This window comes from Protopterus annectens, chromosome 9.part0, assembly GCF_019279795.1.
Source record: "Protopterus annectens isolate FY-2018-M chromosome 9.part0, PAN1.0, whole genome shotgun sequence".
Lineage (NCBI taxonomy): Eukaryota > Metazoa > Chordata > Ceratodontiformes > Protopteridae > Protopterus > Protopterus annectens.
Window position 1 is genome coordinate 260,324,692 of NC_056743.1, and position 72,089 is coordinate 260,396,780.

Below are 72,089 nucleotides of genomic sequence, written 5' to 3' on the forward strand. Positions count from 1 at the left end.
CATTATCACCTCTGCATGTATTGTTCCCACAATTTCCATTTTTTTCTATGCAATTTGCTCCTACCCTTTTCTAAAGATCCTAGTTCCAGTTGTTTTATCTCTGTTACTATATTCATAACTTCTAGTACAGTTGGTTTAGACTTTGATTCCCATTTTCAAGTAATTGCTTTCTTGGCAGCCACCATAATTAGACTCGGCAAGGCCTTACCATGTCTAGGCAATTCCGATTCTGTATCATAGCTCAAAAAATAATTTCCTTAGTTACACCAATTTGCTTATCCAGTAGCAGTGATAAAACAGTCTGCAGGGTATCTTTAAAGTCCTCTACCTCATTACACTTCCAGAAAATATGTTCCCAATTACCTATTTCTTCCCCATCATACCTCCAACATTAAATCTGAATATTCATTTTCCTCTTTGGCAACAGAATTGTTTCAGACAATGGGTTTTGAAAGTCAATCATCAGGGCAGTGGGAGGAAATTCCTCCTTTCCAGAGGGTCATTCCTCATCTTCCACATCAGGTTATTTTGTTTCCACCGGTTCTTCATCACATGTTATACCAAGGAGTGATAGAACTAGCTCCTCCTTCCCAGGTGATGAACGTTTTTATTCAAGGATTTTCCTAGAGCCAGCAAAAGAAAGGAAATGCTTAGAGACAGTACTGGATCTTTTTTTAAACCTGTTTGTGATAGTCCCCAATTTGAAATGATGTCATTTCACAATCCATTGCCTCTTCTTCCTTTTTCAAGTTTCCTGGTAACACTAGATTTAAAAGATGCTTATCATCACATTCGTATTCATACAGACTTCAATCATTTCTTAAGGTTTTGTGCATCTGGGTCACATTATCAGTTCTCTGCCTTAACTTTTGGGCTATTCACTGCACAAAGAATGTTCACAAATTGTCTAGCTCCAGTTACAGCTCATTGCAGGCTACAGGGTATCCACATGTTTCCATATTTAGATGACTTACTTATCTTTTCAGTGTCTTTTTCAAAGTGCCAGGAATTTCTCTCTTGGGTGAGAGATCTCATACAGAAGCTGGGATTCTAAGAACATTCAAAAGTATTTCTTGACTTCTTCAATCAGGATTGTGTTCCTGAGATGTTAACTAGACACCTCAGTTCAAAGAGCTTTTGTCCACAGGAAAAAATGTTTATCTTTATTTAAATCTGTTTTTAAGTTTTTCCACTCAGACTTCAGTCACTGCAAGAGAATACCTCAGGATTTTGGATCTCATGTATCTATGAAAACACTGACTCAGAAGACTCCTGCAGTTGTTTAGCAAAAAGCAGTTCAAGGTCCAGCTTTGGTTCAATACATGGCTTCCAGTAATACAGAAAAATAAGCCAAATATGCTCAGAGCTGATTAAAATAAAGGTATATATCAACTCAATTAACAAAAGGCTGGAAAAAATTGAAACTTTAAACAGATATTTAGATGGGCTGATAAAACTGCAAAAAAATCAGATGTCTCAAAATGGTAGAATTTAGAGGACAGAGCACATATGGAAAATCTTAGATTTTCTGCTGTACCATAGAAACTAAAAGGAACAGAATGTATTAATTTTATGAAGGCATAGATAAGTAACTGGACTGGTATTCCACAGCAGGATCTGTTAACAGAAGGGGTACACTCTGTATATGCTCCAAATCTGGCAATGAGAAAGTAGCCAGGACCTGTATTAGTAAAGATGCAAACCTAGCAGCAGAAAGAGTTGCTCCTGACAAAACTGTGGCAAAGGGGCAGGGTTTTAAAGTTGGAGACAGCAGAGTATTTGTGAAAAATTATTATTCACTGTACACCATGCAGTAGAGAAACAAATTTGTTCTAGTAATCAGACAATGTTAAAAGGCAGTGTGAAATTCATGCTCCTGTATCCAGCTATCTTCAGAATATTTTTTACCTGGAGGATTATAGTCATGTTTTGATTCAGAACAAGCTAAGGAGGAAATATACAAAAGTTTGTCCAAAAAAAGTGAGTTATCAAGCAGAGGTGAACATTGCTTCTCATTTTTCTGATGATAAAGCACACAGTGAGACATTGCCAGTGAAATATTTTCCATTGTTCCAAAGGAAGATGCTTGAGAGAGAGTAAAGTACAGTAGTTGACAATAAGAATCAGGGGTATCCTGGAATTGAAAACTGGAGTCTAGATTTGGGAGTTGGAGATGAACAGAAATAAGACCAGCAACAAGGAGTTTAGTGAATAAATGTGAGACTGCAAAGCATCAGTCATATTTTTGAAATACTGCTGTTTTAAGAAAAAGTTGAAGGAGTGGACTTTGGTTGACTTTGTTAGAGTTGTGAGGAACTAAAAGGCGTTTGCCTCACTTCATGTCAGCAGTATTTGGAAAGACACCAAGAATAGGGGAAGAGGAAGGACAAAAGTAATTGTAAGCAAAACAATTTTTGTTCTTAGTATTTTTATGAAATTTTCGTGATATAAATTGCATGTTTTATATTAAAGAATTTTAGTTGTTCTTCTATGTGATACAGATACTAAAGTAAACAGTTGCATTTATTTTCTTTCTTCTTTTTTTAGTAGTAAGAAATGTAGACATTAAAATGCAAAAAGAGAAAAAGGGTAGACAAAAGCAGGTTTAATTTAACAGGTTGTAATCTTGGTTTGTTGTGGTGGGGGTTGGAGTACAAAAGTACACAGATCATAATATATGTTAAGTTCTAAGTGGAAAGAAGTAAATAAGAGAACACTGAATATAATGAAACATTTTCCTTTAGCAATACATGTTTCAGCTTGTCTTTAGAAGCCTTTATCTGAGGACTACATTATTGTCTTACATTTCCATGGAGACAAACTGATAATAGAGAAATAAAAATCCAGGATATTTGTTTATTCAAGGCTAAAAGTTAATGTCTTTTAAAAGTATACAAGTTGTTTTCCACATTTGGGAGAGGAATAAAGATAAAAAAGGACAGACACCAATTAGTGTAAGTAGAAGCACAGACAATAACATGCTTTCTGGCATGGATAACCTCACCTTTAGGTTAATTAACTCCTGTATTTGCAGCTGTCTATTTGGGACAATTGGTCCTATTAGGATGGTTAAACTTCTTTATTTGAAGATGTACATATTTTTGTGTTAGGTTAACAGGTTGTGGAGGTGTTCTATTTTTTTGAGTGTTTTCATTAAAACAAAAAGTCTTGTAAAATGTGACATAGGTTCCAATGTTGATGATAAGAAACTGTATAAAGGATAAACCTGCCAAACATTAGTGGATGCATGTATCACAAAAGCTGGGAATAAACATTTAAAAAAGCTATCATACATAATGACTGTATAGTAAGAATTAGTATTATTAATCTAAAAATAATTATTATAATGGTGTCACTTTCCATATTATTTTGGAATGTGAATGGTCTCACAGGTATAGACAAAAATGAAAGAATAATTATATTAAGAAATGCAGGTGCAAATATCAATGGTGCAGGAGACACACTTGCAAACTAACAAGCATGTGAATTTGATAAAGAAAGGATTTCAGTATGGATAGTGAGCAGAATATCAGGGATGAATAAAAAAAGAGAAAAACTTATATTAATTGCTAGGGAAGCTCCAATAGTGATAAAGGAGGGAAAAAAGATAGTAATGGATGATTTTTGGTCATAAGCAGCTACTGGCAGGGGATGAAAATTATGCTGGTGAGTGTCTCAGCAGGGAATATTACTTATAGGTGGGGACTGTAATTTGATTTGCAACAATAAAGATGTATAGGGGCTGTAAGGGAATATATAACAAAAGAGTGCAATTTTCTGAAGAAATTTATGAAAATATTTGGTATGAAAAATGCAAATTCAATAATAGGAGCTTGGAGAGAATTTACATATTATTTCCCAAGGTACACTAACTGGGTTAGAATACACAGTAATTATATTTCACAGGAATATGTGCATTTAATTAAGAACTTTGACACACATCCAGGAACTATTTCAGATCACGCATCAATAATTACTAAGATAAAATGCAGGGTGCTGAAGTAAAGATGAGACACTGGCACTTCCCCACCTACCTATTAAAAAGAGAAGAATTTAAGGAATGAGTAGTGCAAATTTTCCTAGATAGAAAGTACTGCAGAAGTTATAGCTAGTGAGTGGGATAAAATGAAAGTGGAATTTAAAAATAAGGTAGAAATAAAAGAGAAAGATATATGTTTAAGAAGTAACAAGAATTATTTAGAGTGGCTGATAAAGGTTAAAGTATTATAGAATAAGGGGAATCTCACTGAACAAGAAAAGGCACAGCTGCAGAGTGCTAAAAAGAAAATAAGGGAGTACCTGGATTATATGAAAGTATAGAAAGATTGCTGTTAAGGAACTGTTTTTGATAACTCCAGAGCACAAAAACGTTTGGCACCATGACTCAGGCAACAAAAATTAGAAAGGGCTGTTGTCAGACTTAGGGGGCATATAACAAGAAAAGTAACCAGAGATCCTGCAGAGGTATTAGAGATATTTCAGAAATTTTATAAAAATTTGTGTAAAGCAGAGAAATTGGGAAATCAAGAAAAAGCACAAATGGAACTATTTATGGAAGACTTAAATATGCCAAAGTTAGAGGTCGATGAGACTTAACAGTTAAGATAGGATTACATGAGATAAAAATGGTGATCTATAACTAATCTGCAGAACAGTCTCCAGGAATAGATGGTATTCCCATAGAAGCTTGGAAGTTAGGAGGAAAGAAACTATTAAAGATCTGGAAGGTTTTGTTTAACATTACTGTAAAAGGATGAGAATCACCAGTATCCTGGAAAAAAACAGTTGTGGTGGCTGTAATACCTATAGACAGTAAATACCCATCAGATCCATCTTTATATACTTGAGAGACAGAGAAAAGCAGTATGCTTGAGAAACAGCAAAAAACACGGTAATTTTAAACCATGATTACAAAGTCTTTATGTATATAATGGTTAAAAGAATGGCAAAGCTGTTGCCAAAATTGATAGCTATGGATCATTGTAGTTTTGTGGAGGGGAGGTAAACACTTGACAACATCAATAGAACAGTGATGATCCAGACAGCAACAGAGTGTAAGGAAATACTGCTATTGTTGGTGGACCTTACTGCAGAAAAAGCATTCAACAAGGTATGCTGAAATTTCATGAGCAGGAAAATGCAAGCATTTGCAATTCCTGATGCAATAATAAGGATAATTAGGAGGATATATGAGGGATTAGAGGCAAAATTCAAAGTGGGAGAGTTCATCTCATAAGTTGATTTTAAACAAGGAAACAGGCAGAGGTGTGCTTTTCCCCCTTTGTTATTTGCATTATATTTAGATCCATTGGCAAACAAAAAAAGAGACTTAGAAATTCAAGGATATAATTGGTGTGGTGTTCAAGAAAAGTTGGCATCATTTGCAGATGATGATATTTTGAACCCAATAAAGACAAAAAAGGACAACTTGGTGTTGTGGATCTTTCTGATACAGTTCCGTTTTTTGGGGGGGATATAAAATTAATAAAGATAAAACAAAGTGATATAGCTATAAGCCATGTACCTAAACACACATCACTTCAACAATGCCGATATTTAAGGGGATATGATTAAATGAAGTATTTATGAATATGGGTTAAAAACGGTGCAGTTATGGAAACTAAGGCTATATGGGAAGAGACTAAACAAAAGATAATACAAAAACTGAGAAAGTGGAAGGTCTTGCCTGTGGATATGGATAACAGATATAAGCAGTAAAATGTTTTAGTCTCATTAGTTTTATACATGTCAGGCATATTTTTATTAACTAAAGGAGAAGTTGTGGATAGTTATTAATAAGGGTTGAAGGATTTTATCTGGGAGTGGAATAGGGCAAGAGTCAAGTGGGATAAGTTGATCCTTCCAATAGAGCAAGGAGGTTTAGGATTATCTGATTTGAAGGGATATGTTAGAGCTACACACTTAAGGTTCTTATACATAATACACACAGAAAGCTACAATTCATAGTGGAATAGGATAATGATGATGAATGTGGGAAATTCAACAAATAAGGAAAGGGTGGGATTTTGGATGCATATGCTTAAGGAGATTAATAGCAGTCATACAGAATATTACATTCATAAAGTAGCAGAAAGTGTTCTAAGAACTAAGCTAACATGGGAATGGAGAAAGGAGATTCTGCAGTGGGGGTGATTGTAATTAAGGTTAAACAGAATAACCAAGAGGGCTCTGGAATTTACTGAAAAAATCTGACAAAGGAACCAAGGTATTGGTAAAAAATAATCAGAGAAGGAAAGGTAATAGACTAGGAAGAGACCAAGAAGACATTTGGTCTGCAGGCTAGAGATTGCCCCCCCCCCCCCCAATCAGGAATTGATATCAGAGTATAGGCAAAGAGAAAGGGAAGGGAGAATCCAAAGTGAAAGATTTATACTGGTTAAGTTTTTTGCTGAATCTAGAACAGAAGCTGCTGTTAAAAAGGGATAATTAGTAGGGCATATAAAATATTAAACATTAACTAACCATTTAATCAATAAAAGGAGGTTAGATAAGATTGGGAAGAGAGATTAGATAAGCAGTTTATGGAGAAACAATGGTAGGGCATATGCATGGCTCTCAGATATGGAACAAAGTCTAGAAGATTTAAGATTTTTGACTGGAAGTGTTTGCATAGATACTTTTATACCGCAAGTAGACTCCAAACACTTTTTCCTCAGATAGATGACAAATGTTGGAGTTGTAATGGGCAAGGAAGAGATACCTTGGAGCATATATTTTTGGAGAGTAATGAGCTGGCAAACTTAAAAAATTCCCTACAGAGTATTCTTTCAGAAATACAAAGAGTGTAAGTAATTAAATCATTTTTCTGAGCTTGGATACAGGATCTGAATTGCCCAGACACAATAAGACCTTGTTAAGTTAATTTTGGTGGCTGACAAAAAAAATACTAGAAAATGGAAATCAAGATCTAAACCACTATACTTGAAATAGTGAATATTATAACAGACAGAAAAGAACAGTAAGTGGGATCTTTAGAAAAGGTTAGGAGTAAATTACACAGAAACAATGGAAATTATGGGAACAGTACATGCAGAAAATGTTTTGGGGGAGGAATGAGGTTTAAGAGAAGGCAGAAAGTGAACAATTTATGCAGTGCTGGGTAGACTATATTGTATAGAATATTGTTTGTGATGTATAATGTTTGTAAATATGAACTGGATAATACGGTTTGATTACTTTTATATACATGTAAGTTTGCCTATGCCACAAGTAATAATTCAATAAAGGTGTTTAAAAAAAACAGAAGCCTGTAGGAGAAGAGGAGCTAATGCAATGAACTATCTGCACATTCCTTCCACGGGGGTGGGGATGTATGAAGTTCATTTTAGGATTAGGACTCTTGAGCCCATTTGCAAAGTGGGTTGTCCCAGGAACAAACATGCACTGTTCTACAGAAGAGCAGCAACAAGGATGTTATATCAGTGGGACAGACACACAAGTATGAATGCCTCTTCTGTAAGCATGTTGTTGCTGCATGCTGAATTTCTCTTCTAGGGTGCAGGTAGAAGAAAAATACCCATGCCGTTGGTCTGATGTCATTTTAAACTTCTCTTATATCTGCTGAGGACATGTAATATACATTGTTCAAGTACTAGCAGATGGAAAAAACCCGAGAATCATCAGTCAACAAGAAAGTTTGTTACATAATAATCAAAATGCTTATAAGCCCTTGTAGATATAAACAATAAAAAATATAATAAAAAAACATCCCTAGAAAGTTTCTTTATAACATGTAATAGGCTTAATCTAAGTGGAACAATCTGTTTCAGACTTCTGAAATATCTAAAATGATTAAGACGGCTACATCATACATATCTGTGGATTTGCTACTGTCTTCCGAATAATGTTTTCTAATGTGGTACCCCAAGAACAAGTGTGCCTCAGATAACTCACCTCACGCACCTATTCTAGTTTTCATTTCTAAGTACTATATGATACTACTACAAATGGATATAAATTTGTTAAAATGAAAAAATGCAATGTCTGAAACAATGCAGATAAGTTGTCTTAATTTCTAGTAGTGCTGATTTATTTTGGGAAAATGCAGATTTATGTAACTAAGACACTTCCAGTAGATAGCTCACAAATGAGATGCCAACACAAAAATTTTGAGGAAAATGCATCTAGAGTGTTATACTCATCAGATGGTTTAAGTAATGCAGCTTTGTATGGGAACGATTAGAATGGCATCTGTTAGACTGAAACTGCTTGTGCTATTACACAGTACGGCAACAGATCATTGAATAGCAGCCAGCTAACTCCCAGATGAATGCATAGTTTTGAGGTTGTTGGTTATATTTTTCTAGGATACATCAGCAGCTGCTTTTGTCACTATAATGGACTTCACCAACAAAAGGCATATGAAGGATCCTGAGTTAGATATCATTCCAGTACCAGATGCGCACTCATTCATTATACAAACATTAATACTCAACACAGAAGGTATTTGGAAATAAAAGACCACTCAGGGTTATGCTGAGGCTCAGTGCCACAGACAGAGGGCCTTTATACTTCTGGAAGGCGTATTATTTTCAAGCAATTCTTTCCCTGGAAACATTCTAGCAGTTAAAATTGCTAGACTGTTTTTTTGTTATTGTATATACATGATATAAGAAAATAATACTAATAGATAATTTATTAATGAAGAAGAAATGTTGTCCCACATATGTCAGTGCAGTAATGATGTGCAATTAAACCACTGAAGTTGTTAAACTGTGTACCTGTATGTTCATCTCCCTTATCAAATAGGAGTTAAATTATTTAAATTTTCTTATAAATGGTAACTCAGTAATGGCCATGTGCACTTGCATCTTTTATTTCTCAAATAGCAATTTGGATTCCACTACTTCCATGTTATGAAAACTGCAGGTTAATGATTTTAATTAAGAAAAATGATTATTTTTGTCTCTTTATTTCTATTAATGTTCTAGTAGTCCAGCCTCCTCCTTGGAGCCATTTAAAATGTGAAATTACTGATGTAGTACCTTGTACAGGCTTGTAGGGCAGTTAATGAAATTACCCATCACATATGGCACTGTACTACTATGTAAGCTTTATGTTTTTTAAATTAGTAAAATCACATCATGCATACTTGTGTTTGTCCTTGGAAAAAGAATCAAACATCTGCATGTCTTCCAAGTGCATTACTTCCAAGTATGTACATTCATGGAGAAATATAGCCACATAGAAGCATTTATTTATATCTTATTAACCAAACAGAAATCACAGAGTTATTAGATCTGTGTAGAAGGGAGTACTTGGAAGGACTATAAATAATTCAGTAACACATGAAAGAAATGTAGCAAGGTCAGGGATGAAGAGGGCCTCTGCAGTGGGTGCTAGGTATTAGGGGGTACAGTTGGCAGTTAGATTGTATTTGTGGTAATGGCTGAATAATTAAAGTGCCTTTTATGTGTTGTGTGTGTTATTTAAACTGTAGCAAGATTCTTGTCACATTTCTAGGAAGCGATTTGCTACTGTTTCAGTGGAGAAAACTTTTTTCCCCTTTAGTCCTCAAGTTTGACAAGACTTTTCTTTTGTTTCTCAGCTTAGAATGGGGGGTACTAGATAACTTTCTCTGACCCATGATTACACGTAATGACCCTGAAATTATAAACTACAATCCATACCAGTGGTGGTAGGGTCATCCCTTGCCTTCTTACATGTTTTAAGTATTTTGGTATATGCCCTCCTGATTTTCTCTAGAGGGATCCACCTCCAGAGGCTCCATTGTACTAAAAAGGGGTGGCACTAGCCAGTTTCTTTTGTGTCCCTGGCTTATCCCATTAAGTTACCCTAAAATGTAACTTTTTGAGCCTCACCTTCTGCTAAAGTAGTTGGGGTAGGTGTCTTCTCTCTCCAGACTAACTCACCAATATTTCTTCCAAACCCAGTTTTGCATTTCATAAAAACATCTCTAAACTCCATGATATGGCAGATTTGTTGCCAATAAAGATAGTGTAGGAAACTATGAGCTAATTCTGGCCACTGTTTATGTACCTACTGGCTCCTTGCAAGCTGACCTAATAGCATGATTGAGTGGATTTGTGGAGTTTTAGAAGAGGTGATTATCTTAAAGGTGATGAGAACGTTGTGACTAATACAGAAGAGCTTATGGGGACCCAAGGAAATTTGAGATTCCAGAGTTAAGGAAGATATTAGGTGGTGGCTATTGTAGATAGACGGCATTTGTAGACCTGCAAAAAAGATCAAACCCATCTGAATATGCATTTATATGTTTCTGCCCTTGGTATAGTTATAGTTATTGTTATATCTTTCCACTCCACTAACTACATTGATTATAGAAAGCTCAGATGCTCATAAGCCTAGTACTTATTATACAGCAGGAACTTCTTATTGTAACATTTGTTAATGTCTGTTATGTACTTCACAGATAAAGATTCTAGTTGTCTACTGATGTACTATGTTCTTCATCTGTAGATATGTTGTAAGTAATTGTTATGTTAAATTAATTGCTATGTAATCCAATGTAACTGTCTGTTTATTTTAACTGTAAATATGTTGTAAGTAATTGCTATGTTAAATTAATTGCTATGTAATCCAATGTAACTACTGTCTGTTTATTTTAACTGTGAAGCTTTTCTCCCCGGGCCTCCGCTGAAAATGGACCTATGTCCAGTCGGACACTCCCGGTCAACAAATGTAAATAAATAAATAAAAATAATTGTTATAGTTCATTCCCCAGATTAGACAAAGCAGAGATGAGCAGGTTGCACTTATATTTGGTTGAGGATATAGTAACACTTCTAGTGTCCATTCATGCTAATTGGATGTTAATTTTGTATTTGGAAGAGACTCCCTTCCGGAAACATTAGAGATGGAACACTTGATTTATGTTTAGTGAGTCCACTGGAGATATTGCTAACCCAGCTTGATATTACGGCTATACTGCTGAAAACTTTGGAGGTATCGGAGAATTGGAAATGAGCTATAAGTTTATTTTAAAACTGGAAAGATTCAGAGCTGATAATTTCCTATAGAAATGTGTTATTTTCAGTCACAGCTACAAATTAGTGATGGTACTTCTGCTGAATAGGATTGCCTTTTTAAAACCCCCATTAATATGCTTAGATCAGAGTGATATTGTTAGAGGCCTGCAGACCTCTGATAATGTCATGAAAATAATATTGTCAATTCAGCAGGTTGTGTGGAGGGGCAGTCTGCTTGTTCTGGTCAGCTTTGATGGAGGAAATGAAGTTGAAGCATCAGTACTGGACAACGTAATAAAATCGGACCTCGTTTTTGATAGATATAGATTTGACTATGCTAGATTGTTTAGCAGTATTGATGATTACCTTGACAAACTTAAAACTGTAAAGATGAAAAAACTCGATAGGGACTCTAAGGCATATAGAGAAGGGGTAGCCTACCCTAGTCCTCCTTTAGGTTAGGTATGGAGAGCAAATCTTAGACCTCATACTAACACATTGAATAATAATGGATCAAATGATGAAGTAGATGTTGCATTTTTTAACACTAACCCAGCTGACAGCACCCAGAATGATTTTACACCAGACTGTGAAAACTTTCCATCAGTTGAACTGCGTAGGAGTGAGAGGATTCAGAATAGAAACAATCCTAATACAAGTAATAGTAATAACATTCAAGAAAATTTTTTAGGAGCAAGACCCAAATTACAGCGCCAATGGCAGAACCAATCCAATCAGAGGAGAACCAACCGGTAACACAGGACACTCATCAAGCACAGGTTTCTACCATGAACATTGATGATGTGACTGATGTATCAGTATCTTCCCCTCTAAATTCAACTGACACTGATTTGGATTTGGATAACGTGCAGCAGGACCCGGTCATTAGTACTAACACCTTAGGTGATTTTTAAAGTGTATAATTTTTCTAAAACACCTATTACTATAGATATGGCTGATTTATTGGCTAAGGGCCACACCTACATACCCCAACACCAATTTGACTTTGTCAAAGCTATTATTGATGTGAAATTATTTTCTAGGAAGCTCAATTTTAAACTCATGATGGGAGGGGGAGCTTATACTGATGACTCTAGCCAGTTACATGTACCTAGTACCTTTAACCCATCACTTCACCCACTTCTGGCTACTTTCGAGCAAATTTGTGAGGTGGACATTAGGAGTCATAAAAACAGGATGAAGCAACGGACTCCTCATATCACCACTACCGAATTTGATAACATTCAAGCTCTTTGCTCTAATAACTTACGTATTTGTAAACCTGACAAAGGTGGGGGTGTAGTGATTTTTGATAAGGAGGATTACTTTGACCGAATGACAACAGTACTTGACACTCCTGCTTATGCACTAAGCTCTAAAAATGAGATTAATAGAGCATACAGGGCCATCAAGGACAACATTGATGAGATGTACCTGGAGGGTAGGATTAACCAAGACTTATTTAACTATATGTCCACTCCTTATCCTAGGTTTCCGTACTTTTTCGGTATACCACAAATTCATAAGAACTTGATCGATCCCCCTATGCGTCCTTTGATTGATGGCCGTGGTTTACCCACTTATGCTTGTGCTAAAGTGGTTGATAATATACTACGGAAATACATCACCCAAGAGGAGCAAATCTGTAAAGATTCGTGGACATTCCTATATAAAATTAATGAGCTATGCTATCAAGATCACCTTAACTTTCTTACTGTGGACGTAAAAGATCTATACACATGTATCCCTCACGATATAGTGGTTGAGTGGGTCTGTGATAGGTTGAAATCTAGAGAAGCCAGTGATTATGACATCTTGCTAGTAGCTGAACTTTTGGATATGATATTATCTAAAAAATTTTTTATGTTCGGTGACAACTACTATTTACAAATAATTGGTGTTGCCATGGGCTCACCCTGTGGCGCCAGTGTGGCAAACTTGGTTATGGCCCAATGGGAGCACCAATTTATTTTTAACCATTCATCATATACTGAACATATAACATATTACACACGTTATTTAGATGATATTTTCATTCTTTTTAATGGGAATGAGATTCAAGCTACTGAATACGTAAATTACCTTAATCGCACTACTGATTTTCTGTTGTTCACCTCAACCTTTAGTGACATGAAGATACCTTACCTTGACATCCTGTTAGTTAAGGACCCAATAGCTGCTTGTTTCATAGCAAAGATTCACAGGAAGCCCACTTATTCTAACACTCTTTTGCACTTCACAAGCTGCCACCCGTTTACACAGAAACGTGCAGTTATTAAGGGACAACTCGTAAGAGCTGCTAGAATCATTAGTAGGGATGATGACTATACTGAGGAATGTTCAACTTTAAAAATTATGTTCTTGAGTCGAGGGTACCCCATCAAATTAGTTGAGGACCTAATAGGTGAAATTTCACTGAAAAGGAGGTCCAGTTTTTATGTACCCTTACTGCAAGTTAGATTAAACATTGACTTAACAACAACACCATCTCCTTCGGAAAATGTGCTCAGTGTAAATGATGATGGGTCATCCCTGTTGGACTTACCTAGGTTTATTACCACCTATGCTGTGGACAGTACCAACTTGTGGCATATTGTCAAAAAGAATTGGCAGCTGTTTAGGGCTGACCCAGTGGTGTCTTCTACATTGGGTTTAATTCCTAAAGTGACATACAGGAAGGCTAGGAACCTTAAATCTTGGTTTGAGTTGAAACCACTACCTACTATGTCTCCGGGTATGTTTAAATGCCAATCCTGTAACTACTGCAAACTTATTATTGAATCTAATAGATTTACAATCAATAAGCGTGAATTTAAACTGAAATATAGGAACAATTGTAATTCCAGGATGCTTGTCTACTTAGCGCAATGCCAAAACTGCTTGGCTTTTTATGTAGGTAAAACCGAACGCAAGTTCAGGGAGCGTATTTATGAACACCAGTACGCTATAAGAAAACATAAAGAAACCAATGCTCTCGCTAGGCACATTCTTGATTTTTCCATCCCATCAGTTCAAATTCATTGCGATAGATCAAGTTGGCCAGGACAGTAGGGGTGGACCAATGGAGCTTAAGTTACTTGAACTTGAATTACACTGGCAAATTAGATTAGAGGCATATCATACCCCAGGTCTGAATGAAGCCTGTTCCATCTCCAGTTTACTTAGTATTTTAAGTTTAAAAAGATAGGCCCTTTAGGAAAACATTATGGCCTGCCCTTTTTGATGTTCACAGAACATTTTTACTTACACTTATTACATTTTTTAGTTTTGTAGGTATGAACTCTAATAGGGGTTTTGGTACACGTACTAGGTAACTAGTGGCTGTTTATTATTTTATTTTATTACATTATATTTTTAACTAATTTTTCTAAAATTTTAAAATGAGGTTTGGGTGTTTTTTATGTGGGTTTTATAGTGATAAGTAAAGCCTTCACATTCCCATAATTTTGTAGTAGGAGTGGTTAAGGTTCAGTCTAATTTGATAAGTCTTATGGACTCTTCATACACTTCTTCTACCCCTTTCTTCATACTTCCTTCAGTTTTAAGTTCTATTTTTTCATTTTACAATGTTATTTATAGTACCATTTTGTGTCTCTGGAAATTTGTCATTTTTTCGAGGTTAAATGTATTTAATATTATCTGAATTTAAGTATATGTATTACTCAGTATATATTGTTTTCAATTTGCATTAATTGATTTCACTTAATTGCTGATGTTCAGTGTTTTAAATAGTGCATTGTGGTATTGGGGAATTTGTCTGAAGAAGTTTGCTTATCCAGCAAACGAGAAGCGCTTTATTAAAATTTGGTTTCGGATTTTGGTTCAACCTGGTGGTTTTTTTCAGTTACTTAACTGTTTTATCATCGGTACCCCCTAGTGCCAACGGATCACTCCATATCTGGTTCACTTTTTCATTTTTACTTGATGGAGGAAATGCCTTTGATGTGGTTCATTGGGCTTTTTCTTTCATATGCTATTAGCAGTTTTCTTTTATAGCTCACTTGGTGAATTCTCTGAAAGTTGTTGATTCAGGAGCCTCTGTCCATGAATGCAGACTCTCACATGGATGAACATCTTCTGATATTGCCTACTTTTGGAGCTTTTAAGGTAGACTTAAAGAGTCTAGTGTCCTGAGTCTGGCTGAAGACAGTTTAGCTCATGATAAAGATGCTTCTAGTGGGAGAGGGCAGAAGAGAAAGTTAAACAATCATTAGATTTCCTTACTGACTGATACTGCCAGTAGCAAAGAACTGCCACTAAGAGTAAGTGTAACAGCATTCTTATTTAATTATTCCTGTGACTATAAAAGAGTTTCCTGAGTTAATGGGTAGGATTTAAAGGACTGTCTGTTTCTTGGCTAAGAATGAACAACATATAACTCTTTGAAGTGAGTGATTTCCTTAATGAACATATGCTACTTTAAAGATAATGGTGAAGGGGACATGTTTTTCTGGATGGACAGGACTGTAGTAATAATAGCCGATGATGCTTGTTTATTTCTGTAATTTTTCTAAGCTTTGTAATTTCTGTGATTTAAATGCAAATGAGCAATAAATGTGTGTGATATTTAAAGACAGGAAGAAATGGAAACATTTGAACTGCTGTGGCGACCCCTAATGGGAGCAGCCGAAAGAAGAAGACGATATTCAAAGATAGTGGGAAAAGATGTTCCCCATATGGATTGACTAGAGTTTATCATGCTCTGTCTCCCTGCAGGGAAACTGAATGAGTCAAACTCCTGAAAATACACCCCAAATGAAATTGCAGTTGACAAATGAAAAGAAGCATATACATACATACACACACACACACACATATACCTATATATATATATATATATATGTATATGTATATGAAAAGTCCCTCTACAATTCCTATGTGTGGAATGGCCTTGACCCCACATGCCACCTTACTTACTAACACTAAAAACAGAAGACATTCAATAAGGGTGAGAAAGGATATCACAACAGCTTGAAGTAGTTCTAAAGCACTTAAAAAAACTTTCTAGGAGGTACATTTTAATGAGTTTGACTTATACAGTTACTGTCAGGGAATTACCATTTGGTAAATAGCAAATCTCCCTTCCTAATCCACCATGTGCAGCTCTAGTCTTTTAATTGTACTGTCTAGGTATTATTCCATTAACCTTCTTACAAACCTGCTCACAAGTATTTGAACCCTTATTATTATTATATTATTTGCATCACACCACTGGTGTCTTTGGACAATATCACAGCTTTAACCAGAAGCAACTTTCCATTTAGCTGTCTAGAAAAAGCTTGCTACTTTTTCAGATTTAGTAAAAGTTTGGTGGCAATGTAATTATTCTTTAGGTATAAAATACTACATTAGGCCTTGGTAAGGTTTTAGCATGGCCCTAACTAGCTCTTAGGAAGTGCCTTCATTACTGTTCTCCCCTGCATATACATCAGATGTTTGCCATTACTGAATCTCCAGTTGATGAATCTGCTTTTTGCAATTCGTGTCCTCATACCTCTCAATCTCTTAGCACAAAAAATCTGGACAAAGTCTAAAATAATGGGGGGGGCAAAGGCTTAAAATAAGGACATATAGTGCTCTTATGGAGTTAGAAAGTTGCTAAAATAACAGGATTAGTGTTTGGATGCATATTCTGAAAGAAATTAAGTCTGAAACTCACATGTATGTTATTGTTTAGTAACTTCAATTCTCAGTGATTGGCCAGCAAACCACACATTTTATGAGGTACAGACCAAAAATATGAGGAAAAAATCTGGACATTTTACAAAAATCTGGGCATTTGAGAGTTATGCTTGTCCTGCATGGAAAATTAGAATATGTAACTATCTAGACCTCTGGAGTCCACACTTTGTCCAGAGGAAAAAAAGACAGTGCTAGAGGTAATGAGTTCTGCCAGGATTTATACGCATGTGACTTCCATCTTCCGAATCACATAATTTCCCCTGCTAATGTCACTGTGCATGTAGTAAAGCCCCTCTTCTAAAGGAATGCAGATTAAGTTTTCTACTGCTACTGAAATCTAAGCTCATTACTAGCTTTGGGAGTATTGCAATAAACAGGTAATAGATGGGGAAGCATCTTTCTTATGGTACAAAAAAAGCCTTTCCTATCTGGTCTCATCTTGATGAAACACTCTGGTGATGGCTACTGATGCTGCTGGGTTCTAGCTGGTAGCTCATGGAGCTTATTTTTATAACACATACATCTAGTTTACTTTTCTGTCTTATCCTTCATCACATTGACCCACACCATGTCTGTCTGTCTCTCTGCTTCCTAACATCTTTTGCTCCGATACTCAAGGTAGGATATCTCATTTTGCAGTTTGCAGTACCTCTAGGATCTGGAACAATTCACAAAATGTTAAACCCCCCTGGATAAACCAGAATTCATATACATACATAAAGCACTTTCCGGCTCTTGTCAAAGGATCTGAAAATCCATGGAACCAAAAGGCAAATACCCATCCTCCTTTTTTTAGAGGTTTATGTGGAGCCCAGCTTTCAAACATTTTCTTAACTGTAAAAGTCTAAATGACATCACAAAAACCCTTTTATAGTTTGATACCAATTGATTATGGCAAAGACAGTGAGTTAAGTTCATGCTGAATTTGACTGTGTTACTGATAGCTTCTTAACTGCACTTATGCCAATAAGTCTTATTGTATAATTCCTGTAGAAAGTCCTAGTTCTGGGATGCAGTGCCCTTTCTTTTGTCATCTAAATGACTTTGCTTACAAACTCAAAAGATGCTCAAAACTTGCCATTGATTTGGATTTGCTCCTGGAACCACCTTCTTGCACCTGTACCTCTGGAAATTAATATCATGCTTAGCAATGTAAATGTCTACACCACAGATGTCTGGTGCTGCCAATGAGAATTTCGTCCAAAGTCAACTGATTTAAGAAAAATTTGCAATTCAGTTTCATTGAATGTGGCATATGTACAAATAGTTCTGTAATGCAGAAGCTTTAGCAGGTGATTACAGTTACCTATACATTATTACTGGTGATATGGTTTGTAATTGTGTGCTGGTAGTGATTCCTTGTGATTTTTTTTTCTCTTTTCTAACAGTTGTGCAAATGTGGAGTTAATATATTTTAGTAAAGGAGTCTAGAGGTAAAAAGTGGGGTTTGTCCCCTGCAAAAAATATATTTTTGAAGTTTTCCCTTTGTGTTTTTGATTGTATAATTTCAGTTATTTTGGATTAGATTAAATTGTGTTTCAATGAAACTGACCTGACTGACCTTCAACAATTTTGACAGGGTGAATTTTCTTTAGATGAAATTGTCATTCAAACAACTGTCATGCAATCATATACGTAGAGTATGTACGTATATGTGTGTGTGTGTGTGTGTGTGTAAGAGGAGGTGTGGTTAAAATCCATCTTTGCTAGTAAAGCCCCTTTTTTGCATTTCCTTTAGTATCTAAATTGCCTTATCAAACAAATTATAAGGCACAACTTTGTCCTCCTTAATCAAGGTATCATTAAGCAACTCAAATTTTGGATATCTTAAGTGATTAATATGCCTGAATTCCCTGCATTTCTTCTTGGGAACTAGTTCACTGGTAGAATCTCCTTATATTTATATAGTAAAATGACATAAGGGCCTTTCTCTGTCTCCAGCCTCATCTCTTTTGAAGTTCTTTTCCTGGCTGTTTCAGGCTGTACATGTGTGATTAAAGTGATTAGCTTCTTATGTAATGTAAAGTTCTTTAAATGCAAGAGTCCACCAATCATTCTTATCCTGTGCAGTGAACTGCTTACCTAACTGGATGCTCTGTTACCCAGAAAGTATCATTCTCATTCAGACTGGGGTTGACAGATTACCCACACTCAGCTCTGTTGCCTCCACCACATCAAATGGTGTTGCCACATATTCTGTAGCACATACTCTGAGCCTACATCTTAACCTGTCAGACATCTGGGTTATACCAAATACCATAAAAACCATAGCAGTGGGTCCAAAATAATGGCACTCAAATTTTGCCCTGTGGGTAGGTTTTTACCTTTAAGGGGGTTGCATAAAGTCATGCCCATCTGAAATAGCCACTTAGCCACAATGTTAGACTCTCCCCATTGAGCACATACTTCTTTATTGAACAAGATTAGTTATATGACTGGGCTAATTATCCACTTTCTTGTGACTGTCAGCAAGCCTACAACTGAAGATGAAATAGCTGTAATATCTATTATAAGGAGATAGTATGTCTTTCGGCTTATCCTGTTTAGGGGTCGCCAAAGCGGAACTCCGGTCTGCTAATGATTGGCAGTTGATTTTTACGGTGCCGAGTTGCCAGCCCGATGCCCAACCTTCAAATAAGGCACACCCATTCAAGCACGCCCCTATCTGCATGTCTTTAGACATCAAGTGACTTAAATCATCCCAGTTCTTACCATGCTGTTCCATGGTCTTCTTTAGAGTATAGCTGTCAGAGTTTCATTTAAACCATCTCCAACCCATCAGTTTGAGGGTGATACAGTGAAGTTCTCAACTGTTTTACTTTAAAGCACTCGCAAAGTTGGTGCATTACACTGGATAAAAATGGTTCCCTGGTCCAGGAATAGTTCTTTGGGTAACCATAAAACAGAAGACATTATACCAGATCTTTTTTATTGACTCAGCATTGGCTTTACTCAAGTTTGTTGCTTCAGGAATCTTAGTGGTATAGTCAGTTATCACTGAAATGCATTCATAGCCAGTGCTATATTTTATTGAGATATCTACAAGATCCATGGCTAGCTACTGAAATCTTTTGAGATTCTAGGCAAGCTGCACAGAGGTTCTGAATGTCTTTCATTACAGCAGACAAAAAAAAGCTAAAATTGTACCATTGATTTTGTTCATCCCAAAGTGTCCTCTCCAAATATGGTTGTGTTCCAGTTTCATAACAAGCGTTCTAGAAAATATTTGGAGCTAAGTCTGTGCAATATTTCTTCTTCCTCCTCTTGTTTGTCTTTGTTTACCCTGTCTAAGTCATTCCTCAACTCAAAATACTGGTGTGGGATGTGACAGTGTGTTTATTCTCCTTATATTCTGGCTATAGTTTCTTCTGTCCTCTCACTGTGCTTTCTCAATGTTTGTGTTGATTATCTGCAAGTCTGCCAAATCCTGAACATTGTTGCTAGTACACTGATGTGGAGTAAAGGATGCAGCCTCTTCAGCCATGAAAACAGTTTTAGTGGCGTCGTCTTCTCCTTTTCCTTTCTTTGTAAAAAGCAAGCCAGTGACTGTCTTCAAGTTTTGATCTTTGATTTTAAGAAATTCCGTTATATTTACCTTAGTAACAACTTAAGTACATGTTGCTAAAAGTCTGATATGTCAAACAACTCTCTGTTTTGACATTATAGAAAAAATCTCGAACACTGTTCAGGCTCCCTTTCTTTTCTTGGTGAGGTTGTCACTATGGGCTTCTCCCTCTCTGTCTCCCCATAGACATTCTTTAATATTTCAAAGTCTGGAATCTTCTCACGGGGTTCCATAATATGCAGTATGGGTTCTTACCTTTCATTTTCTCCACTGACATCCTTGATTAACCTAACTGAGGGTTGCTGCTAAAACTCAGTGTTGGGTTTCTAATAACACACTGGTTCTTCTATCTTTTAAGCAAAAGTATATTTATGGTCCTTTTGAAGTTTCCACTTTTATCCCTTTCTCTTTATCAGGGCTGTCTATTTTGAACAGTGTGTCAGGTTGCTTTTGCTCCTCCCCATTTTACAAGGGGTATATTCAGACGTTTGTGCTACTAACAGTGTGCCAGGCTACTGTTCTCACCCCTCCCCCCATTTTACTAGGAGTATATTCTGACCACAGAATATCTAACTGTGCTGCCTTCCTCCATAATTTCCACATTGCTTTGAATTGAGGGAAATTTTAACTTGTGATGACATTATGTATTACATTAGGTATTAATACTTCAAGATGTATTATTTACACAAAAAGAGTTTCAATTTCTACATGTATTTAGGAAACTCCTCCTTGTCTTCATGAAAACATATTACTTCCACAGTCCTTTATGAAATTTGTTTTATATTTGCAGATATAAGACTGCTTAACAAATGTGACAATGCTTTAAGAATCTAATTAACCTTTTTAATTCCTATCCATCTACCAAACTGTAAATCTGGCTATTTTGGTTAATTTGGTAGAAACACAGAGACAATGTGCTGATTTTACTATGCTTTCATACTCCATTGGTATATTCTTGCTATCAGTATGTTAATTAGAAAAGGGCAACACAGTGGCGCAGCAAGAGGCTCTCCAGTCCAATTCTCAGATGGGGTGCCTTCTGTGCGAAGTCTGCATGTCCTCACTGTGTTCGCATGGGTTTCCTCTGGGTGCTTTGGTTTCCTCAAACATTCCAAAGACATGCAGTAGGTGGATTGGACACTCTAAATTGGCCATAGGTGTGAGTACAAGTGTGTGTTGTGGAAGAACTACCACGGCAGGGCTAGCCACCCAGTAGTGTAAACCTTCGTTCTAGATAATTGTCACTGTTGAAGTGACACCCTGACCCCATATGCAAAAGTGGGGTAACAGGGATTGTGGATGGATGCTGATTAGTAATCACATTTTGATAGGCACATCATTTACGGTTTCCTTATCAGTATGTTGGTTAAAAATCACATTTTTGTAATATATGGAATTCCTATTACTAGTTAAACAATGTTTAGCAATATGCTTCCTCTTCCCTCATCTACTTAGTTTTGGTGAGCTCACACACACCTACAAGTTCTTAGCTATAGGCTTGGTTGCTCGGTTTTAAGCAATGCTTCATTAGCTAGTAAGCTTTCAGTTAATTCTAGCCAATTTTTTATTACTCTTAAGGTCATACTAAAAAAAATACATGGATTACTTGGGAGTGTCCTTATGAACTCAACTACTAAGATGTCTATCTGTTCACTTCTTGTACTAACCATAAGCTTAAACTATTCTTTAAATAAGGCATTTGAGTCATTCTTGTTTTATTTGAAGTAATTGTCCAGTTCTGAAATTTCTTGGCTTACATTTCAGAGGACATACAAAACCTAGGCAGAAGTTATTTTTTTTAAGTTTTTGATAGTGAAATAAATTAGTACCTTTCATGTCCATATAAGTCTTTAGTACTTCCCTTGTAAGTTCTGAAGATAAAATTTTAGGTCAGTCACTTTGAGCCAAATTCTCCTTGGTAGCTTACCTCTCAAAATCAACAAGGATTGTTTGTAGTGGAGTAGTATTTTAAGTTGACAGGCCAGTTGCTATCATGTTCACGTGTTCCAGGACACTAAATGTTTATTTATAGCCTCACTCCTCTCCTGCAGAGTTGTCACATACTAACCTACATTTGTCTTGGTTTGTAACTGAGTCTCAGTGGATTTCTCCATGTTTTTCAAGATATCTGTTTTTGGGTAGAGTAAACACAGAAAATAATAATCTCCAGGCAGTGGGAATTAACTCAAATATGTTTTTCTCTTTTTGATTGCAATGCAGGAATGCAAAACAGTGTAGTTTGGTATTTACCAAACTGTGTCCATATTATCACCAGTGTTGCCAAGTGGCACTCGCTGGAAACAGTTTCTTTGAGTTAAGTCCAGTTTATTTACAGTGAAGAATCCAAACCAAAGCTCACTTTTAACTTGAAATGAAGAACAAGTGCACCATTGCTTTAATCATTACTTGCAGTCCAAGTTCATTGAAAGTCTGTCCATGAAATACAATAATACTTAAGAGTTCCTAACCTGGGTATAGCAATCCTAGCCAAGGTGCCTCAAATACATCCAGAACTTGGCTCCTGGTGCTCCTTGGATATATCTACAGCTAGACTCCTGGTACTCCTTGGATAAATCCACAGCTAGGATCCTGGTGCTCTTTGGATATATATCCACAGCTAGGCTTCTAGTACTCCTTGGATATATCCACAGCTAGGCTTCTGGTACTACTTGGATAAATCCACAGCTAGGCTTCTGGTGCTCCTTGGATGTATCCACAGCTAGGCTCCTGGTACTCCTTGGATATATCCACAGCTAGTTTCTTGGTACTTCTTAGATAAATCCACAGCTAGGCTCCTGGAATTCCTAGGATAAATCCACAGTTAGGCTCCTGGTGCTCCTTAGATATATCCACAGTTAGTATCCTGGTGCTCCTTGAATATATCCACACCTAGGCTCCCTGTGCTCCTTGGTTATAACCACGGCTAGGCTCCTAGTTCTCCTTGGATAAATCCACAGCTAGGCATCTGGTACTCCATGAGTATATCTGTCAGTATAACCCTGTTATTCTACTGATTCTCCTGGCCAATTCTCAAGATTGTCTACCATAGTGTCAAACTCCATCGCTATGAGAGGCAAACATCTCTAATGTTGTGGGCTTTCAATCTTTCTTTCAACAACATTTCTAGGAAATGCACATTAACTATACTGTCATGTTTTTACTATGCTGTTTTATGCTTTTACTGCTGTAATATGTTGTCTATAGATAAAACCATTCATTTTTTTCATCATATATGGCACTGTTTAGTTTTCGGAGACCTGTTTAGTATACCACCCTTGAACTATAACTCATCAGAATTTTCCATACTTTTCATATCCAGGTGGATTTTTGCCACACTGAAGGGTGTGGCCTCAATCAATTAACTGCCACTTTCTGCTTAGTCTTTCCTCCTTTAGTTTATTTTTAAGGGTCCACGTATATGGTGGTGACTTCTAACTTGAGGACCTGTAGTGTCAGCAGATGAGTGGGTGTAATGCTCTGTTTTAGAGAGACAGATTACTGTACCAATAAGAATTTGGGTTTTACATTGTCCTAATCCATTTAACCTGTATCTCCTGTTTTAGATTTCATATATAGATCTGCCTTTGTGACATTCCACACTCTCTGTTATTGTGTCCTTCCTCATCTGGCATCTTTTCTCCCAGAAATTTTTTTTAAATGTTAATTGCTTCTGAACACATTTTATAAAGTTTAGAATTATTCCAATGCTCAACAAGTATAACATAACTGTAAGGGTTTGGGTTCAAGATGCAAAAATTAAATTACTGTTAGAGGACATCAGCATAATTTTAGTACATCACTTGCTGGCTACAGCAGGCTAGCATAATACTTGGATAAAATGATGCAACTGAAGTAGATTTAATTCCACGGAGTTCACTCAGCAGCATCCCATTTGGGTGGCCTTGGTCATCATAAATGAGACGACAAAGCCAAATTGGATAGTTTTAGCCTTATCATATAGTCACAAAATCTCTAAGGACTGATAATATCCATGGAATCACTTCATCAGGTTAATGCAGACTACCAAATGTTGCCAACAAAATGGGGAGTGAATGTTTATCAAGTTTTTCAATGAAACAAAGGGATGGGAAGAGCCTATCCAGTTCACAGCTACATGACTAACAAAAGAATTAAAAAAAACAAAATGGCTGGAAAACTATCGCTACCAGCTGCCTTGAAAATGATTTGACAGGGAAAATGGTGACCTTGGGGAACCTTTCCTCTGACCTACAGATTGCTGCAATTCCTTATGAAATGAAGGTGGTTACTCATTTGAAAACTTAAGCTTCCTTACATATTCTGGGAATTATTCAGGTCTTCTGACATCATCTGAACAATTAGGGTAAGAGTCTTCTTACTCTCACTGAAGCAATCCAGCCCTTGCCCACTCCCACCCCCAATTCTGACTGATAGCAAATCTGTACCCTAAGTAACTAACATATTCATGTGGTGTCTACGTTGTATGGCCCGAGATAAAGAGTTAATTGGATGCATCCTGAATGTACCACTTTTTAATAATGTAGCCAGATTCATTTATAGTGCTTGTCTTATTCTGTCTTCATACAACATTCGTTGTTTTCCCAACCCAAGACAGCTGTTCAGTCCCTGTTATAGCTGTATAAGAATGCAAATCTGTAGAGTGGAATTCATGCTTTTTATCTAGCTGGGAGGAGTTGCTTTGAGATGGACTTGTCATATAGAGGAAAGGGACTTAGCAACATGATACAGGCCATTGAATATTTTGGAAGGTTCAGTTTAGCTGGATAACTGAATGATCAGATTTACTTTGTTAATCTACGAGGATAGACCTTGAATAGGTGAAACACACACAGACACACACACACACACACACACACACACACACACACACACACACACACACACACACACACACACACACCTGTAAAGACATATCGTCTATAGTAGACTCCCTCTTATCTAATCCTGTTGGGACCGGACCTTAGACTGGATAAACAAATGGCTGGTTAATCAGAGAAAGCATACAAAATAATATTTATATGTTATAAATCACCTAGAATAACAAGATTTGTGTTAGTATGCATTTTTCTAAGGAACATTCAAATGCCTGTCATTGTTTAGCCCAGAGGAATTGGAAGTGTTGTTCTTCTCTGTTGTCGTTTGTTAGGACTACAGCAGAACTTTGTTGGCTGGTTAAAGAGAGGCCAGATATGAGGAGTCTATGCAAGATGTAGTAACCTCCACAAATCATATCAACCCAGATCCTAAGTACCTTTACTCTTTATGACACTTCTCCTTGAATTTTCTTATTTCTTACGTACAGGTAGGCGTCTAAAACCAAACTGAAATTTCTTTCTGTAACATCACCCATAGGTTCTATATTTTCTTCAGTAAAGTATCATAGAACAACAGCTCATTTGAATTTTGAACATAAACACAATTTTACAGGATTTGAAGTAAAACTAATTCATGAAACTTGAACAACCATATCCTATATCATTCCTGACAAATCTTAAGTTGTTTCCGCAATATATTTTTTTAAGAACAAAGAGATTCCATATATAGTATATGAAAGATAACACAAAAGTATTTGTTTTTGGAGTTTTTTTTTTTGATTCAGACATTTTTGCTGGAACAAATGGAGAGCAGTGTATTTGTGTAGCTTGACAGTTCATACCACTCAACTGTCCAGATTTTCACAGACTGTCCAGATTTTTGTCTCATATTTTTGGCCTGTTCTTCATAAAATTTTTGGTTTTCTGACAAATCACTGAAGACTGAGGTCACTAAATAATACTAAATAATGACAGACATTTCAGTTTTAGACTTCATATCCTTCAGAAAATACACAATAATGCAAAACCTGTTATTCTAGCAATGTTTTAAGTTTATAGGAGCAATATTTAAAATGTCCCTACTTTTGGGCATTTGGTCCTCATTTGTTTCTGGCTTTGTACAGATTTCTTGTGCTAAGAGGTTGAGAGGTATGTTGTCAGGACATGTTAAACAGTCTGTTTTCACATGGATCTCACATTATGGACTTCTTTGGAAAATGAGGGTAGGACTTGGTTAATATGGCAATAGTGGGGTAGAATAATTTCTAGTGGAAGGGGCAGCAGCAGCAGATGTAGTTTGCATGCACTCCTCACCCACAGTCAGGCAGGATTTATAAGTGTATAACTGTCTGCTCATCAGATTAGAGCTGCATGTCAGGCAGTAGTAAAGCTGACATGTGCAACAGTCTTGAATCAAAAGTCTGAGTGCAAATTCCATAGTACAGTATTCTAGATATTACTGTATGTCCCAAGTTCCATTATAAAATGATACTAACTGCTATAAAAATAAAGAAAAATTATAGTTATAGATGGCTAAGTTCCTTGATTACTCCATCAGAGAAGTGGCCCATCTTTACAAAAAGCTAAGTATTTCATCAGATAACTGGTGTTAAAGCATAAGGATGCCCAGAGACAGACCAATTTTAAATGACCATGGCACAGGTTTAGTCAAAGTTTGAGATACCTGGACCCTTTTGCAGTTCCTGATGAAAGCTAGCTGTATCTGCAGTGCAGTGGTACAGGTTTCAAATCATTTAAACTGTCATCCTTGGCATGCTCTGAACAATGCAGCATTTGGAGTTAGATGCAGAACGGTGCACCAAAAGCTGTAACTCCTTAACAGTCAAAGACCACATATCACCTTGGCTGAACTGTTGGAGTTCATCAGTTTTAACTTTTGATACAGGATTGCTATTGGCTCACTATACCTTTTATTCAGCGTTACTTCTATTTATTGATGTGACATTCTTTTGATAAGAGAATTCTGACTCATAGTGTTTCATTATTTTATACTGCTTAAAACAAGAGGATGAAAGATCAAGCTGAGGTTTAAATTTGAAGAAAAAGGGACTTCTTTATACTTTGAGCCTCCCAGAATTAATATTTTAGTGCTGCATTCACATGTGCATTTGTTGAATTGCAAGATGTGCCTGCTTCCCCTAACACACTGACATAGGGGATCCCTTCCCGTTTGCCATGTTTAATTTTAGTGACACCCAAAAGGCCAGTTCAGCAGCAATAAAAATTATACCACACAGAAGTAATTTAGTGCTTTTGTTCACTTTACTTATGGAACTTCTTCAGAATTCTGAAGAAGTTCCATAAGTAGGTATTCTGAAGAAGTTCCATAAGTAAAGTGAACAAAATGCTAAATTACCTCTGTGTGGTGTGATTTTTATTGCTGCTGAACTGGCCCTTTGGGTGTTTTTGGATTCTGAGTTTTTACCCAGCTTCTCTTGTTCCAGTTTTCATGTTTAATTTTAGTGCCTTAGTTTATTCTGTTAAAGAACCATAACTACATAGACATGGCACTTGCTAGGTCAAGAGTGCAGATATTTGCTCGTATCAGTGATGAAACTGTAATGTAATTGCATTATGTATCAGGTTAAAACATGCGCTGGGGTAATATTTTATTCAGGCTTACCTTTGCAGAGGCATTGACTCACAGTGTTTGCAAGTTTGCAACATATTGTTATTTTTTTGTTTAATGAAGTTTCTAACCATTGTTTGCTTTAGCTTCATTGACATTTTGCATACTTGAAGTAATTCTAAGTTAAACCACTTTAGGATGCCAAAAAATTCTTTTGGACTCCAGTTGTAAGAAAATTAGATTTTTATGCCCATTGTTTTACAATTCTGAGAGAAACCACCAAGCTTACAAATTCTCATGGGCTCTGTATGAAAAAACTACAATATGTTTCACAGATGACACTTGGCAGCCTTGGTGCTGTTACATTTTGTTCCAGCAAATGCAAAATTTAATTATCACTAGTCTCTCCATGCAATAGATTATATGAATCTACCTTGCTAAGAAAGACTGCTTGCTAGGAAGATGGGAACATGTTCTTTATAACTTTTTAGTTGTTACAGACACTTGAAATGGGTGACGAGACCAGTAATTTATGGTGTCATTGATAGAACAGAAAGCATTGGCACATTTTTTGCTAAACCTTTTCAGTTAAAACAGTGCATAAGGCAGTAAGAAGAGAAGTACAACAATGAAAAGAGCATAGAAGGAAAGAAGTATTTAGTAGGACAGATAATACTTACGCAACACTGGTGTATTACTGACATCAGTAAAGCTGTTTTAGCCACATAACGTTTGGAAAGGCAGCATACTGGTATTTCTAAAGAGAGGGAACATCTTTTCTTTGAAGACAGTGAAATGAGATTTGCTCTATCTGATGAGAATGAAACACTGTTCTGTTTTAACTTGGATTTTCTTATCTTATTCTGAATCTCTTCATATGTTTTAAATGTTTTATGTTATTTCAATAACATTCAATACTACATCAATTGAAAGACCCCACGTTTTCTCACTTTTTCTAGATCTGTATGTTTGTTTCATACAAAGGCTTATTGCCTCCTTTCTAGCAATTTTGACATTTCTGAGTGTGCTTCTTCTGCACTACCCTCATGCCTCTTTAACAGAGTGCTTTTTAGACACTATCCCATTTTTTCGAACTCTGTCCTGCTGAAGTTGAAAATTGTCACTTTATGTAGGCCAAGATCTAAAATTAAAATGATGGCAAATTACATTTTAGTGATAATTTTTTCCAAAATGTTTGTCAACTTCCACATCCAAAAACTACCATTCCCTTCTCCCGTGAGAATTTGAGGTCTAATGCTACTCATTCTCAAGTTTGTTCCACTGCAAGCCTTATGAGTGCTGCCCTGTGAAATAGAATAAGAATAATCCTACATAGAGATATGGGTGTGTTCAAGGTGCTTTAGCTAACATCCAGCAGAGTAAAGTCTCCCAACAACAGTACCTTTCCTTTCTCTCCCATTGTCAGGACAGCATCATTAAATTCCTTATAACTTTATTAATTTAAGAAAAGGTTATGTAAGCAATATGTATGGCTTATACTACTGTTATTAGTTTTCATGGTTACTCATAATGTCTCCTCTACTTTTCAACTTACTTGCTTTTTTGTTAATAAAAATAATATTTCCAGTTATGTGCTATTACTTTTTTCCTTAATTTTATTTTTTGGGGGGGCCCCGGCTAATTAAATATACCAACTCCGAGATCACACTACATTGAGGAAAAGGACAAACTACGAATAGACAATGAATATTAATTCTGCCATTGGTATGAATATTACTTAAGTTTACTAAGACGCCATTGATGGATGGTGGGTGGGTTTAGGAAGGACTTTCTCTTGTGCATCCTGCAAGGTACTACACTAATACAAAGCCTACAGTTCAATTACAGTTTTAATGAATAGTGTACTGGGGCACCTAGTACACCAGTATATACTCTGTGCTCCTCTGTTTGGAAATAGAACTTAGTTGCAGTGTAGCATGACAGTGTCACACATTGCACTGAAGTAAGATAGACTGTGCCAGTACAGTGTGCCTTATGAAGTCACTACATGTAGAGACTTGGTAAGACAATACTGTACCTGCACATCCTGGCTTAATTAGGAGCACTGTGGTCTGCCATCATACCTGTCTGTGTTTCATAAAGAAATCCGTCATTAGGCATGGGTGATTGGCATAATGGTTAAGGTGTTTACCTTACAAATCCAAGGTGCGTGGTTTGATTCTCACAAGGGGTAATTGGCTAGGCTTAAAATAGCCCACAAAGGCAGTTAGCCTAGTACTAACCTATGAAACCTATGAAACTATGAAGGACTTTGTTCATTAGCATAGTAGGATGATGAGGCAATTTGGAGATGTGTGAACTCCCAGCAGCTCAATGTGGATGTGGGACAAGACTGTCTGTGGTTGCAGGTTTACTTGCAGTCTGTCAGATTCCAATACTGGCAAGTATTTTTCTGTCATGGGGAGGATGATCATTATGTCCACAAATAGTAAGCCATCAGTTTGTACATAGCTGGGTTCCTATAGTTTATACTGTTGGGATCAGTGCATACCACAGTGGTGGACTGTTTATGGATTATGTATATTCTGGGGCAATAACTTAATTTACATGGGAGCGATTGTAATTGTGCAGTGGAGCAGGACAACACACCTGTGTCTTGTTGCACTGCACAGTGACTTTAATGAATTGCAAAAAGCTTTGTGCCCTCTATGGAGTGCAAGCCATACCATATAGTGGACATTATTCACGAATAGCACCTGTAAGGTCTGTTGTATTGTGGATATAACTAGTAGTGCAGCTAGGGTAGGGATGAGGTGCAGCCACCCCTGGCAAAAAAGTATTAGGGTGCACAATTGGTCAATCTGGATTTCTCACATGAGTATTGTATTGCATTCATGGTTGAAAATGAGTGCTGTAGCTCTCCATGTGTAATATAAACTATAGCAACTGCAAGACCTTTTTTTTCCTTCAGCTCTTCAGCTGAGGAGCTGTGAGGGTGGGGTGCCAGATCAAGGACAGGCACATGGCACTAGGTAAGTAAACTAAGGCTCTAGTGATAACACACTTTTACCAAAGTCATTCTGGCTTGTTTGGGTCCTAGTTATGCTGCACTAAGGGAGGTTTTCAGGAGCACATTTGTTTTAGATAGCACCATATCACTGTAAATGTAAGAAGAAAGGTGAGGATCTCCAAATACAAGAACAGTGGTCTAGCCTACTTATAATTTTCCTTGGCTTTTGTGGTCACTGAATAACTTGGCTTGATTTTCTTCAAGTTCATTACAATCCCTGTTTCTCTGATCCACATATTAAGTTGTGTATCTTAAACATTTTGTGAATGTGTTATGCTGGGAATTTTTTTTCTGTGGCTCTTGTGGTTAACCAATCTGAACAGAGAATGCAATCTCAGTTTGGAAATGAAAAAGGAATGTATTAGTAAAGTTTATGAATAAACGTGGGTCAAGATCACATACTTCAGGCATACTATAAGACACTGTGACTGGTAGGTAAAGTGTGTGATGATTGTATGACTGATTGCTTGATTTTGTATTTGTTTACCAAGGTCATACACTAACCATAAATGACCATTTGCATGTACATCCTGTGTAAATGATGTTGTAGGTATGTGGTAAACTACTTCATCTCAGCTATGTTCTCACTGTGTGTGTGTGTGTGTGTGTGTAAAATTTTGACATATATGAATACTTGCAGATAACTGAAAGGGCAGCCAGTGAAGGATCCTATAGTTGTTCCAAATTATAGCATAGTTCAAGTTGTAGAGTGAGTGGAGGTGTTGAATATAATGCATTTTGACAGTAGCTACTACTTTGGTAAAGGTGTAAGTTGGGAGAAGCACAACCTAGCAGTCCATGTGATGATTCTCTTATGGACTGTTATAAATTTCATTGGGAGTTGTGCTGTAATGGCATGGAAAGGGTGAGGTGGGTTTATCATGATATGGAGGTTAGTCATTTTTTGGTGATGAGACTGCTACATGGTTTGGGCTTGCTTGCACAGTTTCATCTTTCAGGCAAAAGTGTTTATTTTTCCCTATTGGTTGTCTTCTGAACTGTAACCCACCTGTTAGTGTCAGCTCAGCCAAATCATTCAGTATCCAGATCCAGATCCAGATCATCATCCACATATTTTTGTGAAAGAATCAAGGAAACTTTTGGTGTGAAAGTTGCTTCATTTTATCATGACCTTATAGAATATGGGAGTGTGTGTGTGTGTGTGTGTGTGTGTGTGTGTGTGTGTGTGTGTGTGTGTGTGTGTGTGTGTGGGATTGCGCGCACTCTTCCTCTCTCACTCTTCACTCTCACTGTGTGTGTGTGTGGGGGGGAATCGCTCGCTCTTACTCTTCCAGTCTCACTGTGTGTGTGTCTGTGTTGGATTGCATGCACTCTTCCTCTCTTACTCTTCACTCTCACTGTGTGTGTGTGTGTGTGTGTGTGTGTGTGTGTGTGTGTGTGTGTGTGTGTGGGTCGCTCGCTTACTCTCAATCTTCCACTCTCACTGTGTGTGTGTGTGTGTGTGTGTGTGTGATTGTATGCACTCTTCCTCTCTCACTCTTTACTCTCACTGTGTGTGTGTGGGGGGGGGATCGCTCTCTCTCACTCTTCCACTGTGTGTGTGTGTGTGTGTGTGTGTGTGTGTGTGTGTGTGTGGGATTGTGCGCACTCTTCCTCTCTCACTTTCACTGTGTGTGTGTGTGTGTGTGTGTGTGTGTGTGTGTGTGTGTGGGGGGATCGCTTGCTCTCACTCTTCCACTCTCACTTTGTGTGTGTGTGCATGTGTGTGTGTGCCTGTGTGTGTCTGAAAAGCTGAAGTAGAAGTGCGGAAGTCAAACTCCACCCTTAAGAGTGTATTTTTCTGTTACACTCCAAGTGCTCACCCAGTCATGTAAGAAGTTTCACTTCAAAAAGCATTAAGAATACTGCATTCCTTCTGAATCTCATGCTATTGTTTTATAAAGAGCCCATAGTTATGTAAGCAGAATGCTAGATGAGCTGATACTGCTCCTTCCATTATTTTTGAAAATGAAGATGAAAAACATATTGATCAGTAGAAGTTCAGCAGTTCTGAATGGACCTGAATGTGTAACAGAATTGCTGCAGATGCTTTCCACAGTTTAGAACAATGCTTAGAGTTGAGTGAAGTGTGCTGTAAAGCTATGATAAAGAATTTGTCACTGAAGAAGTGCACAGTGAGACCAAACATGTAGTCTGAAGCCATTTTATTGCCTGTGCACTACTACATACATGCACAGTCTCCTGTTATAGTAATCTGTAGATCACTTTTTTGAAATTTTCCATCTAGTGCATTGTTCACTGCTCCATGGACAGCTTGATGGACTTTGGTTGAAGTCCATGAGAACTTGCCGAATCAAAATTAGGTATCTAATGTTTAAGCCAACCATTAACTTTATTTAATAAGGCTAGTTGAAAACAAACAATAGGTGTAAAGTCATGCAGATAGCTGTAAATGTGTTGTGAAGGACCTACTGGTTTGCTAATATCCTTACATGTATAGTGAAATAAATAACAGAGATTTAGCAACTAATTCAGATATGGTATCATGTTGTTAACTGATGGAGAGAGGCAATAATCTTTCGGCCTTTTGATCTACTGGCTAAGCTATTAATTCTTTGGCAAAAGAATCTTGAGTTGCTGAGAAACCTTATTTGGTGTGCCTTCATAATATTTTTTTATCTTACTGATCAATATTTTACATTGCATCTTTTTACATTTTGCAAAATATTTTTTGAAAATCATAAAACACATGCAGGTTTGAGTTAGGGAGGATGAAAAAACAAAAGGAGGCCAAATGAGGAGCCTCAGCTGGACAGTAGTACTGCCAGCATTAAATACTTCAATAGTCCAAAGCAAAAATATTTCACATTGGTGAAGCAGACATAAAAATTACTGCATAGATACTGAACAGGTGTCTTGTATATTCTTCATTTATATCATTAATCTCAAAGTAAGTGTCAATGTATAGCTAACAAGTTACGCCATGGACAGGCCATTATTGAGAAAATGGAAAGGTATGATAGTGAAACGGGGGAATCTCACGAAACAAGGAGAGACTAGGATTTTGGATGCAGATCCTTAGAGAGAATAAAAATAATATTATATTCATAAAATAGCACAAAATATTTTAAGAACTAAGGCAACACGGGAATGGAGAAAGGAGATTCTGCCAATAGGGATGACTATAAGTAGGAATACAGACAATAGGCAAGAGGGGGCTGGAATTTATTGTAGAAACTGACAAAAGAACCAAGGTATTGGGAGCAAATAATTAGAGAAAGAAAGGTAATAGAATGGGAAGAAGGCAAGAATTTTTTTTGACTGCAGGCTAGAGATTGCTTTCCCTATCAAGGATTGATATCAGAGTATAGGCAAAGAGAAAGAAATAGGGGGATCCTAAGATGTTTTTAGTAAAAACTAGAACAGAAGCTGCTGTTAAAAAGTAATAATTAGTAGAGTATACAAAATATTGCATAATAACTGTAAGAATCATTCAGAGGAGGTTAGAAAGGATATGGAAGAGAGATTGGATAAGTAATTCACAACAAACCAATGGGAAGATACACATATATCTCCCAAATATGCCACAAAGTCTAGAAGATTTAGGATATTTGCTTGGAAGTGTTTATGTAGGTATTTTTATACCTTAAGTAGAGTCTAAAGAATTTTTCCTCAGGTAGATAACAAATGTTGGGGGTGTGATGGGGAAGAAAGGTATTCAGGAACATATTTTCTACGAGTGTAATGAATTGGCAGACTTTAAGGATTCCTTGCAGACTGCTCTGCCAGAGATACTAGGTGAGCAAATTGGTGTAACAAAGGAAATGATTTTTGAGGTATGATACATAATTGGAATTGCCTAGACATATTAAGGCATTGCTGAGTCTAATTATGGTGGCTGCAGAAAAAAACAATCACTAGAAAATGGAAATCAAAGTCTAAACCAACTTTGCTAGAAGTAGTGAATATAGTAACAGAGCTAAAACAACTGGAACTGGGGTCATTAGAAAAGGGTAGGAGAAAATTACATAGAAAAAATGGGAATTGTGGGAACAGCATGTGCAGAGGAGGAATGAAGTTTAAAAGAAGGCAGGATTTGAAGAGCTATGTAATGTCTGACTGACAATGACTGAACAGATTATAAGTGATGTATAATGTTTGTAACTAAAATTATGTCAGTATGGTTTGTTTTAATTTATATAAATATATAATTGCCTATGGGCCAGATTCAATAAAGCCTACAATAAGTGTACACTGTTCTGAGTGAACAGGCAACACAGACATAACTCACACCTTCTTTCTCCTAACTTTAGTTTTCCCACTGATATTCTTGCAGCTTTAAATATTGACAGGGTTTCATACATGTTATCACAAAGTGTAGACTACATGTATACTTAATGTAATGTTTCTGAGTGACTTGAAAGCACAGAAAAGTGATAAGAATTTTATTGAATACATATCATATACACTTAGTGTACATGTAGTGTAGACTTTATTGAATTTGGTCCTTATGTCTTAAGTGATAATTTAATAAAGGTGTTTCTTGTTTAAAAAAAATGTTTCACTGGAAAAAAAAGTTCAACACCACTAACAAAACCTTGCATTGCAAAGGAAATTTCCTCAAGAAACTGTGGTAATTTCCTTAGGGTCTCTTGTCAACTTTGTCAAGATCTTAGCATCATTATGCCTTTTGTAACCAATTATATTATCTTCATTATCTTCAATTTTCTAACTTTGTATGGGGCTTGGTACCAAAAATGTCAGAGGGCTGATAACTATAGGTTTGATGCAGGTAGTTGAGATTTTGGGTCTGGGGATTGTAGACGTCCTCTGAACTAGACTTTAGCCATTAGAGCTACTTTAACACAGTAGAAGTTGCTTGACAATGCTTAGGGTCTGCATCCACCTATCCAACATTCAAACTGATGGAATGCCATAATGACAATCAATGGATTGATTAACCTGGGTAATGCTGTCATTTTGACTAATAAAACCATTTGATCCATGGCCTGTCATCTAAACTTTTAATCTTGGGTGTAGGTACCCACCAAATATGTCAACTTAGATTGCAAACATTCACTCACATGGTTTTGCAACAGGTCCAGTTCACCTGTGAGAAACCTGCAGGATGAGTCAGGCCAATATACAATGAGGGATCAGACACTAACACGAGGAGTCGCCTTCCGTGAAATGGATATTAGATTTACCACTTTTTACTTTAAAAATGAATAGCTGCCAAATAGTAAAGTGATAATTACAAGAAAAGTTTGGCAAGGAGATTTACAGCAGAGAAGTATTTCACTCTTACTCCTGTGCTTCCTTTAAACTAACACAAATCTACCTTTCTCTGTCAGTACCTTCATGTCAAAGCAAACTGTTGGGATGACAGGGGAGTCCTTGCTGGGTGTCACAGCTGAGGAGAAATCTCTGGGAAATTCAAGGATCCAGCTTTCACTGTGCTGAAGGCTACATCATCTAGCCATTCTATTAACTTAATTAGGGCTTGTGCATTTCAAAAGTACCCAGTGCTATTTGCATGTACTGCAGCAGGACAAGCATATCTCATTGTGAGGCTTCTAATATCAAGTCCAATGTCCAGTGGACACAGTCACTCAGTTGTGTATGAGGAATACGTCCTGATTAGTCTAGGTGAACCAATCCCTTACCCAAAGGCCTTTACCTTGGGTTCAATTTGTCATCAAGAGTTTGTAACTTACAATAAGGAGGGATATTTTCTGAGGTTCAGGGATCCAACAGCCTTTACCATGCTTTTTGAAGTTAGGGCTGGTCTTCATCATGGATGAGGACACCACTTTTTTCTAAGGTAAGTGGAGATTGCATACATTAAACAGATGAGAAATCTGTATAATTCAATTGGCAGGCCATGTGGCCCAGCACCCTTACCCTCAAACAAAACTTTGATTCAGTCCCTTACCTCCCTTATATCCATAGATGCACATAAGAACTCCATCAGAGTTTGTGTAGGGGATGGAAGGTCAACTTCACCAATGACTGACTTAAGTAGTTTTTGGTACAATTGATCCACAGTAAAGGATACATCCTTCTGTCTGCTCTCCAAGTTTATGAATAATGGGACTTCTGATTGGAGCATAGAACATGATACATACTTAGTCTGTGAGTTCACCCATCCCCCCAATCTAAAGTTATTTTAATATAATATAAACTCATTGTAACTACATTTTATACTGATCCTGACATTTGTATGCTGCTCTGGTCCCATTTTTATTTCACTAGATTAGGATTACTTGTGTGAGACAAGAAACAGGTGAGCCATCATCCAGTCAGCAATCAGGATATGTAAGCAAGAACTCTAGTGATAAAGAGTGTTTCATTGGCACAACTTAGAAGTATTCCTTACTGTTAATGCCATTACCTTTCTTTCCCAGGATGAAACCCTAACTAAGTTAAAAGCATGATATACTTTTGTGCTTGATTCCTGTCAGAGGGTAGGGGACTGGTTAGGGGTGTTGTGTTGTAGAGAGGTGAGACTCAGGCTGACTTGCATGGGGAGGATTGGGAGAGACACCAGAAAGCCCACTGCATGTCAACCCCAGAGCATGCAGTGGACAGAAAATTAGCTGAAAACCGTTACCTGCAAGAGTGCCAGCTGTTTAAAGCCAAAAAGAGTGAGAAAAATTAAAACACCAGCAATACTAACTCACCCAAAGCACAATAACAGTCTGTACAAGAGTGGAAGGGGAACTTAAAGACTGCAAAGAAGATAAGATGCACCCAGTGTTTTCCATTGATTAGCAAGAAACTGTTAGAAAACAAGAAAGGCTACATTGTCTAAAACCAGGACTTGCTAACAGCACAGAGACCAAAGCTGTTTGTATTTATATTTATTAATGAACTTAGATTACTGGACCATAGGGATCTTTTTCAGACTCAGCCCAGGAGCACTGGCTGTTTAAGTGACTTGGTTAAGAGTCACACAGAAGGTGACTAATGGCTAAGAAAATTGAACCTCACACTAAAAACAACAAATTAACAGCTCAGACCTTAATTGTCTGTGCTAACTACCATACCAAAGTTACGCTGTTTGTATGACTGGCATCCTGTTTCTTTGGCTTGCTTGCTTATGAGATAACAGCTTGGTGGTTAGACTCACATAAGAGCTGACCTTATTTTATCAAACTATTACTTATTCATAGTTGTTGTGTGTCCTTTCACAGTTACTGACTTTCAGGAATTATATTTCCTGTTTATCATTGTTAGGGAATTTCACTTTGATCATTAACTGAACAGAAACAGTTATGAGTGAGTGGGCCATTTTATTGAGACAGCTGAACAGGTTTGAACAAATAGGAGGAAAGTGAGCTTTAGGTAATTCGGTGCATCTGCTGATGCTTGTCAACCGAAAACTTTGGGAAAGTGGTTACAGGTAGAATCAAAGAAATAAATCTTGCTGCTTTCTCCTTCACACATATAGATTAGTCCCACTGTATAAAAATATCATTAAACACTGGAATACAGTAAACTCTTGGTTAACCGGCACCCATGGGGATTGGTAGATGCCGGATAACTGCAGTTTCTGGTTGCTTGAGAGTTACTATTAAAAATAGGCCTGATTAATACTGTACCCTATACTATTTGTTTGGTTTGACTAGTTCTTAGGTTGGGGAGAGAGGAACTTCCTTTTAAAACTCTAAAAATGTAAGGTATGTTTCAGGGGGGGGTGGTATACACATGAAAAGTGTACTGCATTTCTTCAATTTTCTTTTTCTGGTTGCTTGAGGGTTCTGGTTGCTTGAGTTCAGGTTAACTGAGAGTTTACTGTATGTTTTTGGTGTACGTCTGACTTAGCTGCTAATAAGTCTAAAGGGTGTGTGTGTGAGTGTGTGTGTGTGTGTGTGTGTTCCTATTACAAGAACGAAAGTTCACCACTTTGAACTTGTAATAGGAAGCTTCACTTCTGCGAAAGTTCACTTTAATGAAAGTGAACATTTGCATAAGTGTACTTCACTGAAAACACCGCAGCACAGTGGAGGACATAAAAAAACAAGCTATGTCCTCCACTATGGTGCGATAGTCATGGACCTTAGAGTTAGGGCACGGGTTAGGGTAAGGGGATAGTTAGTAAAGCTATCCCCTTACCCTAACCCATGCGCTAACCCAAAGGTTCGTGACTATCACATCATAGTGGAGGACATTGCTATGTCCTTTACTATGCTGTAGTTGCCACGGACCTTAGGGTTAGGGCACGGGCTATCCCCTTACTGTGACCCGTGCCCTTAACTCTAAGGCCCATGAGTACTGAACGGAAGTTCAGTACAACACCCGTTCATTGTACTGAACTTCATGTAAATGCACTTTCGATTAAGTGCACTTTCGCTGCAGTGAGCATTCCATGCACTATTTCGAATTAGTGAAAATTCGATCTAGTGTATGGAACCCATATATATATATATATATATATATATATATATATATATATATATATATGTATATATATATATATATATATATATATATATATATATATGTATATATATATATATATATATATATATATATATATATTTCTCACTGCCAAAAAGCTTCTCTGTAAGAATTATTTCCCCCACCACATGTATCACTAGAGGAAAGTTGTTCTAAGTATTACCATGTATGGCATGGAGGCATAGTTCATCTCTTCTAACACAATGCTCTCGAACCACATCAGTGCACAAGGAGCAGTCCTCATAAGCAGCACTGTATCTCTGTTATAGTGTAGCTAGACACCACAGCAGGCAGCACATCATATCTGCTTTATTAGAAGAGACACATCACTTCAGTGGCTATTCAAGTGGATGTACAGAAAACCTCTCCCTCCATCTACAGGGCAGTACATGTACTATGACTCATATTATCCTGCTGGCCCTCATTAAAATCAAGGTTACACACTCAAGAAGATGTTGAGAGGAAAAGAAGTGGTGAGAAAACCCACAAGCACTCATCCCATTCCAACATCACTTTGGGGCATATGAATCATCCATGGCCCCACAAAGGATCCCTAATCACCATCAGATCAGCAGTATGTCCCCACCTTATGCAATAATAAAAAAGGACCAGATAAATGCATACTTTAAAAACAACAATAGTTGGTGTCCTATAAGCCAACAGTCTAAAGGTGGTTTAGGAGGATGTCCACTAAGATGGGGTATTGTATGATGTGAGTATGAAATAATATGGCGAAACTGATTAATCCCCAAAGAAATGATAAGATGTTAGCAAATCAAGGATAAAAGGTCATATGATACATTCCAAACCAAAGCAGAGAATCAGTTACCTACAGTTAGTTCAGGCCTCAGTAGGGATGGTGAAGTGCCTCAGAGAGATAAAAAAGGCTCAGCTAAGCCATGAAATCACATAGGGCTTCAAAAATAGCTTCAAAAAAACAAATCCACATTTCTCAATTGATTTTCATGTCATCTTGTTTGTGATCCAAGTAACTTTTCATGTCACTTCTCAATCTGTTGTCACTTGTTGCAAAGTCCTTTGGCATACTGTGACTGGGGGATAATTTTCAAAATTTGAATATGTAACTTCAAGGTCTGACACTATTTGTTACTTTGAAAGGTACAGGACTAAACAAAGCTGGCACATTTCTGCATGAGCTCCAAACATATATGTGATGAAAGGAGATATTGCCAGGCAGCACAGCTAGCTGGAATTTTGTAAATAACTATATGTCATTGGTGAATATTGAAATGATTTCTATAAGATGCTTGTGTTACAAATATATTAGAACTGTATGTCATGTGTATATCAAACTGCTTGTACAGACAGTGTTGAAAAGGTATTTGCAAAGTGCTCTTTTGAAATATAACCACAGTGTGCCCTACAGGAAGAGAACAGAAATGTATATGCACTGTTGTAACAGTTTAAATGTATATATTTTAACAGTGGAAACTGGAATACAGGAGGTTAACCTCAGTCCAGCAAACTTCAGAAAAAAAAAAACTGAAATTAAATTACTTTATGGTTAGGCCATAAAAGATGGTATCTTTCAGTTTTCAATGCAGAGAGAGTCATAGTGTCTGTACTAGAAAATTTTCTGTATTGTCTTTAGGGTGAACTAATTACTAGTCTTGAAAACATGAAGGAATGCAATTGTTTTATGACTTCCAGCATTTGCCAGAGATTTGAGGAGAAGCCCTTGTCTGTATATTTTTAAGTAAATCCTAAATACTTAGGTTATAGTATAATTCTGTTAGATATGGTAAGGAATATTGCAAAGCTTAGTTTATATATTTTTCTTTATTTATATGAGACTGCCCTGCAATGTTGTTTTAAATATTTCCTGCGATTTTGAACTCTGATGTTACCGTGAATATATATTTAGTATTGTCTTGTTCTTTTATTATTTATTATGAAATATATTTAAACCTTTCATTGTGGCTGATCTGTATACAGATATTTAAATTTTGAGAATACTTGCATGTTTATTTGGTGACATTGTGTGGGCCACTCTTAATAGCCTTGCTCTTGGTCAAACTACCGTTTGTATTAATATCAATATTGCTTAGTAAAATTTGACACCCTTTGTTGAGGGCCTTAAAGTAGCTGATAAGAGGTTTTGGTGGCAGTGGTAACTACCTTATAGTCTGGGCAGAAGGAGGCATAGCTAGTCAACCTGTGCTAGCCTTCCCAGATGTGTGTGTGTGTGTGTGTGTGTGTGTGTGTGTGTGTGTGTGTGTGTGTGTGTGTAAACAAATCACCAAGAGTGTGTGTGTCAGGTACTTGGGCAGGGACACAAAGCACTTGTTGGACAGAGACAGTGATGAAGGACTTGGCTTGGAACCCTGGCTAAGGACTCAACTGTATAGCTGTGCCAGTGGGGATTTGGAGAAAGAGGGAGAAACCAGTCCTGGACTGACTGTGGTCTCTGTGTGCTCTTTAGGGAAATTTCACTTGATGCAGAGTTGCATCTGGAAATACTGTGTGCGTACTTGTAATCCTCCCAGTGTACTTTCCCCCACTGGTGCCGGTGGTGAGGGTTAAGGGTCCTTAATTACTGGTCCAGTGGTGGGTCATCACAATATATACTTAAGAAGACTGGGAATATCTGCAAATGTGCAAACATTAAAATAAGCATTTTTGCATTGGACATGCCCCCTTCTGGGAGTTTTCGGGCTTGCACACCTGCTTACTTATATACTCTCAGGCACTCAGTCTCAGAGAGAGAGTGGTCATAGTTAAAACTTAGAAATAATGATTTCTCCTTCCCTGTTACCTGTCTACCTCACAGAAGAATGTATAACAATCCTTCAGACCCTTACACATTACTATAATAAGTAAGAAGTGAAGAAAAACCTTTAGTTTTTCTCAAGCAGATACACGGGGCTACTTAAGGACTAATTTTTACAGGTGTAAATCTATTTCACTTTAGCCTACAGAAGCTAGCATGGAAGGTGCAAATTCAATATAAAAATGTTGTTAGACTGAAGAGGCTGGAGAGCTAAAGATCTACACATACTTGGAGGTCCTTATTTATATAGGATCTTAATGGTATGAAGGCGATCCAGGTAGTCTTTCTGTTATATGACACCTGACCAGCCCATCATATTCCACTCCAGTAGTGATGGCAACTCATTGCTGTACTTCAGTAATCTGGTATAATTATTAGACATGATGTACGTTTGCTGGGACACAGGTTTGATAACATAGTCACCACTAAAAACAGGAGGCAGAAAGAGGAATATAAGCCTGCACAGTGGTTAATTAGTAACCAGTCAGCAAGCAAATGGCTTTAAGTGAGGTGATTCCATCTAGAAGAAATAGATAAAAATTTGTGAAAGTAGTTACCCAGACATCTTTTGTACTGTTGATTACAGTACACTGTGAAATCTCCTAAAAATAATGATTTTCCTATGATGCATTTTATTTTGGCATCTATGATCCCTTTGGTAATTGTATTAAACTAATCACCAAGTTAAGGTGTCCTTTTATGAGTACATTGCAAATAACAGCAAAACAAAAAATTGGATCTCAAGTGCCAAAGTTCTGTTTCTCAAATTTTAATAAAAAACCAGCAAGCAAAGCTTTAGGGATAATTCCCTTTCTCAATGCATAGTAAAAAAAACTTACATCTAATTCTTGGTGTTATAAATAGCACATGACTCATATAACTGTTGACAATTTTGAGTCTAAGTTTTGTGTGATACAAGACAAACTTATTAAGTAAAATTGCATTCTGTCAAAAAGTAAAATAAAAAAAGTTTGAGGGGGACTGCACAGACTATGAGAGGGGCATGGCTTATGTCAATCAGACACCGGCACAGAGTTTTGAAGTAGTGGGACAAGACGAGAGATGAACAGGAAATGATGTCAGTGTAGAAGGAGAAGCGAGTGTCATACAGAGATCAGAGCATATAGCTCAGAAAGATTCCAGTAACAACATTTCTGTTGTTAATAATGGTGCTAGTCAAGAGTCTGGTAACAATACGAACCCCAGATGAAATCAAGCGATGGGAGAACATATATGAATTATCAGAAAAATTTGGGTTTTCAAAATATGGCAGCTCCTCAGCCGATTTATGTATACCAGAAGAGAAAGAATACAAACAGGACTTAGGCAGAAGCAGCAACAACCATAAATGTCCTGAGAAACAGAGGGCAAAGAAAGAGGAACTGGAAGAGAAGACGCAACTATTGAAGGGATTACGTACTGTTGCTTTCAAAATTGTTAATTTTTCTAAGTTTATTTTAACAAACAAAGGTTGTCAAGTTTTGAGTAAAGCATGGAGCTTCATTCCAGCCAAGAGGGCTAACAAATGTGAAGTCATTAATAGTTTGAGAGACTATGTTAGGCAATTGAATTTTAAAATTTTATTTGATGTTGAAATTGCCAAGCTGAATATGTTTTTCAAACCCAGTACCTTTAATCCATCCCTTAAAAAAGGAACTGGAAATGTTTTTGACTTTATCTGAGCTGCAAATTATAGAGTTATTTGACAAAAAAACCTTGTTACAAATATTACAATCTGTCTAAAAGTGAAAGAAAGTCTTTTTATAGTTTGATTAATAATGAAGATGTTTTAATGTTAAAGATGGATAAAGGCAGTGCCTTGGTAGTATTAGATATGAGTTATTATGATGATAAAATGAAGAAATATTAACAGTAATTTCTGTAAGGCAGTGACGTATTTAGATGTTAAAAAAGCTTATTCCTTTATTGATTCTCAGATTGAAGAATGGTTTTACAGTGGAAATATAATAGAATCCACTAGGAAATATTTAAGAATTGATAATCCTAGGTTAAGCTGAATTTTTGGCTTACCAAAAATTCATAAGGATTTAGATGACACCCTCTTATGACCAATTGTTGCCAATACAAATAGTAAGACTGAAAGTATCGCAATTTTTGTTGATAAACATTTTCAAAGACTAGTTCAACCGAATAGTACATTTATTAAAGACACATTTGATTTTATTAATAAGGTCAAAGAAATTACTATTTTTGAAACTGAATTTTTAGTGACCTTAGATATTAGATCTCTGTACATGGTTATACCCAATGCTGAAGGGATGGAAGTTGTGAGATTAGAATTATTAAAGTCAAAATTATTTTTGAGCAATACAGTGAGTTTGCTAATGGAATTACTAGATGTGATTTTAAGCTACAACTTCTTTGAATTTAAAGCAATTTGTATTGCCAAACTAATGGCGTGACTATGGGGGCAGAAATGGCCTCCAGCTACGCTAACATCTTCATGCATTGTGGGAGACAGCTAATATTTTGGAAAGTACCTTTTCAGTTATTATTGTGACATTTAAGCATTTCATTGACAATGTATTTTTGATTTGGAGAGGGGGTGAACAGTTGTTACAGAATTTTATTAAGTATATTAATAGTATTTATTCTCATCTAAAATTTACATGTGAGTATAGTTCGACTCATAAAAATTTTTGGATGTTACTGTCTTTAAAGTTAATAATAGGTTGCTTATGAAAATATACAAGAAGGATGTGCCAAACAATGCGTATTTACATTATAAAAGTATGCACACCAGAAAGACAAAAAAAAATGCTGACAAAGGACAACTCTTGCGAGTGGGTAATCTGACGGTGAGAGATCAGGACACTTTGTAAGTAGGTTTGAATTGATGCAACAAATTGTTGAATAGGGAGTATCCAGAGAAATTAGTGTCTGATATTTTTACTGAAGCAAGTAATCTTAGAAAACAGGAAAGGACAGACACTAGTAAGTATAATGAAAGGGACATTAGAACATCTATGCAAATTCAGAATAGTGTTGATGCCAAAGCTATCAGAAATATTATAAGTAATAACTGAAAGATTTTCAGTGGATTTTTTGAGATTATTAAGGTAGTAAGTTATTATCTAGTAACCACACAAAAGAAGGGTAAGAGTTTCCAAACTAAATTGAATATGCTTAAAGATAAGTATTATAAAACTAGCATGGTCAAATGTTTGAACTGTAATTTGTGTGATTATTTGTACACAGATGTCAATTAAATTAATATTAATAATTTTAATATAAGAATCAAAGGATGTTATACCTGCAAGCCCAAATTTGTGATTTATTTGTTTTTTTGTGTTTCATGCATGGCATTTTATGTGGGCCGCACTGTGAGAGAATTATATAAAAATATATATGAACAGAAATGTGCAGTATAGGTAGGACATAAAAGGAATGCTTTGGGAAGACATTTCAAAAATGGGAAGTATAAAGTTGTGTTTAAGTTTGTAGTAATGGATGATACAAAAAATTCTGAAAGAATGTTTAATGCTGAGGATGAACTGGGGTGATTGGAATATTCATGGCAGGTCAAACTAAATGCATATTACCCTATAGGGTGGAATAATTGAGAAGACTTTGTTGCATACTTAAAAAGAAAAGGGTTAAAACATTAATTGGCAATTTAATTATGTGATGAGTTTTTAAGTATTTAAGTAGATCTTTAATGATGCATCTTTAGTCTGATGAAGTCTCAGTATGTTTAAGAGATGAAAAGGCTTACTGAAGATGTTTTTTTTAACAATACAGTTTTGGTTGTCAGTACCAGCTTTTATTATTTTATTATTTGAGTTTGCTTGGTTTATACCATTGAACAGTATATAATTTAATAATGCACTATAAAATATCACTGATGTATGCAGCACCCCTAATATATTGATGTAATGTAGTAAGAAATATAATGGCTAGATTGCAAGCATTGCCTTTTCATTACCTTCCATTTTTATTTTGCATTTCCCCCTTCACAACTGATCCTGCTCCTGTTACTGGATTTTGCTTCACTAAGTATTCCAGTGTTTTCAGGGTTAGGCCAAGAATTCCCTGCTGTTTTACTGTCATTCCCCACTGGCTAGTTGCTTGCTAATAAAAACACCCAAACATTTTGCCTAGGATCATTGTTCCCCTCACATATAGATGCAGACTGTCATATCAATATGAGCATCCAGTGCTCAAGCGGGTCTCCACCACCTGATAAAACCAAAACTATGAGTGCTACACCAGTGTAAGATTTGTACAAAGCACCATTAAGAGGCACAGGCAGCAGATTAATGGGCCTAATTACTTCCTTGATTTCCAAAGGTAGTACTTCAAAGAGGAGACTGTGGGCCCATGGCATGGACTACCCGAATAGGTTGGAAAGGGAGAATCTGCAAAGGCATTTAACACAGAATGGGGCAGGTGTAATAAGGGTGAAGGAGAAGACAGTAAGGCTGGAGGAGGTATAAAAGTTGAATGCACTTAAATGGAAGCCTAGATTAGTTTGTTGTCTTCTGCCGTCAGAATAATGTAATATAACGTAATCTCTCTACCCATGCCATAGACAGACAAGAGATCTGATTATGGTTGATATATTCATCTTAGTCCTTCACTGACTTGGTCAAACATTTCTTGCAGTGTTCTGACCTGTTTCCCATCTAGTTCATTTGCCCATGCACAGGCAATGAGATCAAGCTTCCTGCCCCATACAGCTGTTCCCATGCACCTCCCAACCACCTTATGTTCCGAGTCCCTTCCAGGCTTAGATTCTTAATAATTTATTCCTTATACAAAAGAAGCTTCCTTTTCTTCTGGTTCTCCTCTGAAAATGTATATAGTAACCTGTTCAGCCTCTGCTGATGAGGCTTCCTTTGGAAAATGTACAAAGTAATGTATTTAGTCTTGCTAGTGATGAGTCCTTTGGAAAGTTGCATGCATGAGGGAACAGTGTAAAAATTTCAGATATACACATCTGGGGGAGATGCTTGTATGTCTATCCCTCTCACCTTCCTGAAGCCCCTGTAATCTTATTATTCCTTCCTCTTAGTACTCTGTTGGGCAATGGTGGTGATCTTACATGCATCTGAATCGGTCAAGTATTCCCCGAATACTCCAAATATTAACCAACTATTCCCTAAGATGGGCTCCCTTTTTGTCTCAGTCCATAATGGTACTTGCGGATGATGAAACACTTAATCCTCCATAAGGTCTTCCTGAAGACCTCTGCTTCATAACCACTGTACTGTTATACTTTCATTATCTTACTGTAAACTGCCTTGTGGTCACTACAGACTTGCTAGACCATTTATTACCAATGAAACAAAGGAATTTTAATGACTGATTTACTGTGGTTTTGACTACAATCACTATCACTCCAATGGTAACACAGAACTTTCCTCTGTTTTACTATGATTACTCAACTTGTTTCAAAATCAGAAACTCTAGTAACACTGCCAGTTCTTTTCTTATACAGGCAAACTTAGTTTTGGGTTACTGGAAAATGGAAACTATTCACTAAACTTAACATAAAAGGCAGAAATAATATGTACAACAGTCAAGATTTCCTTATTGCAAAACTGCCAGGTACAGCTTGCAGTGAGGAAAGTTAATAAATACAAATCCTAAATCTTAGCAATGTATTTTCTCTGCTTCTGCTTTTTTCCATTTCCTTTTTATTCTCCCTGTGATATAACATGTCCACTATCTGCTATTTAACATTTATTGTATTTGTTAATTAATTATGTATATGACATTATCTGGTTTTGATTTTGTTTAGTAATGACCAGACTGCAAGGGCAAATATGAACAATAATATGTAACTGCTTAACTGCTTTAATTTATAAACTAATGATATCAACATATTCCTTAGCTAACGATAGAACAAAAACTAGTCAGAAAAGTAAAACTAGTAGTAAAAGAACAAAAACATAGCACACATCGGCGCGTCCGCGCGCGCACACACACACACACACACACACACACACACACATACACACACACACACACACGTACAAACTGAATTACTGTATGCAGAATCCTTCATATATTTAAAAATGAATGTACAAACTTGAGTTTTCTTCATAGGTACTAAAAAAGACAGCTTCTTCTTCCTCAAACAATATAGACAAGGTATTTGTCCGAATTTGAAATTTCCTTGTCAAATGGCGAAGACCACTGTTGTCATAGCTGGGTCTCTAGTAGTGTTTTCTCTCTTTTGTTGTTTCTCCTTCGATCTTCTGCTGTTGCTATGTAAATCCAGAAAACTAATACAGTAGAAAACTGGGACGTGTGGTACAACGATCATTATCCCTGAGAAAACAAGTCTCTATATGCAGCCATTTGCAACCAGTATTTTACTCTGAAATATTAGGTAAACTTTTAATGGGCCCATAAGTACTGAATCAGGATGTCAGCCTGCTCCAGTGTGGACTTGTTGGGATAGGATGGGACTGAGTGGCTAGTGGCCTGTTCAATTGTCCTGGGTGGGGAGGGGGCGGCAGGTGCTTATAAGGAGGTATACTCATTGCTAGACTGACACCTAGAGTTGCAGGGTACAAATACCTGCTGGCTACTTATCTCTACTGATTCCTTCACCCTCCAGCTTAGTGTAAAGGAATAGGAATAACCACAGATTTAACTAGTCTTAGAACATTTTACAGGGTAAACATGGGGGTGGGTCAAGAACTGAAGTAGTATTTCTCTGCATAATGGTAAACTGGGGTGCAGGATTTAATCTTCCACTTTTGGAGGCATTAAATGTGCATTCTAGACAAGCTGGTGGACTCTTAGCACATAAGACCAGTAAAGTGGGAGAAAACAAAACAAAAAAAAAAGATTAAATAATTTGTGGTCATACTGAGTTAGTTACTGATAAGGAAAATAGTTGGATAAAATAATGCCAGTCAGTTAACTTTTTTATTCATAAGGTGTATTCACAGTTAAGTACTGTCTGCTGCTTGCTGCCTTTTCTTATTTACATTAAATATGAAGCAACTGGAGGAAAACAGGACATAAAAGAACACAATCCAAAGTATAGAACAGTTTGGTCTGCTGCTTTCTCTCATTCCATTTTGACTGACTTTTACTGCAGCTCTTTTACCATGCACCTGGTTTAGATTTTCTACAAAAATGACTGGCAAGTTCTTCTCCTGCTCTGACTCTCCCAGTTTATAACCTGCCATTGGTTTGCCATTCCCCAAGTGAAGCAACATGCACTTAAAAGGGTTTAAGTTGAGCTGCCACCTCTCAGAGACCTTAGCTCCAGTCTCATTAGGTCCCTTACCAGGCTAGTTCACTTTGTCTGATAGCATCTCCCAATCTTGGTGCTTGTAGTTTTCTATGTCCCGATTGATGTCAGTAACAGACACTTTATATGGGTCTAGACTCAACATCAACTGCCTGTTGAACATCAGTTGTCACATTTTCTACTCTGAGAGCACTCCATTTGCTACCACCCTCTGTCCACTGCTGTCTAACCGGTTCCCCACCCTTCAGGATAACTGACCATAATTTCTCATACTCCATCACTGCATGGTGACTATAGTGTGGGATTGTGGCGCAAGCTTTCCTGAAGTTCAGATAAGGCACTTTCACATGGTTATATCTGTCCACTTCCCTAGTAATCCAGACACCAAACAGGACCATGATAGTCTCACAGGATCTTCCTGCTGTGAATCCACACTGGAATATACTGACCATCCCATTTTGTTCCAGGAGCTTTGTAAGCTTTGCACTAAGGACTGTGTTCATTTTTTAGTCTACTAAATTTAGGTTGTTCACTTTCCTGTACATGTCTAAACTGCTGCTTCTGCTGTTGTAGTTGGCAACACAGCTGCTCATCTCCAATACTCTTGGTCTGCTCATAAAGATTGCTGCCAATCAGAAACATCAGCAGTCCTTTTAAGGATCCTAGGTGGGATTTCATCTCTTCTCCACACCTTTCTGACTGCAGTTTATTCTTTTTGAGTCCACTTTGTGCCCTTGTTATTTTTCAGCAATCATCACACCTGATCAACTATCCTCTCTTTCCTCATTAATTTGGTACCATACCCTCTTTTTCACTGGTGAGAAACTTATGCAAAACAATGATCTGAAATTTCCACCTGATTCTAATTGTCATAAGTTCATTCACTAATTTCAGTGCCCATTTAGCATAAATCAGATTGCTACATTCATGTCCCACTTTCCCCCTTCTCCTGTATAACTGATGAAAGCATTTATCCTGTCTCAAGCTCGCTTAGCGCCATCTGTGGAAGATGGTACACTGACAGCACCATTCACAGAATACTGGCTGCACAAGACAGCTTATCTGTAGTGTGGCTCCTGCTCTGGGGTAAGCTTGATTGAAACACTATGCTGCTTTTATTGTAACTTATTGTTATTACTAAATATATTGCATTCAGTAGCAAGATTCAGCAGCTTAGAAGTATACAATTTAATTGCGCAAGTAAAGGAAATCAATGCTTTTATCTGCTTTTCTGAAGCAACTCTTAATTCCGCTTAGTCATTCATCAATGCTGACGAATGCCACACCTGAGTAACCACAGCCCTGCTGTGTGAATAACTTAATATTTCCTATCTTTGATGACTGGCCACCTCTCCCATGGATCTTCTACTTTGTTCCTACACACCTTGTATTTTTTTCCTTCTCTTGTCTGGCTAGCTATACTTTCTAAGTGTACTAAGGTGGTGTTCTTTTCCTCTTTGTCTTGGCAATCCTGTTTTACCCTTTCTGTATACATTTCTCAAGTAATTCATTTTGTGTTGTCCCATAGCTCAGTCATTCCTTTACTTTTCCTTTACTTTCTCAAAACTTTGTTTATCAACCTCCCCATCCTTTCACAGTCAATGTTTCTATAACCCCAGCCCTGGTGTTTCAGGCTCTATCTTGGTTGTTCTTTTATAGCCAGTGTCTTGTATGACCACTATTAGCCTGTGCAGCCTTGACATATAGATAACATCAGAGAACAAGAATGAGAATTGTCCCTTTTTGGGGTCCAACCATTTACCGTTTGCTTGAAGTCTACCATGAAAGAACACCACAGCCATTGTCTTCTTTCTGTCAACAGTATTTGAAGGAATATCCCAGTCTGCCTCCACAAGAACAATGTCTCCCATCATAGCTACTTTCCTTTTCCCTGCTCATCCTTTTCTTGACTATGTCTTCATCTGTTATACTCACATTAGATGGTCTGTAGAGGGTGTCAGCATATCAACTATCTCCTTTTGTTTCTAGCAAATTTACTGCATTTACAAATTTACAATGACTCAACAACTTATTTTTGTCACTTCTTGCTGCCCCATCCCTTTCCTAGAACTTTCACCTTCCCTATCCACTATCAGATCCCCTCAGTCCAATCCCTTGTTGTATACTGTTACCCCTCCTTCCTAAACATTTTGTATCCCCAAATCACTATATCCCATCTGCACCTTTTATTACCCAATATTCTGTCATTTCAACCATAGTGACTATGCCCTCAGGTAGTAACAGTTACAGTATTGGCAATGTTGACCACTATCCTGGCTCTAAAACATCTTCTCCTCTTTTACTTATCATCCACTGTCCAATATTTTCCAGAAAATACATTTTTTTACATTGAAACACAAGTGTGCCACAGATTTCCAAGTGGCTCCTTTAGATTACGATTTTTTTCTTAAGTTTGACCTGTTCCAACTCCCGGCATCACATCATCAGCCTACTGCTGTCCCCAAGAGCCAGTGTTACTAAAGTGACTTGTATGTAGCAATATTGGATTAAATAAATTAAATTAAGTAAGTTACTTTTGTTGAAATTAATGTAGCTATCTACTTATTTCCTTGTTAACTCTGTTTATTAACTGGTAGTCAGTTTGTAGTAAACAGCAAAATGTAATTAATCTAATTAATTTTACAACCATTAAAACAAACTAAGAAATGGTTAGTACTGACAACACTGGAATTGTTAGTAGCTGAGAGCAAACTCAATATGGCTGGAATTACAGAGATCTGGAGAAATAAAAGCTGTAGATGGGCTATAGTAATTTTGGGGTGCAAAATGAAAAAAAATAGTTTTGTATCCCTATGAAAGGGGAATGGATATTGTGTTAAAGTCATATCCTTTGAATATGAAAAGCTGAGGTACTAGATCATGTGGAATTAATAAAATCTTTACAGTCAAAAGTCTGATTTGCTGTTTTTTTTCTATGGGTTATTCCTTTGATTTTTTTTTTTATTTATGACTTTAGATTTGAATGCAAATATCCTTGGGAACTTAATGATATCAGCAACTCAGGAGCATTTTGTAAAAAGCTGCTGTGAATGGCTGCTTTCAGAGCAGTTGGATGTTGCTGCTTCCAAATCAGAGCAATTGGAGTTCTTCATTAGGAAAGAGATACTGTTATATTATGACACCAAACTTCTTAAGGAATATGCAAGTCTCAGTGCTTTCACAGAAGGACTTGTGTATTGATTGCTTACCAGCAGTAGATTTTACTGAAGAGGAGAATGACTTGTTTAAGGTATGGAAGGACCTTTCCTTACAATGTACAATATGTTGATTAAAAGTGATGATAAAAAGAAATAACAGAAACCGTGACAATTTTAACCTAAGGTAATTGAGCTACAAGAAACTTTAGCTAAAGCTATGCATATGAGTTTTTATAAATAAAAAATAGTGACTTGTGTACAATGTTGGACAAATTGGACAAGGAGGTACTGCCACAGAAAAAAAACACATAGGTAGGGATATGCTGTCTTAAGGGATGGATGTATTATTCACACAGAAATGCAGTAGGTGTCAGGAAAGGAAAAAGATGCAGAACACAGGAAGAGAAGGTAGTCTGCATAGCAAATCTTTAGCTTTGTTGCTAAATACAGCAGCAAGCTGAACAAGCTGGTGCTAAGAAAGCATTGGACATTCAGCAGTAGATATACACACAAGAGTTGAGAATCAGTAATAGTTCTTCTTCTTGTGTTAATCAAAATGGGACCAGGCGGGAACACTGCAGCTGAAGGAATACAAGAAGGACTTTTATTTTGATGAATTTAAATGCAATTAATTTAATAATGAAGCAGGTGCATTTTGCACTGGTTATGAGTGATTGTCAATACCAACATTTGATATAAGAAGCAGTTTTATGCCCCCTAAGACATCTACTTCCATCAAACTATTTGACCAAATTTTGATTAAAAAGCTTGGATATGAGCTTAAAGGGTGTGTGAAAAGTGTCAAGAAATGTATTTTGCCAAAACAGAAATGATTAGGTTTACAGGAACTGAGACCTGTTTCTGATAAATACATATATAACTCCAAAGAAAGCAACCAGTGCCTGAAACTTCAAGCCAGTACTTTTCCTCACCAATAAAAACACAAAACAGGCACCATAGAGGTATACAGGAATAAACTTCCACAACAGTCCAGGGTTCCACAAAATAATAAATTTAATACTTAAGTTTAACACTCAAATAACTCAAAACAAAATTAAATGCTTAACAAGATCACTGGGTCTTTCATCCTGTCTTAGGACTTCTTCAGACATCAATTTATATCCACATTTACTCATAATTTATACACTGAATCATGTTACTTAATTAAATACAATAACCCTATTACTGAAAGTGAGATCTCAATTTCCCCTAAAAGGAGCTGCTGCATTATATTATATCCTACTTAAAACAATCTATTACATTACATTGGAGTCTCATACCCTATTCCTATATATACAAATATCATAAACCTTTTTAATGTCACATAAAAATGAACATACAAATAATCTAGTGTTCCTTAACTATCAGATACTTAAAATTATATATTATAATTCAATAGAAGAAATTAAAAACTAATATATATAATGCCCTTTAGTGTTCAGTCCTACCAAAAACTAAACACTACTAAAACTTTCTATAAAAACTGTTGTATAAAATGTTACTAACATATTTATAGTAATCAAGGACTAATATATACTGCCCTCTAATGTTCAATCCTATAAGACTAAACAATACTAAATCTTTCTATAAAAATATAAAATAAAATAAAATATATTTACATAAATATATTTATAAAAAAATCCACACGTGTTTTAAAGACCTATGTTTTAAAACCGGAACAATCTAGCAGAACAAGGTTTGCTAGATTGCAACAAATCATTTTTAAACATAGATTTTATTGCTATTTTAAGCGTTTTGTATATATATATATATATATATATATATATATATATATATATATATATATATATATTATAATTTTAAGGATAACATGTGGATTTTTACAACTATAATTGTAAGAAACATTTTTTTTTGGAGAGATGGGCATTGCTGTCGAGTAACCCTGAGATTTTGGGAGAAGTAGGTCCTTCACCTACATTTGTATATAAAACATCCTTTAATTTTAAACAACTTTTACAGGGGGGAGGATCATAGACATTTTAGGTCTAGTAACTGTGACTGTCTGATCAATTATTATATAGCGTTAATCATCCCCAAGGGTTGTTGATAAATGGTTTTGGATAAATTCTTACTACTTTAATTTTAATTTCCAATAATGCTGTTGTCTTCAATACACTGTAGAAGTCTTCCAAAGTTGGTATTGTGTTTGCATTCCATCTTCTTGTTATACACTTCCTTGAAATTGCAAGTATAGTCCATACTAGATACATGTTTGACCTATTCAAATGAGGACATTCGTTCACATTTAATAATACAAGAGCTTTAGTTAAATAAAATGATTCATTAAATAAAGCTTGTAGAAAGTTTAATACCATTCCAAAATGGCTTACTTTTAACACAATCAAAGAAAATGTAGTTGCAATCAGCATTGTGTACTTGCTCACATCTCCAACATATTCCTTTTATGGAAGAACAAATTTTATTGATTCTGTCTGGGGTTAATTTAATTTAATTTCCAATTAAAAAAACTTTCCAGTATTGTGTAAAGGATGTATATTTTATCGATAATAAGATATTTGTTTTAATATCTTCAGTTAACTGTATTGTGTCCTTTTGTTATATATTTCCAGTATGAGGATGTAGGTGTTGTTTTATAGTTTATCAATATTTTGTAAATGTTTTAAATACTGTTTTATGTCAAAGTCATTATCTATGATTTCATATATGTATTTCGTAAATGTAGGTATTTCTTTAAATAAAGAATTGTTAATTATTCTATTTAAATCTTGTGAATATGACAGAATACGCTGTAAAGATAGCCAGTCCTGTTGTGGAATTTTGTATATTGTTTTTATTACTTGCATATCTAAAACTTTTAGTTCTTTGATACATTGGAGCCAACAAACAAATCCTTTCTGTTCCCAGGAATTAATAATTTCTCTATATATTTTATGTGGAAAGTTGTTTGTGACTATGGTGTTAAAAGATCAAACAAGATTTTTAAATCTACATTTGCATTAATAATTTTCCTAAATGAGTCAATGTAATAATTAATCATAGGAGTTTTAGTGGGTTTAGTTATGTTATATTGCATACTAATACATAATATGTGCCATGGCGAATTGTTTTTATCTGTTTGAAATTTTTTTTGTAACTCAAATTCATTTATTGATATTACAGCTAGTAATTCTTTCCAATTTGCAGAGTAATTTGGACTTATCCAATCTGAGATTGTTTTAGATATTGATGCATTTATATATGTTTCTATATCAGAAAAGTTTAATCCTCCCTGTTTTCATGGTCTGATATGATGTATTAAAGCTACTCTGTTTCTTTTGGGAAACCATAAAAATGTTATTAGGCATGAATTTATTTATTTAAGTATATTCCTTTCTGGTAACAGTTGTATTGCCAAGGCTATATATAGGATCTTGGGTAATAAAACCATTTTTATTAACTGTAGTCTATTTTCAAATGTTAATATTATTTTGTTCCATTTTCCACATAGATTTTAATTGTGTTGATGATATTATTGTAGTTTTTTGAGGCTAATTCATTATTATCCTTGCATAACTCAATTCTTAGATATTTTAAGGTAGACTCTTGTTTCCCTATGATGTGATCCCCCTTAGTCTGTAGTTCTTTTTTTATTTAAAAATAAAAATGTTGATTCTGGTTTATTGAAATGCAGTCCTGAAGTCATGTAAAATTTGTCAATTAATATATCTAATTCTTCTAATGTCTCTTTTGTATTAGATAATGTTAGTAATATGTCATCAGCAAATAGCATTACTTTAGAATTATATTGTTCATAAACATCTATTCCTTTGATTTTTATATTGTTACAAATTGAATCTGCCAATATTTCAATAGCCAGAGCAAATAGAATCGGTGACATGGGACATCCTTGTTTAGTGCCTTTTGTTATATGTATAGATTTAGAGGTAAAAGGACCTAACTTGACATATGCTAAATTAATTTGGATATACATTCTTTAGGAGATAAACAAAGGATGCAGGAAATTCAAATAGCATTAGGATTTTGAATAAATAGTCCCAATTTAGGGAATCAAAGGCTTTCTCTATATCTAAGCCAATTATGAGTGTTTCTTTATTTTCTTTATTAACATAATCTATAAGAGAAAGTATCCTTTTAATATTGTCATGTGTGTGTCTATGATATATAAATCCAGTTTGATCATTATTTATTGTTGTGGATAGTGGTGTTTTCATTCTGTTAGTTAATATTGTCATAAATATCTTATAGTCATAATTTAATAATGTTATAGGTCTATATGAGGTACAGAGGTTTGGGGATTTGTTTTCCTTTAGGATTGGTGTGATTAAGGAATATCTCCAAGAGGGTGGTATTAAAACTTGTGACTGAATTTCTAATAGAGTTTTATGGAAGAGGGATAGTATCTTTGAAGGAAAAAGTTTATATATTTCCATAATTATACCATCTATATCTGAAGCTTTATTATTTTTACCCACTTTTATTGTCTTTGTAATTTCTTTGTAGGATGTGGGTGCTTGCAGATCTTGTTTTAATTTTCTGGGATTTTTTTTATATTAGAACATTTTTAATCTAGATTTAATTGATCAATATGTATATTTTCTTTTCAGAAATGTTCCATATAGTGATTTCTATAAGCATCAAGAATGTCACCTATATCCCAGACATTTTTCCATTTCTTTTCATGGAAGATGCTTTTAATGTTATTAACTTTTGATTGTATTTTGATTCTTGTGGATAAATTATGTAGATATTTGGGAGAAGTGGCCAAGGTATTAATTTTTACTTTTCTAAAGCTAAACTAGTTTTATGTGTTAGAATTTTGTTGTATTTATTGTTTAATACTTCTACTTTCTTTTTCATCTCCAAATGATTTTTATTTTTTTCAGCTTTTAGTGACAAAAGTTTGGATTGTCGATCTAATAATTCAGAATCCCATTCTCTGATTTTTCTATACTAAGGGTTTTACCAAATATGTAAGCTTTTAATGGTTCCCATATCATTATTTTATTTATCTCTGTGGTGTAATTAATATCTTAGAAGAACTGTAATTCAGATAATAACCAGGGTTTGAACTCTTTAATTTTAGTTATATATGCTGAGATTCTGGAGTTAAAGATTAATGGTTTGTACCCATTTTGAAGTTTTAGTATCAATGAATTGTGGTCTGAAAAGGGTCAGGAAGTGATTGAGAAATTAATGATTTTAGAGTGTAAGTCATGGACAGCAAATATTTTATCTATTCTAGTTTGGGTACCAAATCTGTGATCTTGATGGGAAAACAACAAAAATTTATTTTCTTTAAATCTGAAAGTATCTACAAGATGAAATGATTCTACCCACTTGTTTAAAGCTTTTGATACAGCAGATGTACACAGCAGTCTTTTATTTGTAGTTTCAGAAATATGAAATATACAGTTAAAAATCTCCTCCTAATATTAAGTTGCCTTTATAATTATTGGAAATGAAATCCAAGTGTTTTTTAACAGTTCCTGTTCCAATGCCTGGGAACCAGTATTGATTGGCTAAGGTCCATATTCTGTTATTATATTTAACTATTACTAATGCCATAAGGCCTTCTTTATCTTCATACTTATAAATGATTTCTGGGTTAATCGCATTTTTTTCCATAAAATTGTTACCCCTTTTGTCTTTGTCTTATAAGTGGATTGTGCCAATATCATATATTCCTAGGATTCCATTTGTAATTGTAATTTGTTTTGAAATGAGTTTTTTGAAGGAAGACAATTTGTGCTTTGTTCAGTTTTAAATATTTCAGTAGATTTGATCTCTTGCTAGGATTGTTTAAGCCATTGGTATTTAAAGATAATAAAGTTAAATCCATCTTAGGTTATTTAAACTGTGTATTTTTTGTTTTATTGTGACTATTAAACATTTTCCTCTGATAACTATAAAGTATATGTTTGAGCTTTTAAAGGAAATTATCAGTTTTATACTTTGAGTGCTTACCAATGAAGTAATGTTTTGGTCAGGCATACTAAAAATATTTCTGTGAAATAACAAATTTAAATTAATAAAAATTAACAAAACTAAGATCCGCACTAGCCATGGAATGAAAATCATTCCTAATCTGATGGATAAACGTAAGTCCATTAAATTATCACTGATACCTTGACAATCCAGGACATCTGAGCTCCATAAATTGAATTATCATATGGAGAATATTTGTAATAGGAATAAGGAATATTTATATTATTTTGAACAGATATAGTACTATTATAGATTAGACAGAATTCTAATACAATATAAATGTCTACTTATTGTATAAGTAATTAATATTTACATGAAAGATAGATGACAATCAGTTCAATCATAGTAAAGTAGGATGTATGATATATAAAACCTCAGTAAAAGATTATTATTTAACATATTCACCCTTACTGAAGAAGCCTCTCAAAACGTATTACTTAATATAAATAGATGTTAATAATATTTATACCTAATGTTTATAATATAATGTATTTTACTGGATATATCAGAAGTTATATTTCATTGTTTGCCAGCATTTAAGTAATCAATTTGTTTGTTGCTAACTTACTTAAAGCATCAAGTTTGTTTTATGTGAACACTGATGAAAGTTAATGCATTTTAATTATTAGTGCATCTCTCTCTCTTCCCATTTCCTACACATAAGGATTTTCATATCTCTCATTTCTTATTACAAAATGAGTGAAATTATAGGTTAAAACAAAAAAAGTCACTTATTGTGATTGATTACAAATTCTTTTTCCATATTTATAAATTGCCATTTTATGGCATATACTGAAAGTTTTTAGATTTAAATGGCAACATTCTATTTTGTATAATCAGCAAAGGTTAAACTGAGTGATTATTGTCAATTTAATATTATTTGTTCAGAATGTGATTGTTACATTCTATGACATTCCTAGTTCAGGCTTCTATTGTTTCCTTGAACAAGTTTGTCAGTTTGATGTCATGTATAAAGCATTAGTAACCTTGCTAACAGCTTAAGTATTATGTGTAGTCAAGATGGGTTACAAAACCACAATTCAAGTTAAAGCAATTATATGACTTGTTATGCACATTTACTTATATGAGAAAATCATCATGCTTCTCCTTGTTGTTCAATATAGTGTATGTCATTTATGATAAGTTAAAACAGTAGTGTTATTATACACAAGCCCATGTTATTAAACTGAGTGTCTATTGTCAATTTAATACTATTTGTTCATAATATGATTGTTACATTCTGTGGCATTTCAAGTCCAGGCTTCTATTATTTTACTTGAACAACTTTGTCAGTTTGATGTCATGTATAAAGCATTAGTTACCTTGGTATCTGTTTAAGTATTATATATGACACAAGCCGATGAAAGAACACAAAACTGAAAACTGGTTGCAGGAAGGAAGGCACCAAACACAAAACATAAAAACAAGCAGTTTAATCCAAAATTAAGCGCTTTTCATCACAGTAAATACAGTGACTTCTTCAGATAAAAACAGCATTGAGAGCAAGCCCTTAAGTAGTCGGTGAGCAGTAGTTAATTAGTTAGGTAATTAACCAGTATTAGTTAATCAGTTCATTTCATTCTTCTTGACAACAAATTGAAAACTAGTATTCATAGAAACTACAGTTTCTAAAGGCTACAAAAGTGTCACAAACACATTTAGACACACCCACATGCAAAACTCAAACCCTAACCCTACAGAAGAAACAATACTAAATGTTCTTATATACCATAAATTACCTACAAAGGTTTTTGTACTTTATAAGTACCAAATATCTAAAATACTAAAATGACATGGTAAACCCATGTTCGTTCCTACTATTGTTGATTTTTAAGATCTTATGTACAATTGATACATACTTTACATGAATTCTATACGTAAAACCCTATCTAGTAAAGCTTTTTAATTTCAGAATACATACAATAGAACATCTTTCATTTAGACCTGGATACTGTCCTGCATTGGTGTTCAACTGCCATATTAATTCTAAACATTCTAACTCCAGTGAAACTGGATTCCCCATGTTATCAGGTATAATTTGGTCTATTGCCTTGAACAAAAACCTGTGATCCATGTATTCACGGATATGTTTAGCTAGGGCACTGTCTTCGCTCAATTTGCCAATGTGGTATAGATGTTTATATATTCTTTCCTGCAATTTCCTATCTGCTTTCCCTATATAGAATGCGGGACACATTTGGCATTGGGCTAGGTTTATGACCCCTTTAGACTGGCAGTTTAATCTAAATCTGGTAGTGTATTGAGTGCCTTTGATCTTAAACTTCTGACCCACATCCATATGTTTACAGTACTTACACATACCACATTTATATATCCCACATCTATTGACTAGTGTATTAGAGTTTCTTTCAACTAGATTTTTTAAATTGGCTCCTCTTTTGAAGGTAATTCTAGGTGTGTGAGCCACTTTCTTACTTATAAAGGTGTCTGACCATAGTAGGTCCCAGTTCTTCCTGATGATCCCACATAAGTCAAGAGCATCTACACTGAATGAAATAATGAAATTATTCAAATTACTAAAATTCTGGAGTACATTACTGTCGGTGTTTCCTTCAATATGTATACCTATAGTATCAGTGGGTGTATCAATTCAGTTTTGAGTTAAAATAGGTTTGTACACTCCGTTCGTACACTTGTGAATCACTTCTTCAATAAGCAGATTCAACATCTGTATAGGGTAACCCCTCCTAGTGAACAACTCCTTCAAGTTGTTACATTCTAAGTAGAAGTCTCTATCTAGGGAGGTCATCCTAGCTGCCCTGACCAACTGTCCTTTTACTACTGACTTCTTCTGGTGGTAGGGGTGACAGCTAGAAAAGTGCAAGAAACTATTAGAATAAGTTTCTTTTCTATATATACGTGCATTGTAGCATTCACTGGTTGTATCTTTACAAATCAAAACATCCAAGTATGATATGGAATTTGCACCAAATTGTGAGGTAAACTGCAAAAAAGTCAGTTGTCTCTTTAAAGTAACTGACAATTGCATTAGCTGTGTCATTGTCACCCCTTATCACCATGTCATCCAAGAATCTAGTGTAGTAGTGTACCTTGTCTTGGACCGAGTTGTTCTGTAGGACAAATTCGTGTTCCCAGTCAGTCATTACTAAATTGGTGAAACTGGTACCACATGGGGACCCCATGGCTATCCCTGATAGTTGTAAAAACAATCTTTTGTCAAAGATTACATAGTTATTGGACAAAATAATGTCCAATAGTTCACTAAGCAAACTTATTGTATCATTAGGTTCGCCCTTGATTCTCAGAATGTGGTTAATTCTCTCTATGCCTTCCATGTGTGGGATGGATGTATACAAGTCCTTAACATCTACTGTTAAAAAATTGTAACTATTATTATATTGTAAATTATTTAGACAATGTAGGAACGACCAAGAGTCCTTGCAAATTTGTTTCTCACTAGTTACATATTTTTGTAGCACAGAATCGACATATTTTGCACATGCATACGTTATGCTGTTTCTAGCGTCAACTAGTGGTCGCAAAGGAGGGTTGGTTGTATCTTTGTGCATTTTAGGTACCCCAAAGATATTAGGTATTCTGGGCACTGGCATAGATAAATAGATGAATAGATTAATATCTATTCTGCTTTCAATGAACAATTCGTATATAAAAGATTTAATGTGACTGTAAGCTGTATTTAACTCTTTTCTATAAACTTCTTTATAAGCATCTGTGTTGAGTATTTGTAACATTCTAGTACTATAGTCACTGATGTTCATCATAACCAGTCCCCCTCCCTTGTCAGGTTTCATTATTCTCAAACCGGCCATTTGAAATTCATCTAATAATTGCCTCTCTCTTACAGTAATATTTCTTACAAAATTCCTGTTGGTTTTATTTTTCATCAATTCATTTCTGAAGTCCAACTCACAAATTTGCTCGAACAGGTCTAAGATTGGGTGCAAGGGTGGATTGAATGTACTAGGAATGTGAAACTCATCTTTTCTGGTAGTATTTTCACCTAAGATGAGATTTAGGTTAAGTTTACGCACAAACAGTTTTAGGTCTATAAGTGAAGAGGCAAGGTTTGCTCGATAATATGGCACAAAATTCAACCCTTTAGCAAATAGCTCCACTAAGGCTCCATCTATAGTCAGGCCAGAGAAATTGTAGATAATAAAGTCATTGTCTTTGTTGTAAAGCAATTTACAAAAACTGCTACCTGCATCAACGTTCACTTCCTCATTCTGTTCGCCTTCTTGTTCTTCCTCTGATTCTGGTAGTGTGCTGGTTGCTGGGGCTTGCGGTTTAGTGAATGGTTCTGAAAATTTTCACCTTGGCCATTGTGTGAGCTGTCATTATTAGAGGTGTTGTAGTATGATTTTTTTTGCTGGTGGATCGTTTCACTCCTACGAGGTACAGTCTGTACTGCCACCTCTTTGTCATGAAAATCAAGGTTGTCAACCTCCTCATTCATAGTAAGCACACTCCTGCTACTCTCTTGGCCTGTAGGGTTCCACTGTTGAGATGTGGGTGGTTTCAGGTACGCTGATTTGTTGTTATACGCTGCCCAGTCTCTGTTCAACTTTTTTATTTTGATAGACTTTGATTTGTTAATGAACTGCTCTATACTAGAGAAAGTCCTGTTGTAGTCATATTGGTATCTTTGAAAATCGTTACTGGCTCTAATAGCTGCATCAAGGTCAGTAGATTCTTCCATCAACTTGTCAATGGATTGTTGATGATGTTTACACATGACCTGCAATAGTTCAATCCCTTGTCAGTTAAAGAGCTTGATGAGCTCTTGGTGAAACGCTGACCCCTCCTCCAGACCAGTGGAATACTAAACGCTGACCCCTCCTCCAGACCAATGGGATACTGCCACCTTCTCAGCCCCTTAGGGACAATATTCTCACTTATGCATTGGTGGAAATAGCTAATTTCCAACTGTAACTTTTTATGTTTAAGCATACATGAGTCCAGTTTCTGCAGGTTGGAAACTATATTTTTTGTACTTGATGTTCCTCCAGCCGGTAACTCCTGTTCACTTTCCTTTGAGAACAAATTTAAAGGTTCATTGAGCCATGTACATGCATCTGGAGAACCAATAAGCCCCGAGGAACCATTTCCAACCAGAGAATTATTATTAACAGTTTGAATTTGTGCAGTTTGGTTCCTGCCAGGATGCTGAGGTAAACAAACGTTGTCAGCAGGCAGAATACTGACATTATTAATGCCAGAAGTAGATGGTATAATATTGGTAACAACATTAGTTGAGTTACCTTGTGTTGATGTAGTATTAGGGCAAGGGTTGGACAAGTGGTTCACCTTGTCCATAAGGTCCTCTATCCGTTGGGTCAATAGACTGATAAGCAAGATTAGATTGCCATTGTCATTGCTATTTTCCTGTGATGACTGCGTGCTGGTGATAACAGCTCCTTCCACATCCATGATCCACAAACAAAAGACACAACCGATGAAAGAACACAAAACTGAAAACTGGTTGCAGGAAGGAAGGCACCAAACACAAAATGTAAGAACAAGCAGTTTAATCCAAAATGAAGCACTTTTCGTCACAGCAAATACTGTGACTTCTTCAGATAAAAACAACATTGAGAGCATGCCCTTAAGTAGACAATGAGCAGTCGTTAATTAGTTAGGTAATTAACCAATATTAGTTAATCAGTTAATTTCATTCTTCTTGACAACAAATTGAAAACTAGTACTCATAGAAACTGCAGTTTCTAAAGACTACAAAAGTGTAACAAACACATTTAGACACACCCACATGCAAAACTCAAACCGTAACCCTACAGAAGAAACAATACTAAATGTTCTTATATACCATAAATTACCTGCAAAGGTTTTTGTACTTTATAAGTACCAAATATCTAAAATACTAAAATGACATGGTAAACCCATGTTCGTTCCTACTGTTGATTTTTATGATCTTATGTACAATTGATACATACTTTACATGAATTCTATACATAAAACCCTATCTAGTAAGGCTTTTTAATTTCAGAATACATACAGTAGAACATCTTTCATTTAGACCTGGATACTGCACTGTATTGGTGTTCAACTGCCATATTAATTCTAAACATTCTAACTCCAGTGAAACTGGACCCCCCCCCATGTTATTGGGTACAATTTGGTCTGTTGCCACATCCCTTGTCTATAACCTTATTCAGAAACTTAAACCCACCACTCTTTCTGCAGACCTACTACCTGCAGAATACCTGCAAAAAGCAGCAAAAACCATAGCCTACCCCATATCCATCCTCATTAATATAACTATTTCGGAAGGAACCATCCCATCAATCTGGAAAGTTTCTCACATTATCCCCCTGCATAAAGGTGGTAATTCCAAAGAGTTTTCCAACTACAGGCCCATAGCCATATTATCCCCTTTAGCAAAAGTAATGGAGAAATGCATTCATAAACAACTTTTAAGCCACCTACTTGAAAATAATTTATTAGCCACCTGCCAACATGGCTTCAGACCATTTCATAGCACCACCTCTGCTCTCTTATGTTTTACTGACTGCATTAATAGAAATCATAATAATGACACTCTATCCTCAGCCCTCTTTATTGATTTGTCAAAAGCCTTTGATATGGTTAACCACCACCTCCTCATAAACACACTTAAAAACCTGTCATTGGATGCTCTTGCCATACAGTGGTTCCAATCCTACTTAAATAACAGGCAACAGGCTGTACTATGGGCAAATACCTTATCTTCCCGCCTCCCAGTTGCCATAGGTGTCCCTCAAGGCTCAATATTGGGTCCTCTCCTCTTCTCCATCTTCACAAATTACCTCCATTCTGTAATTCCTCAAGCTACCTGTATCCAATATGCAGATGACTCCACACTTATATGCTCAGCCACTTCCTCATCAGAACTTCAGTCCCTAACCCATAACACCATTAGCATAGTTGAAAATTGGCTTCTACACCAAAGTCTTATCTTGAACCCTAAAAAAACAAAAATGCGACTATTCACTCCTACCCATAGAGCCTCCCCACTTAACTTTACTGTTACTTCTAGCAATGGAACAATAATATCTCCTGATCCTACTACAAAACTACTTGGGGTACTTATTGATAATAACCTCACCTTTGAGCCTCACATTAATAACACTATAAAAACAGTGAACAAAAAATTAGGTTCCCACTACAGGATCAAAACCTTTCTGACACCACTAGCCAAGACAACTAAAGCCCGTACCCACCTTATTTCCACCCTACTATATGCCTCACCTATCTATACTAAATTATATAAAAGCAACCTGAATAAACTGTCTACCTTCTACAACAATATTGCCAGATTTGCAGCTGGGTCCTCCTATAGGACCCATCATTGTATCAATCTGAATCAACTAGGCTGGTTAGAATTGCCAAATCTAATACTTTTCAACCAACTAACAATAGTTCATAAGATTTTGTATCAACCTACAAATACACCAATACTCAATACCGTAATCATCCCCCTATAATAATCTCAAAACCCTACGCTCATCTAACAAATTACTAGTACAAATAGCTAAATCCAGTAATTCAGCTGGTGATGCATTGTTCCCTAATACAGTGGGTAAAACCTGGAACAGCCTCCATAATAACCTAATCTCCCTAGCCTCAGCTAACCTATTTAAAAGCAAACTAAAACCCTACCTTAAATCACACTGGTTATGCCCCTGTCAACCCAGACTAACTACCAAACCCTTGCCTAGACACCTATCTTCTCATGAGTATAATCTTGTGTCTTCTCTATTGATAATAAAGTTAATGTGACTATACAGCGGACTAATGTCCTGCACATATTTTGAATGATCTCTAATGATAATAAAGTTAATGTGACTATACAGCAGACTAATGTCCTGTACATATTTTGAATGATCTCTATTGATATTAAAGTTAATGTGACTATACAGCGGACTAATGTCCTGTACATATTTTGAATGATCTCTATTGATATTAAAGTTAATGTGACTATACAGCAGACTAATGTCCTGTACATATTTTGAATGATCTCTATTGATAATAAAGTTAATGTGACTATACAGCAGACTAATGTCCTGTACATATTTTGAATGATCTCTACTGATAATAAAGTTAATGTGACTATACTGCAGACTAATGTCCTGTACATATTTTGAATGATCTCTAATGATAATAAAGTTAATGTGACTATACTGCAGACTAATGTCCTGTACATATTTTGAATGATCTCTATTGATAATAAAGTTAATGTGACTATACTGCAGACTAATGTCCGGTACATACTTTGAATGATCTCTATTGATAATAAAGTTAATGTGACTATACAGCGGACTAATGTCCTGTACATATTTTGAATGATCTCTATTGATAATAAAGTTAATGTGACTATACAGCGGACTAATGTCCTGTACATATTTTGAATGATCTCTAATGATAATAAAGTTAATGTGACTATACTGCAGACTAATGTCCTGTACATATTTTGAATGATCTCTATTGATAATAAAGTTAATGTGACTATACTGCAGACTAATGTCCGGTACATACTTTGAATGATCTCTATTGATAATAAAGTTAATGTGACTATACAGCGGACTAATGTCCTGTACATATTTTGAATGATCTCTATTGATAATAAAGTTAATGTGACTATACAGCGGACTAATGTCCTGTACATATTTTGAATGATCTCTATTGATATTAAAGTTAATGTGACTATACAGCGGACTAATGTCCTGTACATATTTTGAATGATCTCTATTGATATTAAAGTTAATGTGACTATACTGCAGACTAATGTCCTGTACATATTTTGAATGATCTCTATTGATAATAAAGTTAATGTGACTATACAGCGGACTAATGTCCTGTACATATTTTGAATGATCTCTATTAATAATAAAGTTAATGTGACTATACAGCGGACTAATGTCCTGTACATATTTTGAATGATCTCTAATGATAATAAAGTTAATGTGACTATACAGCGGACTAATGTCCTGTACATATTTTGAATGATCTCTATTGATAATAAAGTTAATGTGACTATACAGCAGACTAATGTCCTGTACATATTTTGAATGATCTCTATTGATAATAAAGTTAATGTGACTATACTGCAGACTAATGTCCTGTACATATTTTGAATGATCTCTATTGATAATAAAGTTAATGTGACTATACTGCAGACTAATGTCCTGTACATATTTTGAATGATCTCTATTGATATTAAAGTTAATGTGACTATACAGCGGACTAATGTCCTGTACATATTTTGAATGATCTCTATTGATAATAAAGTTAATGTGACTATACAGTGGACTAATGTCCTGTACATATTTTGAATGATCTCTATTGATAATAAAGTTAATGTGACTATACAGCGGACTAATGTCCTGTACATATTTTGAATGATCTCTATTGATAATAAAGTTAATGTGACTATACAGCGGACTAATGTCCTGTACATATTTTGAATGATCTCTATTGATAATAAAGTTAATGTGACTATACATCGGACTAATGTCCTGTACATATGTTGAATGGTTATCCATAGCCATCTTACACTAGGACTTCTGGTGAGACTTTACAGAATAAGAGTGTCCTTGTACATACTTTGTATGAATATCCATTGCTGTTACACACTTGCATTTTTGTGTGACATTTGTGTGTGTGACTTTATAATTAATAGTGTCTTTGACATATTTTATCAGGAATATCCAAAACTGTTTGCACTTGGATTTTTCATATGCAAATGCTAAATCCTATGAAATGTATTGTATGCCTAAGCTTTGTAATGTACCAATGCCTTTGTACATACCATTGTGTTCATAAACATTTTGATGTAAATGGAGCTTTTCTCCCTGGGTCTCCACTGAAAATGGACATGTATCCAGTTGGACTAGCCCGGTCAACAAATGTAAAATAAAAAAAAAATATATATATATATATATATATATATGTGTGTGTGTGTGTGTGTGTGTGTGTGTGTGTGTATATATATATATATATATATATATATATATATATATATATATATATATATATATATGGTTTCACTTCATATCATCGAAATTTCATTTCATCGACATTCAAATCATCGAAAACTCATTTCGTCAAAAACTCCTATCATCGAATCTCAAATCATTGAAAACTATAAAACAACTAGAAATAACATCCCAGACACTGTTTACTACGTTTATGCAGGGGCAAGCCCCCCTGCACCCCCCATATGGGGGGCTCCGCCCCCACACACACCCGTACTTAAATATACCAACTCCAAGGTCGCACTACAGTGGGGGTTAGGAAATTACCTTTTTCCCCCACTGTAGTGTGACCTTGGAGTTGGTATATTAAATTACGGAGGGTGTGGGGGGTGCAGGGGGGCTTGTCCCCCTGCCGAAATGTAGTAAAAACTTTGTGGAATTTTATTTCTAGTTGCTTTATAGTTTTTAATGATTTGAGATTCGATGAAATGAGTTTTCAATGAAATTAGTTTTCGACAATTTGGTCTCGGTGATTTGAATTTCGATGAAATGAAATTTCGATGATATGAAGTGGAACCATATATATATCTTTTTTTTAAACCAAAAACTTCATTGCCGAGAATCATCTTAGAGGCTCCTCAGAGCCTCTAAACATTATCGTCACTCTGTCTATGATACCATAGCAATTTGGGAGCGCCTGTTTCCGTTAGTGTGTCTGTGTACTGCATACCAGAGGCTCACGATGCACCTGAAGCAATGCTTCACTTCACTGCAACTTCAAGCCTAAATTCCCTCCCTTTCTGCAAGGCAGCAGCCAGGAAAAGTATGGAGAGCAAACAGATAAAAAAAAAAAACAACAAGCCACCACATCAAGAGATAACACATTCTTCCAGCCTTCCCACCTCTCACTCAGCAGATGTATAAACAAACTATTCTCTTCCAAAATATCCCAAATCACAGTTTTATCCACCCCCTTCCCTTGGATCCAGGCCAAAACACCAAATGTCTCTTCCTAGTACACGAGCATCAGTAAACTTCAATCACAAGCCTGCCACCCACAGCTTCCCAGAGACAGAAATGGCAACATACAACAGCTGCCAGGCACATCTGCATCCACACACACCATGTCAGGCTTAATCAAACAGCATTTGAAGCTATGATACCTGCCATAATTGATATTAACTATGTTTATACAAAATAATAATGACATTTATACTAGCTGCCAGAAAAGGCTGCATCTATGCACACCATATCAAGATTGATAAAACAGCACTTGAGGCTATGATACCTGCCATAATTGATATTAGCTATATTTAGACAGAATAATGATGACATTTGTACTAAGAGCTTGCTACTGTTATTTAACCAGGATATACATGACATTTCTAAATCATACTTTAACTGAAGAAGGCATTAGTCTCCATAACAGCATTTTTTTTCAAAACACTTTACTGTTACTGCTATTATATATGATAATTTGTTACATTTACGTCTGAACTCTGATGAATGGTACCTTGTTGAATTAATTAATTACTTAAATTATTATAAGTAAAATCAATGAAAAATGAACAAGATAAATATTTATTGAGTTTAAGTAGGGGCATAGAAACTTCATTGTTTGTATTATATGTTGCATTGTTTGGCTTATATATAATGTAAATAGTAACCCATCTTGACCTACCTTTGTCTGTTAAGAATTATTGGACTCTGAACATTCTGAATAAATCATTACTGTTTCTCAGTTGTTTAAGAAACCCTCTTTTTTAAGATAAAAATAGATGACAAGTGATGTACCATATCAGTTGATACTTTGAGAGATGTAGTTGTAAGAGTTATTTTTTTGGACAGCTATCTTGGAATCAGTTTTTTGTTTCTTCTTTCTAGCATCAGTCCAATGATTTGTTTCTTTTATTCTTTTAAGAGTAGGGACCATCCATTCCATTTCTTCTGGGATAGACACTATGTTGTTGTTTTAATGAATATAGTAGCTTTTTCTAAGTCATTAAAGGTTCTCATGTATTTTTATCTTGGCTGGAAAGGCCAGCTGTGCTTTAATGTTGTTTTGTTTCAACAGTTTTATTATTGGCCAGACTTTTTTCCTTTGTTCTAGTATTCTGTAAGAATAATCATTGTCAAACCTTATCAGGCTTTGATTGTATTTTAAGGGTGATTTTCTCCAACCAGATTTTAATATTAGTTCCTTGTCCAGAAATGAAAGAAATCTTATAACTATGGATCTAGGTGGAGTATTTGCTGAGTTAGAAGCAGGTTTCCTCAGTGCTCTTTGCGCCCTTTCAATTCCAAATGAAAGTCCCTCTTTCAAGTCTAAAAATTCAGGAATCCAGGCTAAGAATGAAATGTCTTCTCCTTCTGTGTTTTTAGGCAGACCAAAGATCCTTGTGTTGTTTCTCCTTTCCCTGTTTTCTAAGTCATCTATTTTGTTAAGCAGCCATGTATTCTGTTTAAGCAGAAATTATTTTTTGAGTCTCCCTTCAATGTAATTTAGAGAAGTTTCTATATTTGTTATTTTTGTATGGTGTTGCTGTAATAGTTCCTTAAGAGTATCAGTTTGTTTTTGAGAATTTAGTTTGAGGTTTTCTAAATCATTTTTAAAGCCATCCATCTTCAAAGATAGTTCCTGTAAGGTAGATGTCATCAATTGCATTTATTTTTTCAAAGCTGCATCTGGATGAGAATTCCTTGAGTTGTTCATATTCAGTGACTCAATATATCTCCAAGTTACTTGACAGGGAAATTTTTGTATATCTCCATCAAAATTTATATTTATGTAGTTTAGCAGTTTATCTATAGATTTCTGATGTTTTAAACTTGAAAATAATAAAATTTTCCTATATTATACTAGTTTATGGCGATCTCAAAATTCACTGTCTCAGTTGGCCATCTAGGCTCCGCCCTCTTAAATTGGTTTTCATGGCCCTGAATATGTGTATTTATATGAAGGGGTGTGTCTTTTGTAATTTGATTCTGAATAAGTGCAGCTCAATGGATGAAAGCACTTCATTCTGTTTCAGATAATGTAAAAACACAGCTCCACACAGACCAACAACTCCAAGAAAAGCAAGGGAGCCGAGTCCAGATTTCACACACAATATTTATTAAGTACTTTTGTCTCCGCAATGGAAACTTCTTCAGAACTTATCTGTTTCTGATAAGTTGTCCATAAAAACATGTTTTTTATCAAATGTCTTAATGAGTGTGGAGTCCATTGGCCCGGTGTGATTTTTAAAGTATACAATTGTTTAGGTTTTGATAGAACTGAGCACTAGTGGGCATTATATACTAGTTTTTAATTTGAATTATATTATTTTAAGTATTTGATAGTTAAGGAACACTGAGGTGGCCACGATCGTGCAGCGTTTAGCGTTGCCGCCTCACAGCAAGAGGTTCTCCGGTTCGATCCTCAGCTGGGGTGCCTTCTGTGCAGAGTCTGCATGTACTCCCTGTGGTTGCGTGCGTTTCCTCCGGGTGCTCTGGTTTCTTCCCACATCCCAAAGACATGCTGTAGGTGGATTGGACACTCTAAATTAACCCTAGGAGTGAGTGAGTGCGTGTATGTGCCTTCTGTGGAAGGTTGGGGGCAGGGCTGGCAAATCGACACCGTAAAACTCCACTGTCAATCATGAGCAGACAGGTGATCTACTGTGGCAATCCCTAACTGGGAAAAGCCAGAAGAAGAAGATAGTTAAGGAACACTAGATTATTTGTATGTTCTTTTTTATCTGACATTAAAAAGGTTTATGATATTTGTATAGATAGAAATAGGGTATGAGACTCTAATCTAATGTCATGGGTTGTTTTAAGTAGGCTGTAATATAATACAGCAGCTCCTTTTAGGGTAAATTGTGATCTCACTTTCAGTAATAGGATT